Genomic DNA, 63442 nt, shown 5'->3' on the forward strand with positions numbered 1-63442 from the left:
ACGTTCTACCTTCTCTCTAAGTTGGATTTTAACTCCAAATGCCCTTATGAGAAAAAAATCATTCTTCTTGTCCCCTCTCTATTCCCAATACCCCTTTGTCTTTGAATTTCCTATACTAACCTTTTTTTCTTTAATATATTTCTTCTCCACCTCATTAATTCATTTAATTTTTCAATTAAATACACCCAACCAAACACAACAACCAAATGGGGTCCACAAACAATCTTAACCAATCAGATTTACCTTGGCCCACATGTCTTCATGTTTCCTCTCCTCTCTCTTCTCTCAGCGTGAAGAGCTCTTCTTCCCCACCCTTCATTGACAATTTTGAAGCTTGAACATCAGGTAATTCTTATCCGTTTTTCATGAAATTTTGTGTGAAATATCTTTTAAATGTTTGTGTAAACCATGGGTAACCTAAAAAGTAAGAATTGATGAAAATTTGAGAGAGAAAAAACGAATTTGAAAACTGTGTATATAAATTTCGGGTTTGAATTATGTCCCTTTTTGATGAAATTTTTGCTGGAATACTTATAAAAATAAGTGTATATATCGACTAGTGTAACAAAAGAAAAGTTGAATGCAAATTTTAAGAGATTTAAAAGGATTTTGTAAACTGTATTTATTGGTTTTAAGGTATATTGTATTTACATTTTGAGCCCGTTTTGATGATTTCTTCGGTGTAATTTCATTAATAAGAATTATATAACATGGATAATGTAAAATCCGAACAAAATCGGACTTAAAAGTTGATTAATTAGTGCAAAGATAATTTCTAGGTATTATTAAGATAACTCGTTTTACTAAGGTAAAGTGATATTACTGATACTACTGGTGTTACTATGTTTACAAATATTACTAGTATTACTGGTTTTACTATGTATACTAGGATAAGACCCGCGCCTTGCGCGGGATTAAGTTATTATTTTTATTATATTTTGGAGAATGAAACAATAGTTTGGCTTCATTTGGATTACGGGTGTTCAATCCGGATATCGGGTTGGTTTCGGTTCGGTTCGGTTTTTTCGGTATTTGGTTAGTAAAATATAACTATTATACTAAATCCATATTTATTTTGACTTTATTCCTTCACATACTTTTGAAAGATTTCAACTGGACGACTAAATTGATCAGCCAATCTTGTTGCTTTAAATCATTAGTGTTTATATATATATATTATTTAGTTTGAATATTTATTAAATAAAAATTCATATGCGTTATATTTTATGATCATTTGTAACTTATTATAACAAAAAAATAATCTATTGATCACAAAATTTTCAGATTGGGAATATTCAAATTTAATAATATATAGACGTTTTGAAAAATTCAAATATAACATATAAGAAAAAATATAAATGTTTATTATATATTTAATGTGATTTTTTAATATCTTTCAATAATATAAAATTAAAAAAAAGAACTAAGATACCAAAATTGTTATCAAATATTTATTATTCATAATAATTAATTTTTATATATACGTTAATCATATTAGGTAATTTCGTAGATTCTAATTAAGGAAAGTGCAAAAAAAATTTTGGTAGATTATTTATCAATTCGATAGTTAGTTTAATAAAAAATATAATGTAAGTCAAGATGGACCAACCTATTTTTCTAAGAATAGTATATTTTATATAGTCATTTATTAAATGAGAATTTATAATCATACAGTTCTATGATCATTCATATCATTTTATAACTGAATATTTAAATCATCGATAACAAAATTTTCAATGTGAAATCTTTAATAAGTTTATAATTTATAAATGTTTTTGAAAATTCATTGAAAGTTTTAATATTAAAATATTTATGTAATCTTATGGTATATAGTATAATCTATATATATATATATGTTTTATTATTAAATGATATTTTTTACTCATATGGTTTTAAAATAATGTGTATCTTCTTATAATATTAAATAAAAGTTCATATTAATACAATTTTATGATCATTTGTAACTTATTATGACAAAAAAAAAATCTATTGATCACAAAATTTTCAGAGTGGAGATCTTCAAATTTCTAATAATTTATAGACGTTTTGAAAAATTCAAAATATAACATATAAGAAAAATTATAAATGTTTTTATTATATATTTAATGTGATTTTTAAATATATTTTAATAATATAAAATTAAAAAAAGAACTAAGATACAAAAATTGTTATCAAATATTTATTATTCATTATAATTAATTTTCACATATACGTTAATCATATTAGGTAATTTCGTAGCTTTTATTTAAGGAAAGTGCAAAACATTTTTTGTACGTTATTTATCAATTCGATAGTTAGTTTATTAAAAAGTGTAATATAAGTTAAGATAGACCAACCTATTTTTCTAGGAATAGTATATTTTGTATAGTTATTTATTAAATAAGAATTTATAATCATACGGTTCTATGATCGTTCATATCGTTTTATAACAAAATATTTAAATCATCGATAACAAAATTTTCAATCTGAAATCTTTAATAAGTTTATAATTTATAAATGTTCTTGAAAATTCATTGAAAGTTTTAATATTAAAATATTTATGTAATCTTATGGTATATAGTGTTTAATATATATATATATATTTTTTTTATTATTAAATGATATTTTTTACTCATATGGTTTTAAAATCATGTGTATCTTCTTATAATAAAAATGTTAAACCATTGATCATTAATTTTTAACATAATAATTTTAATAGTTTTAGTCATTTATTGTCGTTTTTAAAAATTCAAAATATAACATATACGAAAAAATCTAAATTTTATTTTTATAGCTAATTTGATTGTTTAATTTATTTTAATAATATAAAATTAAACAAAAAATGATGGAGGAGATATACATTGTTATCAAATCTTTATTATTAAACTCATTAATTGTCATATATATATTAGTCATTTATGGTAATTCCGTAGGTTTTATTTAAGGAAAGAAAATATCATATCATATCATTATATCATATAGTTTGACCAACTTATATATCTAACAACATATAAAAATCGAATGTGGACCTACTTATTTTTCAATTGAATGTAATTGACTACCTAATTGAGTGCCACCTATGCATTGGGGCCTCTTTTAATTAATACAAAATTGAGGTTACATCTTTTCAAATGTTCCTCAATTAATATATAAGGGATAGTATTGAAAAAAAAATAGTATTAGTAAGAATGTACAGCGTGGGAATTAAATTTAAACTTCTTAATAGTGCAAATTCTAATTATAATTCATTTTATTTCAGGAAAATGCAAAATCCGCATTGTACAATCATTTGTTTTGATTATGGAGGATATTATATTAAAGATGGGGCTGAAATGAAATAGATTTCGGGAGATGGTGAAGGGGAAGATGAAATTCACACTATTGTGTTGAAAAAATCAGTGGATGAGATCACACGCTCTGTTTTGATTGAGCGTATTTGCAGAAAGATAAAGGTAGATGACTATAAGATGGAAGCGAAGATTAGTTACTTTCCAATGGTAATGTATTCGAACAAGCCTTCATATATCTGGAAAGATGAAGACGTTTTTGGTTATCTAATGCAAGTACATCAAAAAATTGTAGAAGTGGTCTACATGTGGAGTTCAACAAAACGGATGATGACACTGATTTCTATCGCAGTCTATCGGATAGAGAGGCTACTGAAAGAGGGGCTACTGATAGAGAAGCCACTGATAGAGAGGCTACTGAAAGAGGAGCTACCGATAGAGAGGCTACTGATACAGAAGCTATTGGGATTTTGAAATATTTATTAATTTATAGAGATATTAATTTACAAAGGTTTTCTTATTTAAATTTATTATTTTAAGATATATTTATTCTAAGATAAGAAAAATGTTTCATTTTAGTATATAGATATTAATTGTTATTTTTGAAATTTGACATTTATATTAATTTTATTATATTATTTGGTGTATGTAATATATATTGCATAAAACTTAAATGTGGGTTTGTATATAATATTACTAGTATTATTATGTGTAATTCAGACTACTAGGATTACTGAGTTTATTATGTGTAATTCGGATTACTAGAATTATTGGCTTTTATTGTGTATAATTTTAAAACACCTATATATTGCAAGTAGTACGTATATTTAACATATAGAACACATATATTATCTGTTAATAGACTATGTATATAGTAAATAAGACTATTGAAACTATTTAGATAATTACTTTCTATAGTTGTAGAAATATTTATCATTTTCTCAAAATGATTCTTTAACTTTCATGGTTGTTATGTGAATGTAAAAGACTATAGTAATAAAAATCTATTAAAATACTTATTTTTTGTAGACTGTTTATATAATACTCTTCTTTAATGATATTCATTGTATAAAATCATTGGTTTTACTAAAAAATATTTCATTTGGACATGGTTTTACTAATAAAACTTAAAATTTGCCAAAATATTACTATCTGTAAGATAGTATTACTACTACCTTGAAGATTACTAAAAATTACTAAGTGTAATTAAATTATTAAATTTAGATATATATCAGCTACACTTTTTACATGAATATTTTTTAAAATGCTACACATACACGTTTTACATGAGTACTTTTTATATTATTATTTTAACATAAGCAAAACAAAAAGAATTTTATGAAATATAAAAGGTTTGTAAAATAAAAAGGTAAATGTTTTAAAACTTATTATTTACTGACAAACAAAATGTGTTTGTAGAAGAAATACTTAATAAACTTTTCGGACATAATAAACTTAATGAAATTAGTTATTCTAACATGTCTTTTGCAACAGATACATACAAGTTTTAAACATTCAAGTTTTAACTACCTCGAAGAAAAAAAGTTCAAAACAATAAAACATACTCCTACTCGTTTTCTTTTGTCAATCTTTCTTTTCTTGATTTTTATTTTCTCTCTTCAGGCTCTTTCCTAGACCTTGAACTCGAGAATAATTTACCGCTGGTTAGGTCTGTTCCCAAGAATGATTCAACTTAAAAGTGAAATTGGAGCAGTGTTTCCCTCTATTACGTAAAGGAGAAGGAAGAAGAAGAAGTTTGTTATGAAAAGATTATTTCATTTCTTATCCTTTACAGTTGATTCAACGTCAGTATATATACAAGCTATGACTAAACCGGTTAAGATATAATTACAACATTGAACCAGCGAAAGGAAACTAATTCAATGCTTAACCAACTCCAATACCCTCTGTTGAAGCTGTTTAGACAGAGCCACACAATAATGATTGAATGGAAAACTTTCGAGAAACACAGAAACATATATAAGACGTACCTTCTCTTCGGTATCATCCAAACGTTGGGTCAGTCTAGCAGCGATCTCTTCTGTCTCTGGAGGAGAATACTTCAAGTGGTAGATCTTTCCCGTGACAGGATCCAATCTACGCCCAACAACTCTTTCAACTAGGATATCTTCAGGTACCTGTCCCAAAAAGCATAGCAGGCGTAAATCAAATGATCCCATCTCCATTCACTGGATAAAAGATTCAAACCAATGAGATAGAATCTAGTTAAACCATTTTCACAAAACAAATATAGTTAATTGACCTAGTCCATTATCAGTAGCTATATCGCTTTGAACTAACAAACATAACTCTAATCTAGCAACTTGTAGAAGATGCGAGATAAAGAAAAATTGGATTCTCCCCTGATTTTCTTGCAAATGCATTACGCCATGAACGCTGATTCCGAGAAGGAGATAGTGGACACCGACTCTAATAAGACTTTTGTTCTAGACAAGCCCACCACCGCCAGGGATGATTTCCTCTCCGCAGCTCGGAGTCTCGTCAATCAAGGCCAGCCATCTCAGGCTCTCCAAGCGGTACTCTGCGTTTCCCTCTTCCATTTCCCTCTCTCCAGACAGAGATTTCAAACCTCAACTTCTATTTTGTCGGTACAAACATCCCTTAACAACTAATATATAATTTATAGCATTAATGAGTAATTAGCACAATAACTATTGACACAAAACAAGCATCCCCAGAAAGTCATATGAATCAGATCATAAACCAAAGAGATAAGAGTGTTATATGAATACCTTTTCTTCAGACTTCAGGTAAGAGGGTGTAGTGAAACTCGTGCACCACCCACTCTGATTTGGTTTTCTCAGAAGAGCTGCTGATTTCCCCCCGACAAGTGTTCCCACTGTGATCCTTGATGTTCTGTCGATTGTCGTTGTTTTCTCTACAAGACAAGTACAAACAAGATTTCTCGATTTGATTTTATATCTGACTGGATATATATAGACTTTAAATCAAGAATAAATGAGATTTTTTTCAGAATTTTGGACAAAAAAATAGAAACTCACAGCACAAATCGCAAGGTTCTAAGCTGCATATTTTGATCTCTCTGATGATTTCGTCGACTTTCTCAGAATTTTGTGACGGACATATTTATCCAGTAGCTGGACGGACAGAATCCAAACCATGACTTCTCCTCCATCTTTCTTTCTCTGAGTAAAAGAATTCGGTGAAGAGTTTCACCCTTTTTCTGTCGCTCTCTTATTTTTTTTTCTCTATTTTACAGAGAGAGAAGAGAGACATGGTTTGGGGGAGATAATCGGGTTAGATCCAATTTATTTTGGGTGGGTGGATAAATTAGAAGCTGAGTTTGTGAATATTCTAATTTATTAAGGGTATTAGAGTCTTTACTCATCCTGGATCCACGTTTTTTACTTAAAAATAAATAAATACTATATGATATTTTAATACGGGGAGAAAGGAGAATTTTTTAAGAGAGGAAAGGGCATATGGAGTTAATGTCCAGTATTTGTTTATGTTTAAAATCTTGCTTATTTTCGTCTTCGAGCAAGATCTAAAAAAGAAGAATATAGATAGATAATATAAACCTCATTTCCAAGGTTAAACAACACAAGAAGCATTTTGTGTAGAGCAGAGAGAGAACAGAGAAAGAAGCAACAAAACTCTCGAACTTGTGCTTTGGCTGCTACTAGTGTACAAACACACACACAAACAGGTGGATCTTTCTTTCTTCAATCCTTTTTGTTCTATCGATTTTAAACGGTAGCTTTCTCTTCTACAGTTTCGGTCTCTGTAACTCTGTTCGTTTGCATATGTGTTTAAGTCTTTGCTATGACTTAAACTAATATAAGTTAAAATTTTAATTTTTTAAGGGCTTTTCTGTTCCATCAATGGAGAATGCTGTCGTTAAAACATCGAACCTTTCAGACATCATCTCCAAGTTCGTTAAAGTCTGCAAGTTTAGATCCATTGGTGTGTTCCCTGACCATAAACCGAATCCGAACACTCCTTCTGATGAAGTAGTAGCAGAAGTCTTCGAAGATATCACTTGCAAACCCTCGAGAAAGATTCCAAGTTCCCGTTGGAACGATGCTGAGGTTTCGAAGCTGTTCGACGCTGTTACATCGCTTAAGCTCGCGTATCTCGAGTTTCAACGAGCTCATCTGCCTTACGATCCAGACAAGATCATAGAAGCAGACAACCTCGTCGTCTCTCACCTCGAAACGCTACGAAGATTCAAACGTCTCTACCTCAAAACAAAGCAGCTCCAAGCCAAGACCGAGCTTGACGCCGCTTCTCGTTTGAACAGATTGAGAGACGAAGTGGAAGTGAACGAGAAGCATTTGTGGGAGCTCAAGACGCAGACGAAAGCAAAGGAGAGTGAGGTTCACTCCCTGAAGGAGACACTAAACTGTTTGGTCGCAGAGAATAACAAACTCGAAGAGAGGCTCGTGAGCGTCTCCTCCTTTGAGTTCGTGTTCAGAGCTGCTTCTAAGTCGATACACGACTTTGCAAAGCCGTTGATCACTCTCATGAAAGCTACGGATTGGAATCTTGAGAAAGCAGTTGAATCTATCGTGCCTAATGTAACGTACGCTAAGAACTCAGACAAGAAGTATGCTTTTGAGTCGTACATCGTTCAGAGAATGTTCCACGGCATGAAGCTTATTCCTTCTGACGTGACTGAGCTGATGAGTTTAGATGATCCGTTGGACGCGTTGACAGCGTTTCCAGATTCGGCGTTTGCGAGATTCTGCGGTCAGAAGTATCTATTAGTTGTTCATCCGTTGATGGAAGCTTCCTTCTTTGGGAATTTGGATATGAGGGGGCTTGTTGTGCTCGGTAAGCATCCGAGAACGGTGTTTTATCGAATCTTTGCGAAAATGGCCAAGTGGGTATGGGTTCTTGGATCGTTTGCAGCTTCTTTGGATCTAAAAGCAAAGATCTTTGTGGTCAGAAGAGGAACCGGATTCTCAAGTGCCTACATGGAGTCTGTAGTGGGTGATGATGCAAGAGAAGAAGAAGAAGGACAAGAGGACTTGAGAGTTGAGTTTATCACAATGCCGGGGTTTAAGGTTGGAGATTCAGTGTTTAAATCTCATGTTTATCTTTCTCAAACAAAAAGGTGAAAAGAAAAAAGCTCTTTAGATTTGATTGTTTGAAAAAGTAAACATTTCTGCTTTTAGTTTTGAAAGTTTTGTAGGTAAGGATATCATTTGCTTTGTAACTATGTACACATTCAAGATTCAGTCTGTTGATTCTAGAAGCAACTTAAATCTAGGTGCATCAGTAAAAGTTCATTTTGGCCAGATGAATCTTGGATGTATACAAAATTACAAAGAGAAAATGAATATTGGATTTTTTAAAAAAAAAGTTAGAAACTTAGAAACACTAGTGTAACTGGTTGTAATTTATTCATTCACAAGATCAATATATAAACTCTAAAACTGAAATTTGCCTCTATCAAATTCTTTGTTATTTAATACTCAAGAGAAAAATATACAATCTTGATAGTCTTCACACATTTAAGTTTCACTTTGCTTTTAGAAACATTAAAATGGTGTTTTCAATGATTACCAAAGAAAGATAAAAAAAAAAGAGTTTTTTGTTTTGATCATTTTTGGATCAGTTCATTCACCTGAAAACAGGTCTCTGCAGAGCTCTCCATAGAATCTGGAGACAAGTTCAATGAAGACAGGGCTCTTAAGATTCTTCCAGCAGGAGAGAAGCTCCTCTATGTCCATCAAGTCATCCATTTTCCCTTCTTCAACAATCAGTTGAATCAAATAGTTTTCAAAGCTTCTGCAAGCATCTTCCATTGCATTGTCTTCAAATGTATCTCTTGTGCCTAGTGATTTCTTGGTCCGTTTTGCATAAACAGGGGTCGTGATGGGTGATGTGAACAGCTTCTTGGCTGCTGCTGGTGTAAGAGGGGAATGTATAAACTTTAAAGAATCATCATCCTTCACACTAACTGCAATCAGAATTGAAAAAAAACACAGATCAAAAAGCTTATAAGAATGTTCCATTTTTTAAATCTAAAATTAAATTGACAAATTGTCTTACAAGAGGAACTTCTAGGTTTGGTTTGGCTCATCTCTGAGTCTTTGTTTGTGCTGAGAAAACAGAGACAAGATAGAAAAGAGGAAGAAGAAGAAGAGATTGGCTTCTTGGGGTGATGATGATGATGTCTAGGTTTGACATTGCCATGGCGAGCACGACGAAGAGGTCTGATAAAGAGAGATCTTTTAACTCTGAAGCGGAAGAAAGAGACAAATCTGTTGCATGATTTGGAAAGCTTTGATTTGAAGTTAATCAAAGTTGCTTTAACTCTCATTGTCTTGAAGCTTGTTGTTGTTGTTGTTGCTGCTGCTGTTGTTGTTGCTGCTGCTGCTGCTGCTGTGGTGTAATGATCCTCTTTACGCTTTTTGTTCCGTTTTGTTTGGTGTGTATAAACTTAGAAAGATGGATTGTGTTGCGTGGGTTTCACGTCTTCGGATGTGAGAGTCATGAATCATGATGGTGGAGTCCCATGAAGTTTAGGAACGGTGAGTGTTTGGTGGCTCTTGCTTATGAGTTATGAACAAAGTCCAAGATGATGACTTTTGTCTAATGAATATTCAAAAAGGTTGTTTATTGTTTGGTGGGTCAATGCAGCAGTGTTTGTTGAACACGGTCCCACGTTGGTTTTTTTTTTTTTTCTGAAAAGTGGCAGAAGGGTTTTTTGATGCATATCCTCATATTTTTTTTTCTGTATTTTAGATCATCATTTTTTTTATATTATTGCAATTTAGTCCATATTTTTTTATATTATTGCAATTTAGTCCATCATTTTCTAATCATGCACAATCTAATTTTTTTTACAATAACCATCATCATAATTTAAAAGTGTATTTTATTGGTCACTAAAATTCAAGAAATAAGTAAAATAATATAAATATATTTTAAATGTTTAATTTATTCACAACTGAAAGTATCATAAAATTTTACTATTTTATTATTTTTACTATTTTCTATTATTTAATTTTCAAACTATATTTTTATTAAAATATTAAAAAATCACAAATAACCAAATTTAAATCAAAAATCTCCACAATCAGTAAAAAACAAAACGCGATAGTAATACTAATTCAATAAAGGTTTGTGGTTGAAAAGAGATCAAGACCAAAGATTAACTTAACTTACCGTACCATAGAGTGTCTTGACCAGAACAACTAGAAATAGAAAAGGATAAAAAGATCAAAATCTGAAATAAAATAATCTCTAGAACACAAAGAAGCTTGATCAAGCACCAACAAAATCAACAATACACTGGTATCATTCTCGAGGTATGAAAAATAGCATAGAAGTCAAATCACAAAAAACTAGATCTTAAAAACCAAGAGGAGCAGCCAATATTGAATGGAACAACCTAACACGACACGAAAAACAACCGCACAACTGGAAACTCCTAAACTCGATCTACAACAAATACCAAAAATCTCAAGGTGAAGAAGGCAATAAAGAACAAGAGCATGAGATGAGTCTTTTTCAGTGATGGTGAGAAACACTGCATACCATAAAGGTAAAAAAAAATACATAGATGTTGATGGCTCAATGTAAAAATATGGGAAGAAGACAAAAAATAGCTTAAAAGTTATAATGTTCAAAAATATGAAAAAAATTAAAGACAGTTTTGACGCTGAAACCGTTAATCTTAGAATCAACAAATGCATAAATACAAACTCATTGAAATTTAATATGTTTTTACATCAGAGGCTCGCTTCACTACTAACAAATACTATACACACAAAACATATTATTAAAAAAAAACAAAGACAAAATATATTAAGAGAAATTGCACCCAGTGAGTAAGAAAAAAAAACAAAATTAACTAAACAACCAAAAACACACACTCTCTCCCATTTTATCTTCCTATCTTTCTCTACTCTCTCTCCAGAAAACTAATTTTGTTTATTTTCTTGGTTATTTCACAAATAACCTCATACTAGGTAGTGACATGTGCCCTGCACGGGATGAGATGGTTATTAAAATGTGAAAATTACATGATTTAGATTATTTATATCATAATGCATTTGGATGTTTTACCACATTTTAGAATAATTAAGAGGTTGATTGTTATGGTTTTTTTATTTTCTAAAAACTATTTTTTTTTACCAATGGAGATTTTTTCAAAATAGATTCTCCTGTATTTAGGGAATCTGATTTAAAATAACAACTTACTTCTTAACAAAAACTAAAAACTATGTTTTCTTGGTTTTCTTTGGCAAAAGTACGCAGACTTTTCTTTGATAAAAAAAGTACGTGACTTTTCTAATATTTAGGAAAGAACAAACTCGATATCTATTAGATACAACTGCATTTTCTGGTTCTTCTAAACATTGCTATTGCCAGAACACTCATTTTCAATTAATTCAACACTCCTTACGCTAACCAAAACTACATAGACATCTTACACAAATTACCATCATATTTCAACATGAGTAGATTAATAAAACATAATAACACATTTTCACTGAATCACGTTTGTATTTCGCTTTATGTATAGAAACAGAAAACACTCCCTTAACATACCAGCTGGCCCGATCGGTTTTCTTAGTGAAGTGATTTTAGGATGCTGGTTCTCTTTTGCTTGAGATAGTTGTGACTTCTGTCGTATATATAGTACTAAGCGGACAAAGATTTTTATATTAGCCAATATACGCAATTTTAATTTAGGAGGATTTTCGGTAATCATTTGATAATTAGACATAACAAATTAGGAAACTATATGGGGTTTATTTTCAATACATTGCCAAAATTTCGTTTGCAATTAATAATATCCCGTTTATTAAGAGAATTGATGCTATATTTCTCTTATAATTTGAATCAATTTGAAATCTCAGTCAATATACCATGTAATTACATATTACCTTCTGATTGTCCATATTCACGCAATTGAATTTATGGAAACTCGACGCTAATGTCGTATTTCTTGAAGGCAATTATTAAGAAAATTGGTATTTTAGGAAATCATTAGTGGGTTTCATTTTTTATATTGCATTGTGTCTTTTTTTTTTCTTTTAAACAATCCTTATGTAGCATCGTTTAGAATAATCTTGAAATGTGAACAATGTGTTCATATATTTGAAAATGGTTCGTTCGAATGCAAAGCACCATTTTAATAAAAATGTGTTAATTTTCCTCTAATAAGCAAAATCATAAATATGAATATAATAAGTGTATTTTTCTAAACCATTTGAAACTGGATGTGTCTTTTGTATCAATAAAAGAGAAGTCTAGATTTTTCTAACACAATAATCCGACAACCTCACTTTAATATTCTTTTTATTGTATTTGATAGGTTATAAAAATAAATGATTTATTCTATAATAAGCATCCGAATATGCAAATCATATTTATATGAATATGAATGCTTTAAATATAGGTTGTACCAATGGCACTAATTGTAATTATTCTAGTTAAAAAAGGATAGTTAAGCAAGTAGGTTGAGGCTGCTTGAGAGAGTGACACATCAACATAATGACAATGGTGTAAATAAAGTATCAAATTAAGGTTAGTTTTTCAAATTGCTTCCCTATTAATAAGTAAGGGATATTAACATATTACTACTACTACATAACACAATAAAAATACCAAATCTTATATAATAAAGTAGACTATGCTCTCACCTCATTCCTCCACATCCTCAAGGAGAGTGGGGCTTTTGCCGACACGTGTCGTCCGGCCAGTCCCCGCGTCTTTTCCTTTTGTTCCGGGTTTCTATCCTGTTTTAAAAAGAATTGGGCTTTAAGTTAATTGAATTGGTTTGGCCCATTAGACCAAAGGTGTTTAGGGTTGGTCGTCGCCTTCTTCTTCCAGAAGCTACCTCTTCGATGTATAACTCACGAAACCAAACCGTCAACCGTCGATCCGAGCTCTGTAATGCCTCTCAGTCCTTAAATCCTTTCTTTAATCTGAGTTTTCCTCAATTAATCCACTCCACCCATGTTAATCAAACAAAATACCTCTTCGTTTTCCACCGTAACTGGTTCGAGCTTCCCCTGTAAATGTCCCACTAAAGCCTATTTGTACGTTTCCGGTTTGTCTTAAACTTATCTGTCAAGTATGGCTACTTCTCAAATCCAGTTTTCCGATTTGAATGACGGAAGATGCAAACAAAAGTTCAGAGCAGACTCATACAATTTTGGGAAGCTGAGAATTTTGATAATGGTGGGAGCTCATGGGTGTCGATAGCTAATTGATGCGAAGGTATACCCAAGATTTTTTTTTTTTTTAACAATCTCTTTATGTGATAGTTTCACCTTCACCGTTCTTAGGCCACTCTCATCCAAGGATTAATCCGACCTTCAAGTTTGCCGATGCCCCAGTATTTATTAGATTCTCGGAGCAGTCTGTTTTCTATGAGGTAGCAGAAATGAATGAGCCAATCCAGAAGGAGTGCTTCAGGTTCCGAAAATACGACGAGCTCATGTCACTTGCCAACACCGACACCATAACTCATTTGCTAGGTTTGGAGTACTAAACATCCTTTTCAATTAGTCCATGTAGGAATTTAAAAAATGACTGGAAATTACCTTAATGGTTGTCTTCGTTAACAGATATCATTTGTGAAATACGAGGCATCAAAACCATTTACAACGAGGCTACACATGGCACTCAACGCCTCATGGCTACCATTTAGCTTGATAGGTATTTCACAAATCATCTTCTTCTTTGAGTGTTTATGTTTAACAAAAATGAGGCTTACTATATATTCTCACACGATGATATGCATTTTAATACCTTAAAAAGGCAACCAATATCAACCCAAAGTTAGTTGGTGGTAACTAACTTCTCTCTGTTACTCCTCATATTTGTTAAGCTCTTCCACTCACACTGCTGCTACGTTCAAAACCTTTGTGGTCATGTAGTCATAGAATAAGCTCACACCTATTTATAGATGTATCCAATACTCTCAGTCAAATATTGAACTGCTACAAAATTGCTTGATCTTATATATGGTCAAACTGAACATATATATATATGTATCATAGGTTATATTGAGTTAGTGGAATTTTTTTCTTTCTATGCTTTATTATTGTTGAGAAAGAAATATTACACAACCAAATTTTTTATTTACTTTTTAGTCAACGAGAGAATACGATGATATGGTTGTTTTACATGTGTATTGTATAGCCATCTTCCAGAGAAGTTATAGTCAACAAGTGTTTTTTTTTGCGATTGTATAAATGGTCTTTCGTCTTATCCATCTACTATGTCAAACTGTCCTAAAACGTCTATTAAGTTGTCAACTTGACCCCAACTAATAAAAGATACGAAACTTAAAGATTCACTGATTTAAGATGTTTTATATTTTGTCATCATGGCCAGGTTGGCTGTTTCTCAACGCAACTTTGGACATTCATTTCTATTTTGACAACGACTGTGTAGCTAGCATCAACTACCTGAAAAAGTAAGCTACAGATCTATTAATATGTTCAATAAGATGCTTATCGTTAACTGCAACTGCTTACCAAACTGCAATTTGTTCGTATGATGGGGCCTGTGGCTTTAAAGAGGGATCATCCTCAGCTCCAACAAAGTATAATGGTGTTAAAAAGATTGAATCAATTCCACTGTCCAAACTTAATTCCCACGTCCTCACTGCATCACCAGAGGTAAACCTCATTTCTTATTGTCACATCGTTTACGTGATTGCTCCATATATATTTAACCATTTTAATGTTGGCCACAAGCAGGCAGTAGAGTTCATTTGCACAGCTGTTGTCAATGGTATTGAGACTGGAAATAGGTGGTGCTATATTTTATGCTTGAAATACTACAGAAAGCTCAAACTTGGATTCTCAGCTTTGACATGCCATGCATATCAAGATGACAATGCAGTGGGTTTTGTAAGGTAATTTAGTATGCTACAAATTGTACTGACAATAAATCCAAACTATATATAGTCCTCGCACCCATCATCCGTAACCTTATATTAGTTTTTTGGCCTTGGAACCGTGTGCAAATGAATGTGTCAGATGCATATGACTGCTGAGTTTGTAGCTTTTGACAGTGAAATGACCAGGCTTACAAATGTCAATGTCATCCATTCAAATGCCAGGGCAGTAAGCGTATCTCAGTTAATGGTTTGCTTTACAATTTCGTTGGTTCCTTTGTCACATTATTTTGGAAGGATTATTTTAGCTAACTAATATTTAACCATGCAACAGCACGAGGGCGATCAAGACATCCAAGAATTAGCACTTCCCCAAAGCCTTCCATCTCAACCCCTCCCAATTCAACTTCTCATCAAAACATCAGAGCTCCACAGCGTCCCGCATCTTTGATCGCAACCAGCGCCCTCCTCTACCTAATTTTGACGCCAACGTGAGTATGACTGTTATGATAGGTTTAGCTGCTCTGCAAAGTTGTTGCTTCTTGACTGAGTTTTCACTTTCACATGGAGGGAATAACAACCCATGGAGGAAGAACCTAGCGCTAAGAAGAGCCGGACTGAGTTAAATTTGTCCGACTGTCGCAGCTATTTTGGCAATGAGCCATCCTTTGATGATTTCTGCGTTTTCAATGACTTCTACAAATTCTATTTGAGTTTTTTTGTGCACTAACGCTATTACGCTAATATAATTTATTTCATGTATTTTTCCCTTTAAATAATTTCATAATCGTTGCAATGCAAGCAGCCTGGTCAAAAGGCTACACTAAGCCTGCAGATTTACTTGCAACACAAGTTTCACAAGGAAACAACTCTTTTACAATTTATAACTTTGTGCCTAGAATATGAAATGATGCTGTGCATCAGACTATGTTATTTCAATAATATAATTATATTTCGAGAAAAAAAAAATCCATAAACTCTTTAGTTGACATTTAAGATATTTTTTCCCATTTATGGTTATCTTTTGTTGACATTTAAGATATTTTTCACCATTTATGGTTAGCTACGTAGTTGTATTTCTTTGTTTCCAATAGTACAATCATCATTTTGGCTCCAATTTAATATATGTATAGGAAAGAAAAATAGTATGTAGTTTTACTATACACATATTTACAATAAAAAAGATAATAAAGTAATGTTAGTTAAAGGTAAAGAGCCTAATAAATATATATATATATATGTATTTTAATCTTTCAGATTTGTTCTCTCCTCTTAACTTTTTTTATGTTCTTAACTTCAAACTTAAACGGTTGATCAAATATGCATTCCTCAAACTTAATTATTCTTCTGAAAAAAGCGTTAGAGCCAATGATTAAAAAAAAATTTCAGATTGTGAGAAAGCATGAGCGAACATGGTGGACCATATCATCTAGAATCTCTGGTCCAGAAATTGCGACTGGTTCTAACTAAAAAATTAGAAATGTAAAGAGAAGAGAAGGGCTCACAAATAATAACCGTCCAATACTTTAACCATACATAGCTCAATAATTTTTTTTTATAAGAAACTATATATCAAACATATACTACTCACACCTACATGAGCCAACAACCACAACTTCCGCTCAAATATAAACAATTTACCAACCACTCAACACTATAGCTTCTAACAAACTGCTTAAGCAGTCACATAGTATGCTAAACCAACAAAGGCATCACCACCCCATACATCCAGTCAAACCACGGCCACGACCTAATGATCAACCAGTCGCTCTCAACGTCCAACATATATCACGACATCATAGGATGAAATATTAAAATATTTAAACAAATAACAACCCGCGCGAAGCGCGGGAATACCACCAGTAATAAATATTTTCACTACAAGAAATATGAGTTTTGATAGCAGTAGAGGATAGCGTTTTTTGCCTTTCTGCTATGGTTGACATACCCTTTAGTTTTAGATAGCGTTTATATATTTGGAAACGCTATGAAAAGATGATATATTTAAAAACGCTATGATAGCATATTTTTAATAGCACAAAATTAAAAACGCTATGTTTGTTTTTTTAAATCCCTAAAACGAATTTTTAAACCCCAAAATCTAAACACAAACTTTAAACTCTAATATTCTAACATTAAATCTTAAATTTAACTTAAAATATTAAATATAAAATTAAAGTTACTTCTTTTTAAAAATTAATTGCAAATATCAATACCCTAAACCTTTAACCATATACTCAACCTCTGTTCTAAACTCATAACTTTAAATTTAAACTCTAAATAAAAAAATAATTAAACTTAAATCTAATTCTTAAAATAAATTCAAATTTGGTTTCAAACTTTAGCTTTAAAATCTTAAATCAATACTCCAAAATTTTAACCCTCAAACCCTATATATATATATATATATATCATACTCCAAATTAATCATATACCCTAAACTCTAACTAAAATATTAAAACTCTAATATTTTATATTATTTAACTTTAAATTGCATATTGCTTATAAAAGTAAATTCTAATCATCTTATTAATCATAGTTATTTTGCTGAGTTTGTTAATCTTAATTTTATTTGACTTAAATTGCTTGTAGAAAGTGAAATATAACCATTTTGTAATCTTATATCATTAGTTTTATAAAATCAATATATAAATTTAAAATTTACATTTTTAAAAGTTTAGTCACAAATCTTAATCCCACAATTATAATAATAACTAGATTATCAACCACAAAATAACAACAACAATTAAATATACCAAACATTAAAGAAATAGTGTACAACAAAGAAAAAAAACAAAGATGAAAAACCTTGACCAACAGGAGGAGCCAATTCAAAATGGTGAAGATAACTATAATATTGATCACCACCGTTGATAGACCTTAAATCTAACGGATATTATTATTCTTTTTTCTCATTATCTCTTTATTTTTTTTTTGTTTTTCACGGCTCACGACCTTTGCGATTCCTCATAGATCTTAAACTAAATTATCAATCTTCCCACAATCTCATCTCTTCATCTCTCCTAACCTCTGGTCCTCTGCAATCTTATTCTTTATGGTGAAGCTCGTCACCTCCTCCTTTTGAAACCATCACTGGTCACCACCAATGCCGTCCGACACCACCACCACCACCACCACTCGTCACCACCACCGCCATCCGACAACATAGACCTCTCTCTCTCTCTCTCTCTCTCTCTCTCTCTCTCTCTCTCTCTCTCTCTGATTTTGTTTTGATTTTTTGGTATAGGAAGGTGGGTCGTGAGCAGAGTTGGTGGTTGTCGTGAGCTTGAAGACAGGGGAGGTACGGCGTCGTTGCTAGCGGCTTCTGCTCACCAGAGAGTGAAGACAAAGGAGATACCGCGTGATGCGCCGGATGATGATGACGAGACGTGATGCGGCGGTATGACGATGGCGTGATGCGGCGGTTTAGATTTATATTTAGGTTTTTCTGCTTTGGTTTAGTGTTTTTCTTACTTCTGTGTAGTTTGTTTTTGCTTTGGTTTAGTTTAGATTTTTTTTTGCTTCGGTTTAGTGTAATACAACATTTTTGTAATTTATTAATAAAATTATTATTATTATTTCTATTTCGTATAAAAGCATACTAAAAAATAATTGCATTTAGTTAATTGCAATTATAATATTAAAAATAAAAATTAATATATGTATTTATAATTATGTAAATAATAGCATAAATGAAATGCTATAAAAGAATATTTTATTGCATAGACAAAAACGCTATTATATCTCGTAATACGATAGCAATGCAATAAACCGCTATCTAAAGTGTGTGACCTATTATGACGGGCGATGATATAGCGCTTGTTAAAACGTTATGGTATCTTTAGATAGCGTTTTTCGGCCGCTAAGAAAAGCCATTTTTCTTGTAGTGTTTTAACAAATAAAAGTGACCACATAATTACATTATCCAAAAAATTATATTCTTAACAATAATAATAAAATAATATTCTGCGCGCGGGCGGACGCTGCTAGTTTGACACTATAATTGGATTTGTTTTTCTTCGCTAACTAAAGCGTAGGATAATCAGGCGTTCATCGTTTCATGTTATTTTGCAATCGTTTTGGATTTAAATTTCTTACATTAAATAAAAAACAGTCACTCCACACATGATTAATTTAAAACCGTTCCATTGCATTACGTGTCTGCAAATACCAACAGTTTATCCTTCGCATCACTCGCTTTATAAATAGAGCAAAAATCCAACGACCAACCTTTACGTACAAAAGAAAAACAAATCACGAGGGAAAGAAAAACCCGAAACCATTCACTCTTTCTTAACATCTGATGGAGCCAGGAGAAGAAAACCAGCGCCGGCTTCAGTCCTTACCGGAATATATGCTCCGCATTATTGTCTCAAAACTCGGTTCGTCCTCATCTCTCGACTTCTCTGCAACGCTCGGCTATCCTGCAAAAGCCTCAAGTTCGATCTGAATGATAACGTTATTGCCACAGATCTGAAGCTCTCCCCCTTGGTTAAAAACCCGTTGAAAGCTAAGTCTACTGTCTCCAGCTAAGCGTACGACGAATTTCTTGTGGTTTTAAACTTTAAGAGATATCAGAAACTTAGGAAGTCCGGCTCAAACCACGTAGCTTGCAGGGTGTCAAAATAAGTTAACTCGCTCAACTCAGCTCAGCTCATAGTGAGCTCGGTTCTTACATGAGATAGCTCAGCTCTGCTCATTTATTATATAAACTTCAATATATAAACTCGAACTCAGATCATATAAATCATGACCGAAATGAGCTAACTCGTGATCTAAATAAAAATAATTATAATAAAATAATTATAAGATTAAATAAAATAGTGATAAAATAACTTCTACAATATTGTTCAAAATTTAAATATTAAAAAGTCCAAAACATAAATATTAAATATTAAATAAAAACCAACACATGACAAAAAAAAAAAACGACACCTAATATAAATTAAATTAAAGCAAAACCAATGATCCAAAACTATTAATCATAACTTACCGTGAGTTTGAATTACGATAAAAAAAAGCGAGAGAGACGTATGTCAAACTTGGGATCACGAAGTTTATGCGAGAGATGATAGGGTTAACGTGGGTTTATATAGATAATTTTGACAATTCCTAAACAATATAGTTTTTTTTTTCTTTCTTCGAAAAAGTTTTAGATAACTTTTGAAAGTTTAATTTCCATATTACTTATATGTATGTTTTACGTTTTAATTTTAGAAGATAAATATGATTAATATAAAAATTATCTTTTTAACAGATCACAACACAATAACATGGCCTTGCAGAGTTATACAACTAGACCAGATAAAAGCAAATCACAGACCAAACTGACACTTAAAAAGACTCTCTCAAAACACTTAAGAAACAGAGAAGCAAAGTTGTTATTATTATGTGGATGTGAGGGATGAGACCACTACCAGCTATAGTTCCATGGTACTAACATGGTCTTGATTTGGAGTTGTTAGTGCTTGACTTGGAGCCTCTCGAATAATGACTATCTCATCTTCATCATCTTCATCTACAGTTCATAAGAAACCAAATATTAATAGATATATAAACTTAATTGAGCAAAGAATATAAAGTTTATATAAGATTATACCTTCACCATGAACTTTATAGCCATGAATCCAAGACCGAGTACACAATAAAGCTTGCACATTTCTAGGAATAAGGCGAGTTCTGTACTTGCTTATTACGTGAGCTCCAATACTGAAAGACGGTTCAGAAGCCACAATGGTAATAGGAATTAATGATGAGAATGTCCATTGCCATGAATGCTAGTGCGCCAAAACGATGTCTATTCTCTTTCCAATATCGCAACACATTCAAATCAGGATGAGCTCTCATTTCTAGTTTTGGCTCCTCTAAATATATATCCAACGCTGACTTTCATGGTTCCGCAGTCTATGGAATATCATCTAACTCAAACAAATCCTGTTCTCAGTAAACATAATAAGAAGTTTAGAATGAATCTAACTTAACACTTAATTCTCGTACTAACTTAGTAAACATCAGAAACTTACATCCAACACACCAAAGTTCTCGGTCTCTGTTCCTTGCTCAGAAGCACAAGAATATGGGTTGAGAGACAAGATACGAGATTGAGAACTTCAGAGCTTCAAAGGGTTGAGAGAGTGAGAGACAAGAGACGAGATTGAGAGCTTCAGAGCTTCAAAGGGTTGAGAGAGTGAGAGACAAGAGACGAGATTGAGAGCTTCAGAGCTTCAAAGGGTTGAGAGAGTGAGAGACAAGAGACGAGAGAGCTGTCTCGAACCTTAAGAATGTCTCGCATAAGAAGAGAAACAATCAGAGCCTAGACAAAGATCAAAGCATCAAAACTAAAACAATTTCACAAAACCATAAATAACCGAACCAATAGAACGAGAAATGGCACTCACGGCGAAATGATAGAACTGCATCGACGAAGAAGAAGTCCGCAAGACGGCACCGACGAGGAAGAAGGCCGCAAGACGGCGCCGACGAAGAAGAAGGCCGCACGCCGGGAGAGCCACTATCGTTGGTACCACTTCTCGCCGACGATTCTAGAGATCGATTACGGGTTTGTCCTCGACGGAGAACAGAGTTTTCTATCGCTGATTACGGTATTGAATTCTAATTTGATCGCATAGTTTTTAATTAAAAATTAAATGGGTCAGATTTGACCTAACCCAATAGTTCTATTTAACTTGTTAACCCATAACCTGTTAATACATTAACCCATTAGATCAAAAATAAACAGGTTATTTGGATTAATGAGTCAACTTGGGTTGGGTCAATCCATGGGTCATGATCTATTTTGACACCCCTAGTCGACATGTCACGTCAGCAGAAATCACTTAAATGACTTCTCAATTAGTATATAGGGTGTATAATGGATTTACTTGCTGGTTAATGAATTTGTGAGATCTGATTATAATATTGGCGTCTGTTTATCAGTGTCGGTTAATCAATGTGGTTGGTTAAATAAAACAATTGAATTTCGGAAGTTTGGTTTTAATGTTAATATCGGTTTAGACCAGCGGTATGAGATCGTAATTCTTTAAGAAGAGTGAGGGTTATTTCAAATTTTTACTCCTGTTTTATAGTTTAGATAGATCAAATCATTACGAAGATAATATATGAAAATATTAACACATATAAATTCACCGGTCATTCTTTATCAACCTAATCAAGGTATATAACTTCTAATGTTTCATTCACCATTATAAACAAAACAGAAAAACAAAAGTTCAAAAAAAAAACAAACGACAAAATCTCGTACATAAAATCACACAACACATCAACAACATATCTGGTTCCGCGCCATCTGGTACACAAAACTGCACAACACATCTGGTTCCGTGTAAGCGCGGAGACTATGCCCCTAGTACTATGTAATGAGAAAGTACATTATTTTTTTAGATGACATAAATAAATTAAATAGTCGCACATCTATTAGAATTTAATATGTACTTTTTTTTTGTCAACCAAATTTCATTATAACAGCCTAATGGGTAAACATTAGTCAGGCTTTAAGACATCGAGGCCCAATAACGAAGTTATAATTTTACAAACGTAAGCCCATCATGAACCAACAATTCTAGACCTAAACAAAGACACATGTTTAATTCTTGGCATCTTGTGACGGGTAATGGATACACGGCTTTCATGCGTAGCTTGAAGTCGCCGGCACCGCTCCGCCACTGCTCCACCGTTTGCAATAATCCTCCGCCTTGATGCTCTTTAGAAACGATCAATATTCAGTTTTAGTGCCTCGTTCTTCCCGATCTTAAGATACTTCCACCACAACCGTGACTTCCTAATCAAAATTGCTCCATTTCGTCGTTGAATTAATACAAAGGAAGCTTCAGCCTGCTTGAAGAAAGTTCATTCGTTGGACCGCTATAAGCACCAACTCTTCTTGAAACTCCTCCGAAGCGACTGCAAAACTTCATCAAACCCAACCAATTCCCAACCAGAGATGCTTTCCTCAAGCGCCGTATAAGGCTAATCGACGAAGAAAGACTGATTCCCTTAAAAATTGATTAAGGTGAAACGGTGAAAACATAGATTCTGATTCGTTGGCCATTGAGATCCAGATAAAACCAGTAGAAAGTAATCTGAACATTCTTCGTTGAAGAAAGAGGAGTTGATTGAAGATCAATTTCAACGAAGAAACAAGGAAATACAACAAAAAACATTGTCATAGCGAAGGTATTAAATCTGCAATGGAAGGCAAATTTGACTAACCGAAAAGCATAGATATTTATATTACAACAAAAAAAAACAATAGGGGTGGCGACCGGCGGTGAAAAAGTGCTCGCCGGTCACTGAGCTCAACTTTATATTAGTTGAACTTAGAGGGACATTAACTCCATATGCCCTTTCCTCTCTTAAAAAATTCTCCTTTCTCCCCGTATTAAAATATCATATAGTATTTATTTATTTTTAAGTAAAAAACGTGGATCCAGGATGAGTAAAGACTCTAATACCCTTAATAAATTAGAATATTCACAAACTCAGCTTCTAATTTATCCACCCACCCAAAATAAATTGGATCTAACCCGATTATCTCCCCCAAACCATGTCTCTCTTCTCTCTCTGTAAAATAGAGAAAAAAAAAATAAGAGAGCGACAGAAAAAGGGTGAAACTCTTCACCGAATTCTTTTACTCAGAGAAAGAAAGATGGAGGAGAAGTCATGGTTTGGATTCTGTCCGTCCAGCTACTGGATAAATATGTCCGTCACAAAATTCTGAGAAAGTCGACGAAATCATCAGAGAGATCAAAATATGCAGCTTAGAACCTTGCGATTTGTGCTGTGAGTTTCTATTTTTTTGTCCAAAATTCTGAAAAAAATCTCATTTATTCTTGATTTAAAGTCTATATATATCCAGTCAGATATAAAATCAAATCGAGAAATCTTGTTTGTACTTGTCTTGTAGAGAAAACAACGACAATCGACAGAACATCAAGGATCACAGTGGGAACACTTGTCGGGGGGAAATCAGCAGCTCTTCTGAGAAAACCAAATCAGAGTGGGTGGTGCACGAGTTTCACTACACCCTCTTACCTGAAGTCTGAAGAAAAGGTATTCATATAACACTCTTATCTCTTTGGTTTATGATCTGATTCATATGACTTTCTGGGGATGCTTGTTTTGTGTCAATAGTTATTGTGCTAATTACTCATTAATGCTATAAATTATATATTAGTTGTTAAGGGATGTTTGTACCGACAAAATAGAAGTTGAGGTTTGAAATCTCTGTCTGGAGAGAGGGAAATGGAAGAGGGAAACGCAGAGTACCGCTTGGAGAGCCTGAGATGGCTGGCCTTGATTGACGAGACTCCGAGCTGCGGAGAGGAAATCATCCCTGGCGGTGGTGGGCTTGTCTAGAACAAAAGTCTTATTAGAGTCGGTGTCCACTATCTCCTTCTCGGAATCAGCGTTCATGGCGTAATGCATTTGCAAGAAAATCAGGGGAGAATCCAATTTTTCTTTATCTCGCATCTTCTACAAGTTGCTAGATTAGAGTTATGTTTGTTAGTTCAAAGCGATATAGCTACTGATAATGGACTAGGTCAATTAACTATATTTGTTTTGTGAAAATGGTTTAACTAGATTCTATCTCATTGGTTTGAATCTTTTATCCAGTGAATGGAGATGGGATCATTTGATTTACGCCTGCTATGCTTTTTGGGACAGGTACCTGAAGATATCCTAGTTGAAAGAGTTGTTGGGCGTAGATTGGATCCTGTCACGGGAAAGATCTACCACTTGAAGTATTCTCCTCCAGAGACAGAAGAGATCGCTGCTAGACTGACCCAACGTTTGGATGATACCGAAGAGAAGGTACGTCTTATATATGTTTCTGTGTTTCTCGAAAGTTTTCCATTCAATCATTATTGTGTGGCTCTGTCTAAACAGCTTCAACAGAGGGTATTGGAGTTGGTTAAGCATTGAATTAGTTTCCTTTCGCTGGTTCAATGTTGTAATTATATCTTAACCGGTTTAGTCATAGCTTGTATATATACTGACGTTGAATCAACTGTAAAGGATAAGAAATGAAATAATCTTTTCATAACAAACTTCTTCTTCTTCCTTCTCCTTTACGTAATAGAGGGAAACACTGCTCCAATTTCACTTTTAAGTTGAATCATTCTTGGGAACAGACCTAACCAGCGGTAAATTATTCTCGAGTTCAAGGTCTAGGAAAGAGCCTGAAGAGAGAAAATAAAAATCAAGAAAAGAAAGATTGACAAAAGAAAACGAGTAGGAGTATGTTTTATTGTTTTGAACTTTTTTTCTTCGAGGTAGTTAAAACTTGAATGTTTAAAACTTGTATGTATCTGTTGCAAAAGACATGTTAGAATAACTAATTTCATTAAGTTTATTATGTCCGAAAAGTTTATTAAGTATTTCTTCTACAAACACATTTTGTTTGTCAGTAAATAATAAGTTTTAAAACATTTACCTTTTTATTTTACAAACCTTTTATATTTCATAAAATTCTTTTTGTTTTGCTTATGTTAAAATAATAATATAAAAAGTACTCATGTAAAACGTGTATGTGTAGCATTTTAAAAAATATTCATGTAAAAAGTGTAGCTGATATATATCTAAATTTAATAATTTAATTACACTTAGTAATTTTTAGTAATCTTCAAGGTAGTAGTAATACTATCTTACAGATAGTAATATTTTGGCAAATTTTAAGTTTTATTAGTAAAACCATGTCCAAATGAAATATTTTTTAGTAAAACCAATGATTTTATACAATGAATATCATTAAAGAAGAGTATTATATAAACAGTCTACAAAAAATAAGTATTTTAATAGATTTTTATTACTATAGTCTTTTACATTCACATAACAACCATGAAAGTTAAAGAATCATTTTGAGAAAATGATAAATATTTCTACAACTATAGAAAGTAATTATCTAAATAGTTTCAATAGTCTTATTTACTATATACATAGTCTATTAACAGATAATATATGTGTTCTATATGTTAAATATACGTACTACTTGCAATATATAGGTGTTTTAAAATTATACACAATAAAAGCCAATAATTCTAGTAATCCGAATTACACATAATAAACTCAGTAATCCTAGTAGTCTGAATTACACATAATAATACTAGTAATATTATATACAAACCCACATTTAAGTTTTATGCAATATATATTACATACACCAAATAATATAATAAAATTAATATAAATGTCAAATTTCAAAAATAACAATTAATATCTATATACTAAAATGAAACATTTTTCTTATCTTAGAATAAATATATCTTAAAATAATAAATTTAAATAAGAAAACCTTTGTAAATTAATATCTCTATAAATTAATAAATATTTCAAAATCCCAATAGCTTCTGTATCAGTAGCCTCTCTATCGGTAGCTCCTCTTTCAGTAGCCTCTCTATCAGTGGCTTCTCTATCAGTAGCCCCTCTTTCAGTAGCCTCTCTATCCGATAGACTGCGATAGAAATCAGTGTCATCATCCGTTTTGTTGAACTCCACATGTAGACCACTTCTACAATTTTTTTGATGTACTTGCATTAGATAACCAAAAACGTCTTCATCTTTCCAGATATATGAAGGCTTGTTCGAATACATTACCATTGGAAAGTAACTAATCTTCGCTTCCATCTTATAGTCATCTACCTTTATCTTTCTGCAAATACGCTCAATCAAAACAGAGCGTGTGATCTCATCCACTGATTTTTTCAACACAATAGTGTGAATTTCATCTTCCCCTTCACCATCTCCCGAAATCTATTTCATTTCAGCCCCATCTTTAATATAATATCCTCCATAATCAAAACAAATGATTGTACAATGCGGATTTTGCATTTTCCTGAAATAAAATGAATTATAATTAGAATTTGCACTATTAAGAAGTTTAAATTTAATTCCCACGCTGTACATTCTTACTAATACTATTTTTTTTTCAATACTATCCCTTATATATTAATTGAGGAACATTTGAAAAGATGTAACCTCAATTTTGTATTAATTAAAAGAGGCCCCAATGCATAGGTGGCACTCAATTAGATAGTCAATTACATTCAATTGAAAAATAAGTAGGTCCACATTCGATTTTTATATGTTGTTAGATATATAAGTTGGTCAAACTATATGATATAATGATATGATATGATATTTTCTTTCCTTAAATAAAACCTACGGAATTACCATAAATGACTAATATATATATGACAATTAATGAGTTTAATAATAAAGATTTGATAACAATGTATATCTCCTCCATCATTTTTTGTTTAATTTTATATTATTAAAATAAATTAAACAATCAAATTAGCTATAAAAATAAAATTTAGATTTTTTCGTATATGTTATATTTTGAATTTTTAAAAACGACAATAAATGACTAAAACTATTAAAATTATTATGTTAAAAATTAATGATCAATGGTTTAACATTTTTATTATAAGAAGATACACATGATTTTAAAACCATATGAGTAAAAAATATCATTTAATAATAAAATAAATATATATATATATATATATTAAACACTATATACCATAAGATTACATAAATATTTTAATATTAAAACTTTCAATGAATTTTCAAGAACATTTATAAATTATAAACTTATTAAAGATTTCAGATTGAAAATTTTGTTATCGATGATTTAAATATTTTGTTATAAAACGATATGAACGATCATAGAACCGTATGATTATAAATTCTTATTTAATAAATAACTATACAAAATATACTATTCCTAGAAAAATAGGTTGGTCTATCTTAACTTATATTACACTTTTTATTAAACTAACTATCGAATTGATAAATAACGTACCAAAAAATGTTTTGCACTTTCCTTAAATAAAAGCTACGAAATTACCTAATATGATTAACGTATATGTGAAAATTAATTATAATGAATAATAAATATTTGATAACAATTTTTGTATCTTAGTTCTTTTTTTAATTTTATATTATTAAAATATATTTAAAAATCACATTAAATATATAATAAAAACATTTATAATTTTTCTTATATGTTATATTTTGAATTTTTCAAAACGTCTATAAATTATTAGAAATTTGAAGATCTCCACTCTGAAAATTTTGTGATCAATAGATTTTTTTTTGTCATAATAAGTTACAAATGATCATAAAATTGTATTAATATGAACTTTTATTTAATATTATAAGAAGATACACATTATTTTAAAACCATATGAGTAAAAAATATCATTTAATAATAAAACATATATATATATATAGATTATACTATATACCATAAGATTACATAAATATTTTAATATTAAAACTTTCAATGAATTTTCAAAAACATTTATAAATTATAAACTTATTAAAGATTTCACATTGAAAATTTTGTTATCGATGATTTAAATATTCAGTTATAAAATGATATGAATGATCATAGAACTGTATGATTATAAATTCTCATTTAATAAATGACTATATAAAATATACTATTCTTAGAAAAATAGGTTGGTCCATCTTGACTTACATTATATTTTTTATTAAACTAACTATCGAATTGATAAATAATCTACCAAAATTTTTTTTGCACTTTCCTTAATTAGAAGCTACGAAATTACCTAATATGATTAACGTATATATAAAAATTAATTATTATGAATAATAAATATTTGATAACAATTTTGGTATCTTAGTTCTTTTTTTTTAATTTTATATTATTGAAAGATATTAAAAAATCACATTAAATATATACTAAACATTTATATTTTTTCTTATATGTTATATTTGAATTTTTCAAAACGTCTATATATTATTAAATTTGAATATTCCCAATCTGAAAATTTTGTGATCAATAGATTATTTTTTTGTTATAATAAGTTACAAATGATCATAAAATATAACGCATATGAATTTTTATTTAATAAATATTCAAACTAAATAATATATATATATAAACACTAATGATTTAAAGCAACAAGATTGGCTGATCAATTTAGTCGTCCAGTTAAAATCTTTCAAAAGTATGTGAAGGAATAAAGTCAAAATAAATATGGATTTAGTATAATAGTTATATTTTACTAACCAAATACCGAAAAAAACCGAACCGAACCGAAACCAACCCGATATCCGGATTGAACACCCGTAATCCAAATGAAGCCAAACTATTGTTTCATTCTCCAAAATATAATAAAAATAATAACTTAATCCCGCGCAAGGCGCGGGTCTTATCCTAGTATACATAGTAAAACCAGTAATACTAGTAATATTTGTAAACATAGTAACACCAGTAGTATCAGTAATATCACTTTACCTTAGTAAAACGAGTTATCTTAATAATACCTAGAAATTATCTTTGCACTAATTAATCAACTTTTAAGTCCGATTTTGTTCGGATTTTACATTATCCATGTTATATAATTCTTATTAATGAAATTACACCGAAGAAATCATCAAAACGGGCTCAAAATGTAAATACAATATACCTTAAAACCAATAAATACAGTTTACAAAATCCTTTTAAATCTCTTAAAATTTGCATTCAACTTTTCTTTTGTTACACTAGTCGATATATACACTTATTTTTATAAGTATTCCAGCAAAAATTTCATCAAAAAGGGACATAATTCAAACCCGAAATTTATATACACAGTTTTCAAATTCGTTTTTTCTCTCTCAAATTTTCATCAATTCTTACTTTTTAGGTTACCCATGGTTTACACAAACATTTAAAAGATATTTCACACAAAATTTCATGAAAAACGGATAAGAATTACCTGATGTTCAAGCTTCAAAATTGTCAATGAAGGGTGGGGAAGAAGAGCTCTTCACGCTGAGAGAAGAGAGAGGAGAGGAAACATGAAGACATGTGGGCCAAGGTAAATCTGATTGGTTAAGATTGTTTGTGGACCCCATTTGGTTGTTGTGTTTGGTTGGGTGTATTTAATTGAAAAATTAAATGAATTAATGAGGTGGAGAAGAAATATATTAAAGAAAAAAAGGTTAGTATAGGAAATTCAAAGACAAAGGGGTATTGGGAATAGAGAGGGGACAAGAAGAATGATTTTTTTCTCATAAGGGCATTTGGAGTTAAAATCCACAAATACTATATACAGCCTCGTTAATGGTGATGATTCTGGGAATCCTAAACCATAAATCGACTATAATTGGCGTTTAGTTCTCTTTGATTTTCACCTGTTTTCAAAACAATTAGTATTTTATTTTATTATATATTTTTGAATAAATCTGGGAATCCAAGAGAAAAAACCTCAGGAATCTCAACAGAAACCGTCGAGGAGAAACAAAAACCTTTGTCTCTCTCTCTATCTTTATATTTTTAAAAATACTAAATCATAACTAAATTAAATAATTAATTTGTTCAACTGTGTAAATCTTATACTACTAAACTTGTTCATGCTTCTTCAAGTGTTTGGACTTTTGAGGGAAAGAGAAAGGCAAAGAACCAAAAGAGGTTAAAGGCTGATTCGCACAAGAGTTTTTTTTTTTTTTGTCATCTGTTAGAATATATTGGATGTTACTTCAAAGTTTATCCTTACATATTAGATATGAAAAGCCAACAATGGCAGACACTACCTATGGGAATACAACAATCTCCCCTACAAGAACTGCTCCACAAGCCAGTTACTAAACCCCATCCAAAAAATACCTCCAAAAAAACCTACCCAAGCACCTAAACAGAGGATGATACTTCCTCATTTTCAAAGCAACCTAGAAGCCACGCAGGAGGTCCTGCTGCCACATATGACTGTGTCTGTCCTCCTTTGGTTACTCCTTTAGCAATGAGGAGAGCTCCTCTGTTGTTTGCTCTATCTTCCTTCACCAATCTCCACCATTCAAGACCACACAATTTACCCATAATAAGCCCTATCTCTCCTTTGAAGTTTGGCCAGGCTTTAGGTCTAAGAACCATTTGAGTTATGTCGCCATCGTCTAAAGCAAATATCACCTTGTTTTGGTGATGAGATATGATACTTTCCACTGACCAAACCAAGACTTGCAGTTTTGCATCATGAAGGCTACCAATCTCAGAAAATGCCCTTCTCCCATGAAGAATCACCTTGCCTTTCTCATCCCTTAAGACCCAAGCTCCTCCAGCCAAACAAATGCCTTTCATCCAATCGACGCCAATGTTACATTTTAACCAACCCTTCGGAGGAGGAACCCATCTTTTGTGGCAAGCCGTGCCATTACCTCGTTCTTCAGCGTCCTCCTTTTGCTCCTCCATTTGCGCTAAACTCCACATCTCCGACTCCACAAAACATTTTTCTACCAGCTCAAACAAACCCGCTTGTTTTCCTTCAAACATCAGATTGTTCCTGTTCTTCCAAAGAAACCAAGTGATCCATGGTAGCGCATTACGTACCTTGCTTGGGATTGATTTGTTAGACCCCAATGAGAATAGGTGATGAATGTTGGCATAGTGAGAAGTCAATTCAAAGCCACCAGGGGGAGAAGGAACATTCGCCAAAGCCCAAACTTGGCGCGCAACATGACATGTGAAAAGGATATGATTGATTGACTCTCCTTGGAACCCGCAGGCTTGACAACACGGGTCCAACCTGATGCCCCTCTTCACAAGCAGTTCACCAACAGAAATCGCACACGAGTTTTCTATCACCCTCTTCTGTCATCTTTGTCTCTTAAACTAAAAACAAATTGCCTGTCCCAAGAAAAACGTTCGGACATGCTACTAGTTACTGGGCCTCGTCTAAAGGCCCATTTTTTAATTGTTGGGTTAAATTTAACCCTTTCTGAAAATACCACCAACACCCGACTGAAATGCCTTATCAGGAAAGCGAGAGTTCCTTCTTCATTATATTTATGGCAAATGTGAATTTGTCGTGCAATCCCAAACATTTATTTACAAAATCGTTCAGACGAAGCTAACTAAAAAAAAAAGAATTTTTTTTTTAAATAGTTACAGTGGCATGCGGTCCAATGTTTCTCTCCCCCTTGGCAACCTACTCTCCTAGACCAGTTAACTTGGTTTCCTCTTGCTCACCGGACTCTTTACAATGCTCTGCTGATTTATTATTCTTCAAATATATATGTTCCACCACTGAATCTTTCAAAGATGAATCAAATATGTTCGGAAAAGTTGTTTGTGTTGCGATGATTGTAATTTGTATGGTTGTATATTACTGGATTGCAATAAAAAGTTTTGTCAAAGAAATATATCCTAAACATTACAATCAAGTGTAATAGCCACCAGGCCAATGTGATTTCATTGTTTTTTTTTTCCGAAAATAGCCTAATATGCATACATACGCAAAATTTTATACATACTCAAAACTAATATCCGATTAATCTTCGATATTTAATCAATTATCCACGCTGACGGTCCAACTCACGCGTAATGTAATTTGGAACATGGACTATTCCACTGGAAACCTATAATTAAATATGCTCGTACGGGCTTCTTAATGTCACGTAGGTGTTAAGTTCATAATATATGGACTGATATAAGTAAGGAAAAGCCCAACAACATTTTCATGGCAGGTATATACTCGAGTCGTCGACCATGCAGGCATGCATTGCAGACTTGCAGTAATTCATAAGACATCTATTTCCCAACTCGTTGATTTCATTTACATTTTGTAATAATCAGGCTAGTTCAATGGTGTCATGGGCCCTGGAGCAAAAAAAAAATTTAATTTCCAAACTATTATTTTTCTTGAAAAAAATCTGATAGATATTTTATTTTTCAAAATACTAGAAGTATTTTTATAAATAAAATTTTAAAAATAAAAAAAAATATTTTCATATAAAAAAATTTGGATCTTTTTTCTTATTCTTAATATAAAAATACATGTATTTTTAAAAAAAAAAAAATCAGATCCTTGTCTATTAAGAAATAGGAGGCAATAGATTGGATCCGAAACGATCGCACCGCTTGCCCTCCTATCTAAGCCGACCCTGGTAATAATATTAGTTCCCGAATACTCTAATTCATCATGCTTTGCATGGTTATACCTATTGAAAAAAATCACCATAATTAACCAGTGGGCATTGGACTATTGACACTTGACTATTTGAGGGACAACACCAACAGTTTGATCTCCGTTAACCACCAGATAATTTTATATTGCACTCTTAGAATCCAAAGAATAGTCAGTTGACATTAGTTGCCGGACACTGAACATTGTGATTAATTCACTAAAAAAAAATCACGATGTTGTTAGCAAAAGAATAATAATAATATCGCAATGTTAAAAAAAATCACGTACGACGTAAATATGATATGTCCCGTATTCTCCTTTTATTATTAAATTAAATAAATAAACAGATTTACGACGGATATTTTTTTGGTGCCGGTCCTTCTGAACAAAAGAATAAAAGGTTTATTTGCCAAATAACCAAAAAAAAATGAAAATTAGATTTTGGGAGAGAGAGTAGAGAGAGATAAAAAGATAAAGTAGGAGAGAAGAGGGAATTTTGGTTAGTTAGTGTATTTAAGTTTTTTTCTATGTATATAGGGTGCAATTTCCCAAGAATAAATAGGGGATAATATAGGATGTTTATTTTGTCAAAGAAAAGAGAGGATGTTTTGTAATAATATTTCCTTATATATTGACCAATAAACAGATAAATAATTAGTCTTCAATCAGACTAAATAATAGAGGAAATAATTAGTCTCCACTCTCCAATCAGATTAAATAATAGAAGCATATCTCAGGACCGATTTTCAAAAACAACGGGACGGGTAGAAGCTGCGGGCCAACATTCTGAACCATCCAGCTGACGTCGACCTGTTCTACCGTTGGGATATTGTCGCGTGTTATCATCTTCTTCTTTTTTTTTCGTAACACGTCGCGTGTTATCATCTCCTTTTATAAAAGGCACCTGCCACTATCTCTTGGAACATGTTCTGTTCGAATTTACCCTTCACTACCTTCTTTTAACACGTCCTGCGCTACATTAAGAAAATAAAAACCATATGAGATGAGACGCCTTTTATACGGAGGACCTACTTCTTGATGTACGTTTTCCTTTTACCATATATATAAAGGGTACGATAAAACTTATGAGGTGTTTAGGTTCGAGCTTGACTCGCAACGAATCGGGTTCTTAGACTTTGTCCGGCTATCTACTAGTTTGTCTCATTCCGTTTAGGTTTCTTTGTTTAGTTTCGTTTTCGCATTCCGCTACTTGTTTACTTTGTAACGTTTGTTTCAAATTCGAAAACTGGTATAATAATTTAACATTTTACCAAAAAAAGAAAAAAAAACTTATGAGGTGTTTAGGCTAATTAATCACGGGTAGGCAGAGGTAATAAGCAGCTGGAGAAGCCATCCACAACAGAATAATTGGGTAACAAAAGACGACGTAATAATTTGTGTAATTGTCCGATTTTGTATGTCAAAAAAAAAAACATAATATGTAGCGTCTACCGAGTGTGCAAAAAGATAGAATGAAAACCATCATTTTTAATATAAAAACGAAAATATCATTCAACCATTAGGATATAGATTGGTTTGGATTGATTTACCAATTTTGACACCCCTATGGGTTAACCCTTATAATATGTTTCTTGTCTCATTTTGACACCTCTATGTATATAGCTAAAATGAGACAAATGCCATGAATTGTCTGTCCGATTAGTGGGTTGTATTGTTATTAAGACCATGTCCAACGGTGGATTTCACCCGGTCCATAAGAAAAATCCTTAAGCATAATTGTAATTAAATACTATTATTAGTGTTAAATCGACGAAGGATTGGTCCGTCGCAGCGGACTTAAGGATTCAATCCTTAGCCACGTGTCACGTGGTGAGTGGGTGGAATTTGTCTTTGGTTTGTGTAGGGTCGAAAAAAAAAACATTCTCGAGCCAAACCGAAAAAAAAAACTCCTCCTCGACATAAGGCGATTTCGAGACGATTCTGCTCGATCTCTCTTCCTCGGCTCGGGTAAGGTAAATCAAAGCTTTAACTCGTAGATTTATGGATTATAGATCACTCTCCATCTTGTTTGTTCTCTATTAAGGGTTTGGTTCTCGGATTCCGACAGATTTGAGAAAATTTTCAAATTAGGGTTTCAAAAATATTTGGGGCAAAATCGATTTAGGGATTCTTTGGGGGTTTAGATAGGGTTTCCAAACGTTTATGGTTTGTATCGGTCTCGGATCTCCTCTCTGTGTGTTATACGGATTGAAACCGTATCGGGTTTGTTTCTTAATCGATTGTCGTTTCTTAATTAGCTGTTTTCTTCTTAAAATTTGTTTCTTGTCGTTGGTTTGCTACCTTCTCCTTCATGTGCTTTTGATTATTTAACATTGTTTGTTGTTGTTCTTTAACATACGTAATTGATTAACGTTGTTCTTACTCGTTATTTGCTGTTGATTTAATTGGTCCTTAACTAAGTGTTTACTTGTTTTGGTTGCAGATAAACGATCATGGGACGATACAGTTACAGCCAGCCTTCTTCATCCTCACACTCTCCAGACTTAACCTCCCTCCTTGAAGCCGAATGTGAGATGTACGCGGCTGAAGCTGAGATTACTCGGTGGAATGCAGAAGCCAGTGACTGGGAACCATCAGCAGAGGGTGATGATGGCATCCCAAGGACATGCTACTGTGGTTCAGAGCCAGTTCACGGATACTCCCAAACGCCAAAAGATCCATACCGACGTTACATAACGTGCCCCAATGCCGATGATAGAGACTGCCACGTCTGGAAATGGTGGGACGTGGCGGTGGAGGAGGAGCTGAGAGAGTTTCAGAGGGAGCTTAATGCGGTTAAGGGTGAAGCGAATCAACGTGAGCAGAAGTTACTCCGTCTTGAGAAGCAAGTTTCCGAGTTCACAAAGAAGAAATCAGGAGCTAAGCTAATGGTCTTCAGCTTAGTGTTAGGGTTGGTGTTGCTTATTGTGCTAGGTGAGTTACTTCCTTTTATTTTTTCATCTCTCATATGTATTACAAATATTGAAAGTGTGTGAAAGTTGATTGTTTACTAATTTATTTTTCAGGAATACTTGGAAAGGATTCAAAGGATTGGGGCGTACGTGCTTTGTTTCTTTAACGAGGTAATTATTTTATTAGTAGTTGTAGTAATTTAGTTTCGAAACCGGAAGGAAAATTAAATGTTTGTTAGGTTTTGATTTGCTTGGATAGAAAGTAGTTGTAGTTACTTAGATTCGAAACCGGAAGGAAAGAAAGTGGTTGTAGTAATTTAGGTTTGATTTGATGTGCTTTTAATTAGTCGAGTAGTTAATGAACTCATTTGCTTTCCACCTTCTCAACTGCTCTGATCTGATTGCTATTAATCGAGTAGAAGGCTTACTTAAGCCCTCTGTGTCACTAGTAGAGTGTCACAGAGAAACAATTAAAACAATGGCTAATGGAAAATTTTTTAGTAATCTTCTCTTTAGTCAAATTCCAGTTGACCTTGATTCACCAGAACCTTTTTGGTTCGGTAGTCAAGGTCCTGATGACTCTCCTTTCATGAGTGCTCCCGACGTTCCTGCTAAGTCTCCTGTGAGCTCTTCTCCGGACGTTCGGGCAAAGTCTGGTGTGAATCCAAATGCCTCAGGTCCTGAGAGGAGAAAATGGACTCCCAGAGAGGATAAAATCCTTATTGGTGCTTGGCTTAACACCAGTAAGGACCCTGTGATGAGCAACGAGCAGAAGTCCACTTCTTTCTGGAAGCGTATAGTAGAGTACTACAACGCAAGTCCTCTCCTCGCTGGGACAGTACCGAGAGAGACCACCCCTTGCAAGCAGAGGTGGTCTAGGATTAACGGCGATGTATCCAAGTTCTGTGGCTCCTACGATGCGGCTCTGAGGGAGCAAAGAAGTGGGCAAAACGATGATGATGTGATGAAAACCGCCTTGGACATTTTCTTCAACACGGTCGGCTACAAGTTCGCCATGGATCACTGCTGGAGGGAGCTGAGATACGACCAGAAATGGTGCTCCCACTATCCTGCTAAGGATGCTGGAAAGGAGAAGCGCAAACAAGCTGTGGAGGTGGATACAGAAGTGGCCCAAGGTGTCGATCCAGAAGTTAGACCTCCCGGGGTTAAAGCGGCCAAAGCTAGTACCAAGAAGAAGAAGAGTGGCAGGGAGGAGGAGTTGTCGAGGCTACATGGGGTTTTAGAAATTAAAGAGAAACTGTCTAAACAAAAGCTTCTTGATCGTTTACTAGCTAAGAAAGAACCTCTCTCAGATATGGAAAACAGTCTCATGCTCAAACTAATGTCCGAAATGATATGATCTATTTTCAATCTTGCTTTTGAGGTAGAACTGTTTGTGTACTGATTGTTTTTTAATGGTTATGACACGGTACTAACTCTTGTCACTCTGTTTTGACAGGTTCGCATGTGGGAAGGAGTCACGGGTCTTTATCTGATGGAGTAGGAATCACGGGTGATGGAGTAGGATTCACGGGTGATGGAGGAGGAATCACGGGTGTAGTTGTATGAGTCACGGGTCACTCTCTCTAGCATATGTATTATAAGTAGTAGTTGTAGTCTTTGTAGTGTAGTATAAACTCTGTTTTTTTAGTAATATGACTAGTATTTTAAATAACAGCTCAAAATTAAAGTTTTATAATATTGTTAATATGATAAAAATTTGTTGATGAAAGGTTCAAAATTAAAGTTTTATAATATTGTTAATATGATAAAAATTTGTTGATGAAAGGTCCAAAATTAAAGTTTTATAATATTGTAAATATGATGGATTTTATTTAAAAAAGTTCAAAATTAAAGTTTTCTATGATTAGGACTTCTTAAAATGTTAAAACTTTAATTTATAATAACATATTAGGACTTCTTAAAATGTCAACATTAATTTTGAACTTTAATTTATAATAACATATTAGGACTTCTTAAAATGTCAACATCTTCATCCGATGGTCTAGACGAAAGAATAGACGAACTTGTTGATGAAATAGTTGAAGATTACTACAACGACATAGTGGAGGACCAACCCGATGATGAGGCGAACCGTGCTTATATTGAACGAGACCGTGAAGGAGGAGATGATCAGTTATGGAATGACTACTTCAGTGAAGACCCGACATACTCGGCACAAATATTTAGAAGACGTTTCCGCATGAACAAGAATTTATTCCTGCGTATTGTCAGAGCCCTCAAGCAGAACTTTATATTCTTTCAGCAGAGAAAAGATGCAACCGGGAGGTGGGGTCTATCATCACTTCAAAAGTGTACGGCGGCTATTCGTCTGCTTGCTTATGGTACAGCGGCTGACTCGGTTGACGAATATCTCCGACTTGCGGACACTACAGCACACTCTTGTTTACATCATTTCACTGACGCAGTTATACACTTATTTGGTAATGAGTATCTACGACGACCCACAAAGGAGGATCTTCAACGACTACTCTATATTGGAGAGCAACGCGGTTTTCCAGGGATGGTCGGGAGCATTGACTGTATGCATTGGGAGTGGAAAAACTGCCCAACCGCTTGGAAAGGACAATACACACGTGGATCCGGAAAACCGACGATTGTTTTAGAGGCTGTAGCTTCACAAGATCTTTGGATATGGCATGCTTTCTTCGGTCTTCCAGGTACCTTAAACGATATTAATGTCCTCGATCGGTCTCCTGTTTTTGACGATATCTTAGAAGGTCGAGCTCCGAGGGTAAGGTACATGGTCAACGGACACATGTATAAGTTGGCATACTATCTCACGGACGGTATATATCCAAAGTGGTCAACATTTATCCAATCTATCACACTCCCTCAATGTCCCAAACAAGCGTCATTTGCTAAATGGCAAGAAGCAGCCCGAAAAGATGTCGAGCGGGCATTTGGAGTATTGCAAGCTCGGTTTGCGATAGTGAAAAACCCGGTTCGTACATTGGACAGAGAGAAGATAGGGAAGATTATGAGAGCATGTATCATACTACACAATATGATAGTTGAAGATGAACGAGATGGTTATACAAACCGGGTTAATATTTCAGATTTTCAAGAAGGAGAATCTTCCAGAACCTCGGAGGTCCTAAACGAAATTCCTACATTGTTCAATGATACATTTCCCGACCGCAATGATCTTCGTGATAGGCAAACTCATGATCGATTGAAGAATGATTTGATCGAAAACATTTGGAATAAATTTGGTAATCAAGATTAATAATTAGTTCTCTTTGGAATATTATTAAATCATTGTATCTTTTTTTTTTAATAATGCAATTAATAAAATTTCAATTTTAATTTTTTTTTTAAATATTATTTTATTTCTAAGGACTCATTCTTCAGGATCACCATTGGACGAGTATTTTAGATCCGAATCCTTAACTAATGAAAAAAAAAAATTATATGCTTAAAATATTGTTAAGGACTCAAGTGGGAGTATCACCATTGGACATGGTCTAAAGTTCATATGCTAAATTTTCTTATGAATATAAATATTCTTCAGTTATTAATCGTTGAATTTCACTCTTTCAAAGGTAACCATTTGTTTTCTTTCTTTCTTTTTCTGGGTTCAACGGTTACATTTAAATCATTAATTCATCCAATATTTGCTCACCTTAGAGCATCTCCAAAAAAGAAACTCTATTTTGAAGTTTCCAAAACTTTATATTTGAAGTTTCAATGTGTTCTTCTCCAAAAGTAAAACTTCAAACCTAACTTCAAAATTATTTATATTTTACACTATGATCCTTATATTTGTCATAATTGATGTAAATTCATAAAACTTCTATAAATAACTAATACATATATATAAATATTACAGAAATTATTAATTAAAAAAAATCTTACACTAACATATAAAATTATAAATAAAAGTACATAATTAAATATTAAACTGCAAGCAAATATTACATTATTGCATAAAATTATTTCCATAATGCTCCCATATATGATCAACTAGTGCATTTCGAAGTAAGAAATGATTCTCTTTATTTTTTATTTGTAGATTACGAGCCAAAAATTGTTGAAACCGGATATCCTCATAATATGTCTGCTGATAGTTTGATATCATCAAACGAAAAAATCTTTGATCTTTTAAACGAAAGTACAACAAGCAGGGAAAAATGTCATGAGATGATTGAATTACGACTGCAAAATGAAGCAAAAAAATTAGCTTTTAAAGAAATAAAAGAGGAAAATAAAATATTGCTAAAAAACTTAGCTTCTATCGATGATGTTAATATTCGTGAATACATTCGTTCTGAACAAGAAAGAATCATACGAAAAATGCGTCAAAAGCAACAACAACAATCATCTTCGGTTACACAAAATTTGTTGAACAATATTTTGGAGATTTTGGAGGTTCCGAAGCAAATTTACCAGACTATTAGTGTTGTTATAATATTTAATTTGAGTAATAATTATGTCTTCATGTGTCTTTTTAATAAGTTTTTATTATGGTTTTTTGTAATATTCTTGTTGTTTAATTCTAGTTTTAAAATATTATAAATCTTGTTTTATTTTTTTTATATTTAATTTCATGTGTAAAACTTAAGTTTATATAACAAATTTGAAATATTTATGAGATATAAAAGTTTTAAGGATTAAAACAATAAACAAAAAAAATATTTAAGAATTATAAATATGATGTATAATTGTAAGGACCAAAATGCAAATAAAAAGATGAAACTTCAAATTTGAAGTTTTGAAAAGTGAAACTCTATATTTGAAGTTTCACTATTCAAAATTTCAAATTTGAAGTTTTGAAGTTCCTTTTTGGAGAGCAAAAAACTCTATATTTGGAGTTATAGAGTTTCTTTTGGAGATGCTCTTAGTACTAGAATAAGAGATCTTGAAGCTTCAGTTAAACTCCTGTTTTAGGCATCTTTAAACTTTTTCTCTTTTATCTTTTTTAAATACCAAAATTTGAAACTTATCTTTTTAAAGTTCTTTGTGACCACTAACAAGTAATCTCCCCCCTCCTTTATAAAGACATATAACTACTCCCTTTTAAAAATCTTATTCCAACCTCCATTAAAAGTAAACAAAACCAAAAAAAAAAACACGACAAGCTAACGTACGTGTTTCACACGCTTGTTGCTCTTTCTCTGGCTTCAACAGTTATGCCGGAGATCGAGATTGTCGCCGACGACGGCGACAACCGCAATAACAACGCCTTGTTCGGAAAATACGAGCTCGGGAAGCTTCTCGGATGCGGCGCCTTCGCCAAGGTCTTCCATGCTCGCGACCGCCGCTCCGGCCAAAGCGTCGCCGTCAAGATCCTAAACAAGAAGAAACTCCTCGCGAATCCAGCCCTAGCCAACAACATCAAACGCGAGATCTCGATCATGCGCCGTTTATCTCATCCCAACATCGTCGGGCTTCACGAGGTGATGGCGACGAAGACGAAGATCTTCTTCGCAATGGAGTTTGTTAAAGGAGGAGAGCTGTTCAACAAAATCTCAAAACACGGACGTCTCAGCGAAGATCTCAGCCGTCGCTATTTCCAGCAGCTGATCTCCGCCGTCGGTTATTGCCACGCGCGCGGCGTTTACCACCGCGATCTCAAGCCGGAGAATCTCTTGATCGACGAGAACGGGAACCTGAAGGTATCCGACTTCGGTCTCAGCGCGTTGACGGATCATGTCCGACCCGACGGTTTGTTGCATACCTTGTGCGGCACGCCTGCTTACGTGGCGCCTGAGATTCTCTCCAAGAAGGGATATGATGGCGCTAAGGTCGACGTGTGGTCTTGTGGCATCGTGTTGTTCGTTCTCGCCGCGGGGTTTTTGCCGTTTAACGATCCGAATCTGATGAACATGTACAAGAAGATTTACAAGGGGACGTATCGGTGCCCTAGATGGATGTCTCAAGATCTGAAAAGGTTCATCTCTCGTCTTCTTGATATCAATCCTGAGACGAGGATCACCATCGATGAGATTCTTAAGGATCCTTGGTTCGTTAAAGGAGGTCTTAAAACGATCAAGTTTCACGACGAGGTTGGTTTGGATAACGGTGCCGTGAAGGGCAAGGAAGATGGAGGAGGAGGAGGAGAATATGAAGTGGTGAAGAGCTTAAACGCGTTTGATTTGATTTCTTTCTCCTCGGGATTAGATCTTTCCGGTTTGTTTGACGGTTGTAGTAACTCTGTTGGTGAACCGGAGAGGTTCCTCTCGGAGAAGTCGCCGGAGAAACTCGCGGAGGAGGTGGAGGAGTTCGCGAAGGTGGAGAAGCTGAGGGTGAATAAGAAGAAGGAAGAGTTTGAGTTCGAGATGGAAGGGCCAAACGGGAAATTCACAATCGGAATATACATTTCGCGGCTGAACGATTTGCTCGTGGTGGTGGAGGCAAGGCGGAGAGGTGGCGAGGTTGATTGCTACAAGGAAATGTGGAATGACAAACTTAGGCTTCAGCTTATTCGCGTTACCGATCAAACGCCAAACGCAAGTATTTAAAAACGTTACGGGATTTATCATGATGCGCTTTCAAATCAAACGCCAAATTACAGCGGTTGGATTGGCTGGATTGATTTGCGTTCAACTATGTTTTTAGAATTATCATCCAAAAAGGAACAAAAAAAAGTTTAACATATCTATTTAAATTACTGTTCTAAATTGTAGGGTATTTATTTTGTGCTTTCTTATTAAAAATGTATTTTCAGCTATATGTTGACAAAAGAAAAAGTTTGGACTTCCATTTTTACTAATTGGTTTATTCAACTTTTCACTTGACGATTTCAGAATTCGGCTTATCATGTTCTATCTATTTCAGTTTAGTATATTTTTTTTAGAAAAATATTATATTATTCTATTATTAAACATATGAGATGATTGAATGGGAGTTTCCACATCCAGTGGTGAAAAAGATAAAACGGGTTGTACAGTTTATTTATACTGTACAACTTTAGAAAGCTATCATTGTCCACTTGATTACAACTCAAAAGGAGTGCAGGTTAAGGAACCATTATCATTATTAAAGCATCTTCTTTTATTTTGTCAAAAGATTATTAAAGCATCAACATAACCACTCGTCTAAAATCATTGTCAGCTGTACCAAATATATGCTATCACATGATCATACATCTAAACAATACTAACGCATACATAATTATCCAAATTATATGGTTAATATAACAATATATATTAAATAAAATGTATTATATTTGACAACATAATCATATTTTATCGTCAAAATAGTGGATAGAATGTTGGAATTCAACAATCCAATATTTAAACCGGTTCATTCCAAATAAAAATATATATGAAGTGATTTTGCTTATTTGTCATATATATATATATATATATATTATTATTTATGAAGTGATTTTGCTTATTTATCATGTTTACCATGATTTTAGGTAAATTTGCTTACTTGTCATGTTTTTATTAGGTTTTAGCTAAATCATTGATTTATTATTTGTTATTAGCTAAGTCATTAATATATTAATTTAAAATTATCCTTAATGAATCTTGTATATAATTAAAAACGAATGTTAATAATATTAAATTTCTATGTTATATAAAAATGAATTTTAAACAATATCTTTACTGAATTTTATATATATTTAAAAATGAATTTTATTTTAATAGTAAAGTTTATATGTTATATGTTACGTTAAATAATTGATTATAAAATAATATAATAGAATTATAAAAAATAAGATTATTCTTATATATATTGTGTTGCTATCTGAAAAAAATATTTTATTATAAAAGTTAAGATAAAAAACAATTGATAATTAAATATTAGTCAAGCAAAAAAATTATATAAAGATATTTTCTAAACTATTTCTAAGATATGAGTGTTTTAAAAAAAATAACACAATAGTAAGTATATATTTTGATAAAAAAATATTTGACATATATAAATACTTTGATGTTTGATTTAACTATTTTTTTTTTTTTTGACGTCGTTTGATTTAACTATTTAAAACCCATAAATAATAACTTATTATATTGGTTTTAGATTAATAAAACATAAACTAATAAGTATTCATCAGAAGTTTATGCCTGCATGTGCGCACCTAGTGTATAAAGTTAATTTATCTAATTTAACAGATTGGATCGGGTTTTTTTTTTTTGAGAAAATTTTGATCGGTTGGTTTTGGCGGAATTTTTCTTTGACTAACAGTATTCATTTGATTTAATTCCGTATGAACATGTGCTAAGCTCAAACAGCAGTTACTGCCAACCTTTTAGTTCTGATGCATCCTGGCAGAACAAGAACGACGAAGCCGGCTGGGGGTTCATCCTTTTTGAAGATCAGCAAGTTAAGCTTGTGGGAGTCAGGAAAGGAAATTGTGCCTCCTCGCCATTGCATGCTGAAGCTGAGAGCCTCGCCTGGGCAATGAAAGAGACGAGACAGAGTGGTGTTAATGAGGTCTGCTTCGAATCAGACTGCCAACAACTGACTCGCCTTACTCAAAACCCGCAGGAATGGCCAGCCATAGGACCTGAACTGGATGAGATCGATTTTCTGAGCTCTGAATTCTCTTCTTGCTCTATCCGTTTTATAAGACGTACTGAAAATGTCCGTGCGGACTGCCTTGCAAAGGCAGGACGATCACGAGCTCATGATTTCTGTTACTTGGATACCAAGATTCCTCCATGGCTTGCTCATGAAGCTTGCCTGTTTGAACCTCTAGTTACTTAATAAAGTTTTACTTTTGATGCCAAAAAAAAAAAAAAAGTCAGGACGTAGATGAGGATAATATAGGAAATTAGGCTGTTTGGTATGAATTAGGAAAGTAGTTAATGAAGGGAAAATGTGCTTGTTGAACCTTAATATTATGCTTCTTTGATCAAAACAATCAAACTAAATCCATCTAATGGCATGTGAATTATAAGTTGCACAAAAGACAAAGGCAATCGAATCCCCTATATAATAATTGAGGATCTTTTAAAAAATTGTAAATTTAATTTTGTATTAATTACAAAGTTATCTTGTTTATGTGTATTCATTTATATCTTTTTATTGCGGATGTGGCATCATTAGAAAGACTTACACTAAACCTTAGTCTACTATTAATGTGATCTAGAGTAATTCTTACGGACGAAAACATTTAATATACCCCGAATTAATATTGCCTCAAACGAAGAAAACGGCAAATAGTCTTACGAAAATAATGTAATGATATTATGATAAAGCAAAAAAGTAATATAGTTTCCGCTGGCAATTTCAGTTTCGATCAAACAACACATACATTAACAACTGATAATGGTATTGGTCCTATCGGTTTATATACTAAGTTTTTTTCATCATAATACATAGCCAGTTGTCAAACCTTTAATATTCTAAGTGTTCATGATAATACTTGAGTTTCTTCAGCTGTCAAACGTTTCTTTCAAAAGAACCACACCGTAGAGTAGAGATATAAAGAACCAATCACACGAATATTAAACAAATCAAAGAAGAAATTATTTATGTGATTCATTTTTGGATAAAAATATGCATCGTGTACAATTAGTCTAAATCCATTCACAAACCAAGCAATAAAACAAACACATATTACATTCGGTTCATTATTATTATGTTCATCATGTCATCACGTACACTCTTAATCTCTAAATTAGTTGAGTTTTGGTTATGATGGGTTGAAGACAACAATATGCGTGGAACTTTATAAACTATTAAACTATACTCGAATTGACATACAATGAGTTCACATGTATCAATACTATTAAAAAGGAAGGAGTCCTAAAAAATCTACTTATATAAGGTTGTTGGACCTTTTACTTTTAACCTACAAATTAAACTAAATATATCTAAACCTTAATATGTCATATTTTCTATTTTTCTCTTATATCCTATTGTTAATTATCCTATTTTTGTGGAACCATTATTTTCAAAAAATATCCTAATAATAATGCCCACTATCTAGGATTAATATTTTGAATCGTTACTAAATTAGTGATTACATACCTTACGATTTCAAATATGATCAAACACTACTTTATTAAATAAAGTTGACATATCCACTTTGATTCATGCATAAGAGCCCATTGAACTGGTATATGCAAATTATGCATTGCTCTTTTCTTCCACCTACAAATAATAAACACGAACAACCAACTTTAGAGCCGCAACATTAAAATGTTTTTTTTTGTAACTTAAAATGTTATTAGTAATCATTTGAATTGTCATATAAGAAAGTTTTATGACAAAATTAAACAATACTTTTAGTATACACAAATCAGTAGAAAAAAGTTTTAGCCACATATGTTATTATTTAACATATAATTACTCAAAATTATAGTATAACAATGTACTACAATAATATGACTATATCACATCAGGATCATATATCGAATTTGACCACATGATATATCATCTTTTAAGAAATTAAATTAATTTATTTGAGACCACCGGTTTGTTTTTTTTTTTTAACATTGTTAGATTTAAATCATTTTTTTTATAAAGACTACTTCCAATAATAGTGGGCTCTTGGAGTTTTTACCGGATTATATCAGATTTTTAATACATTTTTTTTATAAATCTGAACCAGATTATATACTGGGTACCGGGTATACTGTTTGATCACGGCTCCGAGTCGGATAGGAAAACGCTTCTTAAAATTCAAGAATCATAACAAAAAACTCTTTAATTATTTTTTCTAATAAAATTTTATAAATTCATGCAAATTTTACCAAAATTATCAACAAAAAAAAGATACTCGTGCTTTGAAAACGGGTCAAAAAAGTAGTACCTTTGAAATTGAATATAGATAAAATAGTATATATTGATGGTTATATAACTATGATACAAATATGTAATAATAGAAACTCATTTTCAATTTAAAATAATCAACTCATATCGTTACTACATTTCAATATTGAAAACACATTGTTCTTCAATATAGTATATACTATTAAATCACACATATAATCTTTAAATCTACTTCGAATAAATACTACACTTTGATTTTTTTTTTTGAAAAACATAAATTTGTAAGATTTCAAACAAAAGATAAAAGTAGTTTTCCAATCAATATTAGATCAATAGGTAAAAAACAAACCCGTACTTTTAAGTGCGGGACAAAATCTAGTTTAACCTTATTTTCAATGACCTCTTGAATTAGCGAGTAAATATGTATTTAACAAATTTAACAAATTCTTTTATATTATATACGAAAAAATATAAGAAAACTATATCAGTAGAAAATATAGTTAATATACAGTTTGTCTATTTTGACGTTGGTTAAGTGTCATTTTAATTTTAATTGATCAAAACCATAATCAATCAAATATTATCAGTTTTTAAGGTTAGAAAGCCAAAAATATCTTAACAAACGCGTGATACACACATACAGAATAATTAACAGAAATTTAGGTAAGTATAATATTTAATTATTTATTTATCTATTAAAAAATAATATAGAAAGCTTAATCATTAAACATATGTATATATCGAATATTTATGCTCTCTACACAATTCTTCAGTAGGTAATTATGACAATTTATATTTAACTAGTGGTTTGCCCGCGCTACGCGCGGAATGTTTGTCATTTGTATTATTTAACAAAAAGCATTTGTCATTAGATTTATTTGTTTTAATTCGAAAATCAACGTTTGTAGTTGTTTTCTATGTTGACGTACTTCTTTTTATTAGTTAAATTATTGATCGGTTAATGGATCCGCTAGTTTTAGAGAAGCGAGATTATGAAATTAGTTCAATGTATGGTGGCAGTGTGTATAATACAAAATATATTTTGTATTTGTTTACATGCAGTTCAGGATTTATTTTAGTGCTATTTTGAGTTTAAACGGGGTCGTGTTGACCTATTATTCAATGTTCTATTCATTCCATTAAAGAAAAGTCATACATTTAACATAAAATATTTAAGATGTATCAATAGAAAATAAAAATCTGAGATAATGATCTTGTTGTTATGGATAGAACCGATATACCTATTTAGTTGACTAATATAACCGGTGGAAATGGGAGATCCCTGGTGGTAGCAGAGGTTTTTGATAACGATAACTCCGTGCTTAAAAAACCCGACCAAGGATCATATTCATATAAACACTTCTTCCACCAACAACGGAGATTTACCTAATTATGTAAAGATTCGCTTATAGAAATCTACATCTTCCCACCAAATTTTAGAAAGTACATTTTTCCGTTTACTTAGGCCTTGATTGGTAACCTTACTAAATGGTGGAATAACATCTTAAACGCGATTCTGCAAATATTTTACTAATAAAAAAGAAGTTGCAGAATAAAAGAAAAAAAACTAAAATACAAAAAGTTTCATTAACTGACAAAGTGAGTTTTAGTTGGTTATTTAAAAAATTAAGACTTTCATATTATTAAGTTATATGATAATACCATTTTAAAATTTAAATAAATAGCAGTAATTTTTTTAATGCTAAATAGTTATGTTGTATATAAATTTATTCTATAATTTGTTTTAAAATTTATAAAATGTTAATCTGTTATTAAAACGTATTGGATAGCAAGTAAAATATTTATAATAAAAAATAAAGTATGTTTTAATAAATTTAAGTTATTTTAACATTTTGTAATAATTAGTTTAATTATTGATATTTTTATTTTCTTATAACAAAATAAATACCATATGAAATATTTTAATCCATTTATCATGTATTTTTTCAGTCTCATGATTACATGAATATTTGATATCATCTAAAAATGATTATGTCCGCACATTGCTGATTTGTCATTTTTTCTATAATTTTTGGCTAAGTGAACAGTTTTCTTAATTTTATATATTTTAATAATAAACAGTTTTAGAAACATGATAATTACCATATTTCAGCTATGCAAATATTTGATATTATCTTATTTATTAATGTATTAAAATTTCTATTTGATTTTAGGTGAATCAATTATTTAAATAAATAATTTAATAATATTTTATTTGATGATAAACATTTTTAAGAAAATATGATAATTATCATTTACACAACTATTTGATATTATCTTATCAATATTACATAAAAATATTCTTTTCTTATATGTCATGGAAGGATTGTATCTATATTTTTGGTAATAAAAAGTTTATTTATTTTTGAATTTAATATAAGCTCATCGATAGCATATACAATTTATGATTTTAATTTATTAGGGTTTAGTTTTAAAATAATATGTTTTCTACTAATTGTAAATTTTGCTAATATGTGTTACCACAAAAGCTCATATTTATTTGCTACCAAATCAATACTGGATTACATGTCGTATGGGAAACATATAGAAAAAACTTGCAAGGAAAAAAATGAATATTTTAAAACATAAGAGGTCTCCTAAATATTTTGAAAATATTGGAGGAATTATTTTTTATTGAAAATTATATTTTTGTCTATAAGATAATTCTTTTATATTTACTGTTTTTATTTGAAATTTTTTTTTTTCTGTTATAAAAATTTAAGTACTAAGATAAAAATATTTTATAATTAAATATTAATCAAAAAATTCTTTAAAGAAATTTTAAAAAATACTTTTAATATGTGAATGTTTTAAAAGTTTTGACTCAGTAATAAGTATATATATTTTGATAAAAAAAATTGTCATATAGAAATAATTTGATGTTTGATTTAAGGCTTTCGAGAACATTTAAACTAATAAGATATAAACTAATAAATATGCATAAAATAATTAGACCTGCATGTGCGGGCAAAACACCTAGTTTATATATATATATATATATATATATATAAGCATGAAATAAAATAGTCTTTTGGCTCTTTAATAAAATATATTTTGGTGATTTTCCTTTTTGAGAGTTTTTTTTTGTGAGAAAAATTTAAATTGTCTATTTGGAAGAATTGCCAATAAACAAATATATACATATATTAAAATAAAAAGCAATACAAAACGACTGCAAAAAAAAACATACTACACAAATTAGTGCTTTGTATTTTTATTAGTGAATATTAACAATGTGACTTTATCAGTTGGATAGTATCGTCATTTTTGAGCTTGCTCAGAAGCTATCGATATTCGTCATCAGATATTTTCAACTCTTTACGCAAGTCTAATACCAAGACTTCTTTCTCCTAAGTTGTCAAAATGGTACAGCCAATAGAACCTATAGAGGTAGTCGTCATGAGACTAACATAACCTTAATTTTCAAACCTTCATCTCCCCACCAAATTCTCTTAGTTAGACATCTACATAGCCACCATTTGATCAAATATCTCTTAACTCATATTTCAACTGCGTCAAACCATTAACAAATACTCTATAATTATTCAAGTGTTATTTAGTGTGTTTGCGTGTGTTTTTCTAAACTAAGAGGTTCAGGAAATGGAAAAAAAAAGCAAAAGATGATCGCATGAGCTTCTTCCTCTTGAACTTTCTTGGACCTGAATGGCTTGGACCCGTACTACAGATCCACCGAGACTCTCCTCTGTTTGTCTCCAGAGGTTCCCCATTTTGATATAGGACAACATACGTAAAGTTTATTTCTGAGCAATATAACACTATAAACATTCGAACGATGAGTTTTGGATGTTTTAGCTCTCCGGGTATTTTTCTGCAGGAGTTGTTAAGAGCTTGAGTATTGTCTCTCTTCTTTATTTACTTCATTGTGCTTGAGACAGAGGATCTCACTCCTGGAGAAATTGATGCCAAACGTCTAAAATGGTTTCTATTTTGAGCTCCTTTTTAACTGATACTTCATACTTGAAGCTATCAGTGCCAATCGCAGCAACTACAGGTGGCGTTGCTATTTACCTCACAAATCTACGTTTCGAAAAAATCACCATAAATTAGTGAAATAAAAGAAAAAAATACTCCTATTTAACTTTACTGCATCAGCTTTTTTATGTTTTGACGGATCATACCTAGCTTGAGGAAGATGAGGAAGGTTCCCAAATGAAGAATACAACATTCTCCTTGTACTTTGATTGCCTTCTTATGTAATAGATTTCCGTATGCTTTCCTATAAATGAAAAGTTGCTCAATTGATATGTTTCAAAGAAAATGTTATTGAGAAACATTAAGGGTCAAGTATCAACTGGATTCTTTTGCATCAGATTGTTTAGTTGGATGGATTCAGCTCACAAGAAACCTCCAAAATATGAGTGAGAAGTTTTCCATATAACTCCTCCTGTTTGAATACATGAGAACCGAGAAAAACGAAACACAGCGAGAGAACTTGTGAATTGATTAGGAACATCAGATTAAACATGAATAGAGCTAAAGGACAGAAGTAGAGTAGTGAGTTACCAGGAGAGTTTATGTAATTGTTCCACTCAGAAACACGGTCTTATTTACCCCACTGTCATTTCACGAGCTTGTCCGAGTACCATCTGCATAATAAAAAGTAAAAAATGCAACTTTATGGTTTTGAGATTTATGGAGCAACTAAAATATTATTTAAGCATGTGTGTGCGACAGTGAAACCTTGAATCAAAGGGGAAAAAACAAAAGAAGAAGTTTCTAAGTTGATAATGTTTACGCAATAACAACATATAATATGAATTAAGCTTTATTATGCGTACCTTTTCCGTCTGCTAAAACCATATAAGCTCGCCGCTTTTCTTCAGGTCCCTGGCCACCCAAAAGCATAGCAGACATGTGACAATCACTTGTTTACAACGGAGAGCCTTCATATCGGAAAGTGCTTCGGAATTATTTCTTGGATATGCTATTAAGAATTTGCAGTCGGCTTATGTAATGATGGTGGAATCCTGAAAGAAATTCGAAGGGATTTCGTTTTGTAATTAATTGGTGGTGTTTATTATTGGAGTTGTAACCGAGTCGGCGTTGAGACGATGAAGACGAAGTGGAAGAGTCAATGCGATAATAATTAACATTAGGGTAAGGCCAGATGAATATGGGCCGTTTTGTTTCTTTTAGCAGCCCATAATTTTCAAATTTAATCTATTTTGCGTGAAGATGGGATGACATGGCAAAAAAGAAGTATATAATTGGATGATTTTTTTAGCTGAAGTGGATACCCTCTCTATTGAGGATATGCAACTTTTAGTATAGTATAGATACTAAAAATACTTTGGCACCAAGGAATGAATTGCCTAATTTTTTCGTAGTAAAGAAAAACAATGATAACTTATATAAGTTAACGTTAATATAAGTTATATCATAGTAGTTAATGTTAATACATGTTTCATGTTAACCTAACGTGAATCTTATATAAACTCTCGGTTGCAAGTCATTAAAAAAACTCTCAGTTGCAATCTAAGAAAATCATCATCCTTCTAAGTATCTATTCTTTTTTTTTGTCTGGTTAATTATGCTATTACAAATTATGAGAAATATTACATAGATGATATTACAGCCGACAATTCTACCTGTTTTATGAGGACTCACGCCTAACTGTATCACCCTGAGTAGCCCTATGAGATCCATTTCTAACGGTACTGCTTGCGCCATGCTGAAGATCTCTTGTAAGCATTTTTCTAATTTTCTGCATAATTTGCCTTTTCCGGAAATTGAAACTCAGACCTCTTCCTGTTGAAATTGCGTTGTCTGGGGTTTGAACCCCATACTTGGGTGTAAAACCTCGAAATTGCGTTATCTGGGGTCAGACCTTCTAAGTATCTATTCAGCTTAATATTTCCGTACAACATATATTGTGAATAAGGAAATCACTTAGTTTTCATCAACCATGTCGAGTGTTTCTTTTCTTGAGTCTTTCTTTTGTCTACTCCATTTTCATGTCGAGGTTTTTTCTCTACAACTTTATTTTCTCGTGAATAATGACAAATTAATGTATGAATAATAACACTTTATCATTGTAGACACGCGCTAACTTAAATCCATTTTCTCCTTTCGAGTTTGAATGTGCATTGTTGCAAAGTTTCGACGTCCAAATTTTCCGGCCGAGCTTCGTGGTCCAGTTATCAAAGAATATGAAATAAAAGAAAATTTAAAAACCAAATCAGATTTAGATATGATAATCTGTAAATTTCAAATCTTGATAAGTTAAAGAGACAAACCTTAAAAGGTGCTATTCATTAACCAAGCAAATACAAAACTCTATAAAGAATATGGGACCTTCAATACTTTCGATTTCATGTAAATCAAAGAACATTTTTCATCAGTGAAGAACACAAAGTTATTTCGATAAGAGAAAGAAAAATATCTAAACCAACAAAAATGCGAGAGGATGAGTCAAAGTCATGTTGGAAAAAAAGATAAAAGATTTTATTTATTTTTGTATAAACATGTTTTAAGAATATTTACTTTATTTGGCCCATAAGAGTTTGAATTTTTTTTTTTTTTCATTTTTCGTTTGATTTTTTTTTTTTTTAAAAAAAAATTGATCAATAGCGGGTCGCCACATGGCGTGGGGTCCGCTGAACAGTAACGATCTGGGTTCATGCAGAAGGAGCGTGGCGAGACAGAGTTATTACTGTAGCATATTATAATTTTTTTTTTTCGGGAAGCATGTGAACCCCCTTAATGAACCTCTAATGCTGGTGCTCTAAGTATACTGATAGTTTATTTGCCCTATAAGTATATTAGTAATCAGGATTTATTTTATTATGGCCCATAAGTATATCGGCATGCTCAATTTTGTATGTTTTAATATGGGCCATAATCAGCCATACTTACAAATTATAAGCATAATCCAATTTGTATTTGTCATTTTTTTATATTTTCATTTTTTTATATTTTCATTTTCCATCTTATGTAAAAGTGTGGAATTCTGAAAATTAGTGTAAAACTTTAAAGCTCAAATGCAGTCCCGGTCCTAAGATATTATAGGTTCAATACAAAAATAAAAATCGAGGCCCTAAATAATTCCTAAACATTTACATTTATAAATAATTAACATTTATGATTTTTCTTATAGTAAAATAAAAAGAAAAAGATATTTAATATTTACTTTTTTAAAAAAATGTCTCACAATTTTTAAGCTTCCTATCTTCTCCTAAAGATGATATTACTAATGCCTTCTCTTTTTTTTTTTTTCCCAACTGAAGTTTATTAAAAGGAATAAATCCACAAAGGGCAAGGCCCAAGTCTTAGAACAATCCGAAGCCCAAAAACATAGGCAAACAAACAAGAGAAACAAACTGGGCCAGAGGCCCACACAACCAACCGAAACCCTAGTAGACCAGACGCCGCTCTTCACGCGAGGCCACACGCCTCCTTTCTTCCTCCAGTACCAGCGACCGCGTCACGACGACTCGACGGCCACCGTCGACAGCAAAGTCGAAACCAGGCCTCAACCATTCAACCAGACCTCGAGATACTCGAATCCATCAAACGCATCAACTTCAAACCAAAAAAAACGGACGGATCTACGAATTACCAACAGATATTAAAGCCTACAATCGATTCATCATCTCCGACATATAAGCGGCAACAGATTCAGATCGAGAAGCGAAAATCAATTTAGCTCAAACTCGTAGATCTAAATGAAAAAAAATAAAAGCCCTAAAAAAAACCCGAACGCCGGCGCCAGCGATGCTGCGGAAGCCACCGCCTCCCGGAAGCTGAAACCGACGATGGCGATGCTGAAAAAGCCACCGCCTCCCGATACCCAAAGCCGGCGAAGAAGGTGCTGAAAAAGCCACCCCTTCCCGGAGACAAGTCGGACGACCACCATAGAGAGGTGCGACGCCGAAACCTAGGTAGATCAAGAGACCCCAAACAAAACCCAGATGCCAGAAAAAAAAAAGGAACTTCACAACCGGACCGACGGTGGCTCAGAGAGCCTCGCCGTCGGCCGGAAATCTCTCAGATCTCTCTTTCTCTCTTTTCTCTCTCTTGTACGTACTACACTATCTCGGACCTTTTACTCTCTACTAATGCCTTCTCTAAAAAAAAATATATTACTAACAACAACAAAATAAACCCCAAAATTCTTTAAAAAACGTAGGCCCCATTCAATTGTTTCATGTGCATGTGGTCAAAATCGGACCTGCCCTGAGCCTATCAGAAATTTAAACTGTGGTCCACAATTCCAACACAATTCTAATTATAATTGGTTCCGGTTTAATATATAGATGATTATATAAACAATCCAAAATGGTATACATATCAAAAAAATCGATCATTTATAAATTTTAAATTTGTCAATTCTATATATTTTATATCTTAACTATATAAACTCACCCTTATCCTAGTGTAAGTAGTAAATACCAATAAGTGTATTTTGCGTTATATTAGGTTCATTTCCATTTGTTATCTCTTTCTGAACCAAATTAAAAACTACAAAGAGCCAAAAAATACCTTAATCCAAAACAAAAAATGCAGTATTGGTAGCAACAATATAATGAAAACAGTCAATCAATGTAGATTGATCCGAAATTTGGTTCAAATCCAATTCCATTCTAAGGGCATGTAGTTGGTTAAACCAATGCATGTTTAATTAGGCTTAGATATACTTTAGGAATCACTTTAGGAATGTATCTTAAGTGATTTCTTTTACTCTTATGGAGGGTGATTTGAACTTTGATCAATGTTCAAGAAAGTGGGATAATAATATAAAAGGGGCCACTTCATGGTCTTTGCTTTTTCGGATTGGAAGACAAGACTTAAATCAATAGTTCTGATCTTATAAATTTATTGTTACTAAATATAGAAAATTCTTTTTCTGCTACATATATTATGGACCACTAACATATTTGCGTGGCCAACAATTCTAGTTACCAATGTAATAGCGGGATCTCCTTCAATTCTGAAACAACAAACTAATTTTGAAAAAAACGCAGGCAGTGGTAAAGACTTTACCTTTTAAGTTTTGTAATACGCAGGAGACGGATAACTTCTCAAACTTGACAATGGGCCTTGATTAAATTGGCCTACAAATTTGCCTATTGCTGTCCTTTACACATAATGGATTTTGAAACTGTATTGTTTCGTCCAACGATCAAATTGACGCTGAGAGGAGAGTTGAAATTGGACTTAAGTTGGTTAGCTGCTTTATCATGGCCATGAAGTATTGAAATTAGTTTATGCTGTTGCACAAAAAATATATATTAGTTGATGCTATAAAAGTATAAAACAATAAACATGTTGTTGAAGTTGGTTCAGTTATTGGATTAAACGGCTGAAAGCGAAGAATAAGCAGCACAATGGAAAGATTACTAGTTGAGAATATACTCTATTACATCAACCACTGAAGTTGAAGTGATTGATCTGATGACTCCCTCAGCGAGCTGCAGAGGTTGATCGTCTATGAGACTTTGAAGAGGCCAAGAGTTTCTGAGTTTACAGACTTGACAAGGTCTCTTTTTTTTTTTTTTTTTTTAATTTCATAAAGTTGTAAGATAATATTCCCGTCCTGAGCCAAGCAAACACTGTCCGCAGGCCCTCCAAATATTTGAAAAAAATTACATATACTTAGACCTCCAAAACATAATTTTCAGGACTCTAAAAAAAATTAGTTGAAATCTTTATTAATTCGCCTATAGCCCTCTAAATCTTAGGGCCGAACATAATAACAGAAAATTCAAACCTCATTATAGTTATAAACCTGAGTAACAGGAGGTGTGGAGTTGGATGGTTCCACAATTCTACACCAATTTTTGATTATGCAACTCATAGATTTGGAAACAATGTACGGAAGGAATCACTTATGGCCGGCTTAGCGTGGACAGCCTCAAATGAGACAGGGACGACCATACTTCAAGGCACTGCAACGGAAGATTGCGTCAGTTCAGCTCTACTGGCGGAAGGATTAGCTATACGAGAGGCCCTGCTGCAAGCCCAAGCACATAGACTCTCCAACATCATCATCAAGTCAGACGCTCAGATCATCATCCGAGCTATCAACAAACGAGAATCAATCAAGGAAATTTGTGGAATCCTCCAGGATATCCACAGCTTATCTTGTGACCTCGATGTACTTTCCTTTAATTTCATTCCTCGCACTGAAAACAGAATAGCCGATGCACTGGCTAAGAGTGCTCTGCTTAACTGCGCCACATTGTAGGCCTCTTAATTTCCTACTTTAATGCATTTGCCGTTCAAAAAAAAAAGGAAACAATGTAGCCATTCATTCAATCTAGATGACTACTACTAAGGGTCCAATGCGTTTGAGAAGTTATACATATCTGATACAAAGTTCCACTATTTTGTGAAGCTTTCAAATAAATATACATTCAGAAAGGAATAATAGTATTCCGATTTTCGAGTGTGAAATTGATGGGATCCTGTGTGCCCATGTTCTCGATCTTGACTATATTTTGTGTGCAGTCATGCATGTTAATAAGACCTGGTGAGACTTGGAAAAAAAAAACGAATCATACGAACTATAATTTTGTAATTACGGTCAATAATTTAAACTATGATCTACGAACTGGTTAACGCATTTAATTTGGGTTCTTAGACGGAAACATCCTCCACGTGCAGCCACATGTCAATATGTTGTGTAATTCATTCTTCTTTTGTAACCACTTTTCTTATGTACATATCTATCGTATAAGATTTTCCTTTGTACAGTTTGACATATAGCATAAAGCACGTGGAGAGGTTTGACAAAAGAAAATTTATGGAATATGGTTTGGTTTCTCAATACATTAACCGCTGGCTTACACGTCTGTGAATTGTTTACTACTGGTTCGGTTAATCGGTTTGCTTCGGATTTGGTCGAATCGGTACGGTTCATCCGGATTGTAGGACTCTAGTGCTTGGCTCCATATTAAGTTGAGCCAAAGTGCAAGGATCGATACAAGCGGCATATTAATTTTTATTTTCTTTCTGCAACTAACTTTCTTTATATATAAGTTAATTAATAACAAACCACAAACTCTAAAGTTTATAAAAATAATTATGAATTGTTTTGATCGTTGGGCATTGAACTTACTGGAACTGAAATGGATTAAATATCTTATAATCAGAATAGGAATATTAGGTAAATTGCACTCTATATACATGAAAAAAACTTAAATACACTAACTAACCAAAATTTCTTCCTCTCTCCTACTTTCTCTTCCTATCTCTCTCTACTCTCTCTCCCAAAATCTAATTTTCGTTTTTTTTTGGTTATTTGGCAAATAAGCCCATAAAATTAAGTTTCTTTGTTAAGGTTTTCGGCCGTATATCTTCCAGTATTTGTTCATACATATGATGGATAACAAATAATAATATTTTGCAAATCTCGAGCATACTCAAAATTTAATAAAGTAATATCTTAGCGTACAAGAGTAAGACCATTAAAGTTTTTTAATCGCCGAGATGATATATGTCTATAATTCTATAGTTATAAAATTTAAATTAAAGAAAGACTATTAATATAATCCACCATAATGACTCTCCTAATTTTTATTAAGAAGCTCTATTTCCTCCATTTCTTCTCTTCTTTTTCACGTCTCCTCTTTCATTGATGCTCTCAGGAACAAGCTTATAACTAACATCCTTGGATGTCCAGAGACAGGTAAATTAAATCACAATATATATAATCTTGGTGAAGTTTCGATAATAACCTTTGGACAACTTTTTGGTGTTGGACTGATTGGAAAACGGCAGAGAAAGATTTAGCGAGTACCACGAGATCGTGAAGAAGGTAAAGAAAGATCCAACCTTCGAAAAGACGACGGATCATGCTGTGATGGGAATCAGGAGACATGTGGCGGTGCCTCCAGGGACAACGTTGAACACCGTGACTCCATGCGCCGCTTGTAAGCTCCTCCGCCGTCGTTGCGCGGAGGAGTGTCCTTTCTCGCCATACTTCTCGCCTCACGAACCTCACAAGTTCGCCGCCGTTCATAAAGTCTTCGGCGCCAGTAACGTCTCCAAAATGCTTTTGGTAATTTGTTTTTTTTGGTAAAATCTTTTGGTAGTTAGTTAATTACCTATACACATATTTTACAAAATGATCATTGAATCATTGAACAACTTTATAATATAAGACAAATAGATCATTTAATCTTCTTTTCAAAAATACTAATAATCTAGTTCTTTTATACTTACCCTTTAGATCCATATCACACTTTTCTTTCTTTTTGGTTGATATAGATATCATTTTTTGAAAGAATTTTAAATTTAAGTTTATATAGATATCATATCTGATTAATGGGATATAGTTGAATGGATCTACCACAGTTTTTGTTTGACTCACTCCAAACTAAACAATGTTTTCCCATTTTGATAATTTCTAATAGTCCAGGCACAAATTTAGATTAAGGGATATATTATATTAATAGATTATAACTCAAGCATGCACATCACTGGATTTAAACTCTAGGTTATGACATCACGGCAACATTAGAACAAGCCACTAAGTTACATATTTTGGTTCTTTTTTAGCCAATTATCGAAAATTAAAAAAGAATGTTCTATTAACAATGAACTTTTCATTTTGCATAATTATACAAAATATCATATATTGTCAATTTCCTCTATTACCATCTAGTGCGCATTTGGGTCTATGTTGTTTAAAAAGTTTTTGTCACAAATATAGACTTTAAGAATCAAAATGACCAAAATGTTTCATTAAAGAAGTAAATATACACTTATACTCTTACGGTTAACTAATTAAAACCTTGAACTTAGAATTAATTAGGAGTTGGGATTGGGATGAAATTTAAATTTTATAAAATAAAAATAAATAATAAAAATTTGAAAAATAGTTTCAAAAAATATTTTCGAATTACAAAAAGAAAATTTAAAAAATAAAAATAAAAATAATTCAAAAAAAACAATTATAAAAAGTTTGAATTGAAATCATATAATCTAAAACTATAAAAAAAATATTATTATTATTATTATTTGTATTTATATATCTAGGGTATTATGGTTTTTTTACTTATTAAATGAAATATTTTGGTCATTTTCTTCTTAGAATATATTTTGGTGACAAAAACTTGAAAATGATATATTTAGGAGAATTGTCCAAAATATGTGTAAAATATCCTTATTAGTTAAAAAACTATCTAACACATACAATTGCTATTTGCATAGAAATAACATTCCCTTCTTGTTAAATTGTGAATTGTATATAAATTATTTTTGCAGGAAGTTGGAGAAAGTCAGAGAGGAGACGCAGCAAACAGTTTAGTCTACGAAGCCAACTTAAGACTGAGAGATCCAATATACGGTTGCATGGCGCAATCTCCGCTCTTCAGCACCACATTCAATCTCTCCAATCGGAACTCACCACAGTCCGTACAGAAATCCTCCGCCACAAATACCGAGAAGCCGGCCACATCACTTCCTACAAAACAACAACAACACAACTTCAACAATACTACAACATCAGTGTCTGATCATGCTGCTCTCGCTGCGTCCATTCTGCTCCCACCTCCACCGCCACGCCTCCTCCCCCACGACCACCAAGGCTGTTGTCTTCTCAGCCAGCTCCACCGCCTACGGCCACCGGCTTCTTTACCGTCTCCGTCGATGGTGGTGTCTTCTTCGTCTTCTAATTCATCTGCTTACCAATTCTATATATAATCCTCCTCCGTCTTCGACGGCTGGATACAGTAATCTCTGTCCAGTGATAACAATGTTCATTACTTCGATTAAATCAGAATTGTGTTCTTGATTCTGCTTTCTTGGATGCTATTGTTTTACCCCTTATAAGCTAGACGCTTGAATGTTGGTCCATGATGAGGATAGGGCGTGAATGCTTTGTTTATTTGTTTTTCATGTAGATTAATAATTACATAACTTTAGACCATCATTAACGGTAAAACCGTGTACACAGTTTCTTAAGTAAATTTGTTTTTGTTTTTTTGTTTTTTTGCTTTTAAATAAAAAGGTGACCGATTGCGGGCCGCCACGTGTTGGTGGGCCCGCAAACAATGAAAAACCACCACAAAAATCGATCCTTATTTGATAGTTTCCGTAGCGATTCTAAGCCCATTTGTAGGGCCCACGTCATAAAAACACTTAAGGATCCCTTTAAAACTGCCGTTAATTGTGCTCTTACATTCAGTTTTGCTTTCGTGGTCTTGCGTGCAAGACACGTACACGACTTTGCACTGTAAGTTTTTTTTTTTTTTTGGTAAGTTCATATGGAAAAGCTTAAGATGGATATATTTAGATATACATTTGATGTGATTTCACCTTTTTTACTGTTATAGTCTGTTACGTAATCCAAAGTGACGTGCAAAGCTCAACTTATTGATGTTATTATACAGTATTCTTTACTATTAAAAATAAAAATGTTAAGCAAAAAATGAAATTTTATCCATGAGAAAAACTCTCATGCACACGCTAAAACCTACAGGGTGTATCACTTTTTTAATTTATAAACCTACGTTTTAAATGTGACGTTTATAGAAAATCATAACCGGGGAAACTCCATGCTAATGATCTTTGGATTATTATAAAAATATATATTTCTGGCGTTCTGTTGAAATATATAAAGAAAAAACATCATATAAGATAGTGGCTAATCTTTTTTTGAACTATGCTAATCTTAATAAATACATATATATACAGTATAAATTATGTATTAGTGTTACGGTTTTACTGCTACATGAAATATACAAAACCAGCGAAAAAGTAGGTTTTGTTGATGTTCTAGTTACAATTTTTGAAGATAATATTTGCCTTTCACGTACCGCTAGATATAAGAAACGTTTGCTTCTTGGATTCATTTTTTTTTTATGTCCAAACCGTGCAACTTCAAAACGTACAATGGAGTAGAGAACAAATAGCAAAATCAACATCCTTGAAAATAATATAGCGGTAGCTTGAAGATTTAATATATACGAGTTTCGACTAATTAATTAGTTATGAGCATTACTTATATTATGTTAGATTTAACATTTAATGAAGGCGTTGACTAACATATAAGTTTGGCAACGAGCATTCCCAGGTATTGATTTTAAACTACTTTATTAGATTTTTAATGTGGTTTAGACTTTTTGTTTTTTTTTTTTTTTTTTTTTTTTTTTTAAAAAAAAAAGGGTTTTTTAAATCCGGATCTATAAAGACACACGACCTAACCCCGGGGGTGGAGGTACAGCCCACGGATAGACCTCTCCCTGGGCATTTCAAATGAGCCGAAAGCAATAGCCATATCCGTGTGGCCAGCGGGGTTCGAACCAGGGTTCGCCGTATTGGTTTAGACTTTATGTTAAGGGGATCAATTGATCAATTAAATTAACGACAGCCGTGTAGCAGAATCTATTTATATCCCTAACAGAGTTCCAGAGTAATCACATGACGCAATTACATAACTAGTTAGTATATAGTACTACTACGATCTGATGTCTGATTAGAGAGAGCCCCATAAGCTTTTAATAATTACATTAATGTTTTCTTAATTCCGAGCATTACCCAAATGCATACAGCTCAGGGTTTGCTTCTTCACATTCATAACCGCTTTGACTAGTTCTCTCCCCGTTTAAATAGGGAATAATAGAAAACTGCTCAATACGTTGAAACAACAAAAATAAAACTATATAGTTCTTCCATCAAACTCTATATTCTTAGAAGTTTTTCTGGTTTTTTTTTGCCAAGGAAGTTTTTCTGGTTTAGTGCATGATTGATTAAGAATTCAATGTTTTACACTAATGTATCTAATATTTGCGGATATTAGATACAAAATCATATCAAAGTTTCTAACGCGCGCTATTGCATATATTAAATATATTTGTTATTCTGATTAATGTATTGTTCACAACCAAAATAAAATTGTAAATACCACTTATTACATGGTTAGTAATTACACTAATAACATGATTAGTAAATGCAACTAGTTACACGGTTAATAATTTATTCATGGTCTTGTTACACATACTCGTGCGAAGAAATGCACAGTTAATAAGAAACATATCGTCTAATTATATTATAGAATAGAGTAATAGGTCGTATACAGTCAGTCGTATGTGCATTCTCAAGGACCTAAGCCATTTTAATCATGCATGCACCTTCACAGAGACCATGTTTCTTCATATATCAAATTAAATTTTGTTTGAGGGATTCAGTTAAATTAAGTAAAAGGATACTATATTCAGATAAATATGTTAAAATGATGCAAAAGTCTACAAAAACTACAGGAATGCGAAAAACAACATACGTACTCTTTCTCTGTTTCAATCCAGAGCCATCTCCGACATGTGACTCACGAATAATAGCACACTGAGACTATTATTTGTTCGCAAGATACAATTTAAAGTCGATGAGAAAATAGCAATTGAAATACGACATATTCACATAATTTACGACAATAAAACAACAACATTTGGCCACATTACAAGTTGCAACGATATACAAACGAACATAGCTATAAATATAAAATTTTATAACTGAGAACGCAAATATTTTTAATATTTTTTTTAATGTCACCGTCTAAACTGATCTAAATTTTTTGTTTCGTTTAAGACTTATTTACCATCTAGGCACCACCTATATCAGATTTTAAAACATTGATATATACATATATAATATACCTATAAATATTTCTAGCTAAATCACAAGTTTGTAAAATCTATTATATTTTTAAAAAAAAACTATATAATTAAATCACAGGTTAATATTTTTATAAACCAATTGAACAATTCAAATGCGGCAAAAAAGAAATATTGAAAAACATAAAATTATAAATTATTT

The 63442-nt window shown here is 32.5% G+C and overlaps 7 protein-coding genes, 3 long non-coding RNA genes and 1 pseudogene across 17 annotated transcripts; 9 read left to right on the forward strand and 2 right to left on the reverse strand.

Annotated features, from left to right (window-relative positions):
* Positions 1-4694: 4694 nt before the first annotated feature.
* On the reverse strand, positions 4695-6544 carry LOC106451429. 2 transcript variants are annotated; one of them, XR_001289571.3, is made up of 4 exons: positions 6290-6544; positions 6020-6165; positions 5258-5895; positions 4695-4989 (listed from the first exon to the last, which is right to left on the reverse strand). It is a non-coding gene; the product is annotated as an uncharacterized LOC106451429 (long non-coding RNA). The 2 variants fall into 2 exon arrangements; XR_001289570.3 differs by lacking the exon at positions 4695-4989 and adding an exon at positions 5022-5182.
* A 3-nt stretch (positions 6545-6547) lies between these two features.
* On the forward strand, positions 6548-8522 carry LOC125609425 (protein GRAVITROPIC IN THE LIGHT 1-like). Its single transcript, XM_048780866.1, has 2 exons — positions 6548-6957; positions 7115-8522. Exon 2 carries the CDS (start codon positions 7133-7135, stop codon positions 8369-8371), a length of 1239 nt encoding a protein of 412 aa, XP_048636823.1. The 5' UTR covers positions 6548-6957; positions 7115-7132; the 3' UTR covers positions 8372-8522.
* Positions 8523-8673: 151 nt separating this feature from the next.
* Positions 8674-9934, reverse strand: LOC106454887 (transcription repressor OFP17). Its single transcript, XM_013896970.3, has 2 exons — positions 9309-9934; positions 8674-9216 (listed from the first exon to the last, which is right to left on the reverse strand). The coding sequence occupies exons 1-2, from the start codon at positions 9577-9579 to the stop codon at positions 8873-8875; spliced, it is 615 nt and encodes a 204-aa protein (XP_013752424.1). The 5' UTR covers positions 9580-9934; the 3' UTR covers positions 8674-8872.
* Positions 9935-13052: 3118 nt separating this feature from the next.
* LOC106451431 lies at positions 13053-15885 on the forward strand. Of its 5 annotated transcripts, XR_007339728.1 has the most exons (8): positions 13081-13493; positions 13562-13753; positions 13844-13934; positions 14616-14697; positions 14802-14902; positions 14984-15141; positions 15266-15366; positions 15458-15885. It is a non-coding gene; the product is annotated as an uncharacterized LOC106451431 (long non-coding RNA). The 5 variants fall into 5 exon arrangements; XR_001289576.3 differs by having other exon boundaries at positions 13053-13493; positions 14616-14902; XR_001289574.3 differs by having other exon boundaries at positions 13077-13493; positions 15266-15885.
* A 7777-nt stretch (positions 15886-23662) lies between these two features.
* Positions 23663-25517, forward strand: LOC106451432. 2 transcript variants are annotated; one of them, XR_001289578.3, is made up of 4 exons: positions 23663-23922; positions 24047-24192; positions 24317-24954; positions 25223-25517. It is a non-coding gene; the product is annotated as an uncharacterized LOC106451432 (long non-coding RNA). The 2 variants fall into 2 exon arrangements; XR_001289577.3 differs by lacking the exon at positions 25223-25517 and adding an exon at positions 25030-25190 and having other exon boundaries at positions 23665-23922.
* An 8518-nt stretch (positions 25518-34035) lies between these two features.
* LOC106454888 (glutathione S-transferase T3-like) lies at positions 34036-38139 on the forward strand. Of its 2 annotated transcripts, XM_048780869.1 has the most exons (3): positions 34040-35990; positions 36083-36139; positions 37428-38139. In XM_048780869.1, exons 1-2 carry the CDS (start codon positions 35510-35512, stop codon positions 36133-36135), a joined length of 534 nt encoding a protein of 177 aa, XP_048636826.1. In that variant the 5' UTR covers positions 34040-35509; the 3' UTR covers positions 36136-36139; positions 37428-38139. The 2 variants fall into 2 exon arrangements, with proteins under 2 accessions (XP_048636825.1, XP_048636826.1); XM_048780868.1 differs by having other exon boundaries at positions 34036-35990; positions 36083-38139.
* Positions 37950-39498, forward strand: LOC125608538 (putative nuclease HARBI1). Its single transcript, XM_048778960.1, has one exon. The coding sequence runs from the start codon at positions 37950-37952 to the stop codon at positions 39216-39218; it is 1269 nt and encodes a 422-aa protein (XP_048634917.1). The 3' UTR covers positions 39219-39498.
* Positions 39499-41007: 1509 nt separating this feature from the next.
* On the forward strand, positions 41008-42704 carry LOC106451433 (CBL-interacting serine/threonine-protein kinase 11). Its single transcript, XM_013893362.3, has one exon. The coding sequence runs from the start codon at positions 41122-41124 to the stop codon at positions 42451-42453; it is 1332 nt and encodes a 443-aa protein (XP_013748816.1). The 5' UTR covers positions 41008-41121; the 3' UTR covers positions 42454-42704.
* A 1307-nt stretch (positions 42705-44011) lies between these two features.
* Positions 44012-44650, forward strand: LOC125608539. The gene is made up of 2 exons (XM_048778961.1): positions 44012-44026; positions 44129-44650. Exons 1-2 carry the CDS (start codon positions 44012-44014, stop codon positions 44648-44650), a joined length of 537 nt encoding a protein of 178 aa, XP_048634918.1.
* Positions 44651-56513: 11863 nt separating this feature from the next.
* On the forward strand, positions 56514-56870 carry LOC106453650. Its single transcript, XM_013895876.1, has one exon. The coding sequence runs from the start codon at positions 56514-56516 to the stop codon at positions 56868-56870; it is 357 nt and encodes a 118-aa protein (XP_013751330.1).
* A 547-nt stretch (positions 56871-57417) lies between these two features.
* Positions 57418-60597, forward strand: LOC125609426 (annotated as a pseudogene).
* The last annotated feature ends 2845 nt before the right edge of the window (positions 60598-63442 follow it).

This window comes from Brassica napus, chromosome A5 (assembly GCF_020379485.1).
Source record: "Brassica napus cultivar Da-Ae chromosome A5, Da-Ae, whole genome shotgun sequence".
NCBI classification, from domain to species: Eukaryota; Viridiplantae; Streptophyta; class Magnoliopsida; order Brassicales; family Brassicaceae; genus Brassica; species Brassica napus.

Excerpts from the sequence above, each read along its gene's own strand:
- LOC106454888 (XM_048780868.1), top strand. The coding sequence starts at position 36,327 with ATGAACTCATTTGCTTTCCACCTTCTCAACTGCTCTGATCTGATTGCT.
- LOC106451433 (XM_013893362.3), top strand. The coding sequence starts at position 41,122 with ATGCCGGAGATCGAGATTGTCGCCGACGACGGCGACAACCGCAATAAC.
- LOC125608538 (XM_048778960.1), top strand. The coding sequence starts at position 37,950 with ATGTCAACATCTTCATCCGATGGTCTAGACGAAAGAATAGACGAACTT.
- LOC125609425 (XM_048780866.1), top strand. The coding sequence starts at position 7,133 with ATGGAGAATGCTGTCGTTAAAACATCGAACCTTTCAGACATCATCTCC.
- LOC106453650 (XM_013895876.1), top strand. The coding sequence starts at position 56,514 with ATGGCCGGCTTAGCGTGGACAGCCTCAAATGAGACAGGGACGACCATA.
- LOC106454887 (XM_013896970.3), bottom strand. The coding sequence starts at position 9,579 with ATGAGAGTTAAAGCAACTTTGATTAACTTCAAATCAAAGCTTTCCAAA. Across the intron at positions 9,217-9,308 it reads CAAACCTAGAAGTTCCTCTT|TTAGTGTGAAGGATGATGAT; the intron begins GTAAGACAATTT and ends TTCTGATTGCAG.